This window comes from Triticum aestivum, chromosome 1D (genome assembly GCF_018294505.1).
Source record: "Triticum aestivum cultivar Chinese Spring chromosome 1D, IWGSC CS RefSeq v2.1, whole genome shotgun sequence".
In the NCBI taxonomy this organism is placed as follows: Eukaryota; Viridiplantae; Streptophyta; class Magnoliopsida; order Poales; family Poaceae; genus Triticum; species Triticum aestivum.
This window is the reverse complement of record NC_057796.1, coordinates 301,865,572-301,937,660: the sequence shown is the minus strand read 5'-3', so window position 1 is coordinate 301,937,660 and position 72,089 is coordinate 301,865,572. Positions and strand designations below refer to the sequence as shown.

General features: G+C 43.7%; 1 protein-coding gene across 1 annotated transcript; it reads right to left on the bottom strand.

Moving 5' to 3' along the window:
* Positions 1 to 40,680: 40,680 nt before the first annotated feature.
* Positions 40,681 to 47,281, bottom strand: LOC123181616 (oxysterol-binding protein-related protein 1B). Its single transcript, XM_044593924.1, has 10 exons — positions 46,687 to 47,281; positions 45,133 to 45,486; positions 44,358 to 44,445; positions 43,288 to 43,712; positions 42,721 to 42,876; positions 42,316 to 42,483; positions 41,832 to 41,972; positions 41,514 to 41,750; positions 41,313 to 41,426; positions 40,681 to 41,112 (listed from the first exon to the last, which is right to left on the bottom strand). Exons 1-10 carry the CDS (start codon positions 47,032 to 47,034, stop codon positions 40,915 to 40,917), a joined length of 2,229 nt encoding a protein of 742 aa, XP_044449859.1. The 5' UTR covers positions 47,035 to 47,281; the 3' UTR covers positions 40,681 to 40,914.
* Between the last annotated feature and the right edge of the window lie 24,808 nt (positions 47,282 to 72,089).

Here is a 72,089-nt window from a genome sequence, read left to right as displayed (position 1 = left end):
TACCATATTGTGTTAATGCTATTTTAAACTGTGTCACTTTATTCGTCAGTAAGAAATGTGATGAATTGTCAGCACTCATACTTATATGTGCAAAACCCGTCATCTGTCTGCTTGTTTATCTTTCAGAGTGAGGAGGATATAAGTGTCAAACAAGCGCAGTCTCATCAGCTTGCTCAGCTGCTTGCGCTGCAGCTCCCGAGCAGGGCTAACCTTTCTTGAACTCTATTGAAGTGCTCACGGTTTTGTATATTATTTTGTCGGCGTGTTTATTTGCACTGGTGGCGATCTTTGATGCCCAGTGTATGTAATCTGCTGTCTGCTTGTGCTTTATTATCATAGTGGCGAACTTTGATGCCCAGTGGATGTAATATGCCGTAATTTCTTTATTGTATAGTCTAGGTTTTTTCTTATTCATGATGCTGTAGTTATTTTACTCTATATATATCCTGTCTTCGCAGTAAACCGGCCAAACCATAAAATTACGGTACATAATCGGGCGGTCATGCAAATCACTATGTATGATCCGCATCATGGGCCCAGTCATCTTGGTCCGTTAACAGGCCTAAATGTAAACTGGCCCACAAGTAGATTCAGGCCTTTAATAGGCCGAGTAAACCGTCGGCCCTATTTTCGCAAGAAAACTCAATGGGCTTTTTGGAGGCTGAAAAGTAGGTTGGGCCTGAAACGTGCCGAACAGCTCACGGGCCGGCAGCAGGCCAAAATAGACCCCAGCCCATGATTGTGCTAATCACATCACGGGCCGTTAACAGGCCAAAATTGTCTCGGTCCTTGTTTGGCCCAATCAGATTATCGGCTGTGAGCAGGCCGGATGCAAATCGGGTCGTAGTTAGGCCCAACTATATGACGGGCTTTTAACAGGCCAAAATAAATATAGGGCTGAAATGTTAAACGGGCCTTTAACAGGCCGAAAGTAATATCAGGCCGAATTACTAAATGGGCCTTTAGCAAGTGGGCCCAAAAGTATAGCGTCCAGTTGACGGGCCGAATCTGATATGGGCCATAATTTGGCCCAAAGCCCCTTAAAGGGCCGGATCTTATCTGGGTCATAATTTGGCCCAGAACGTGGTAGGCTTTTAACGGGCCGGATCTCATATGGGCCTTTATTAGGCCCGGAACGTGGCAGGCTGTTAATGGACCAGTTCAAATATGGGCCGGCATTTGGCCCAAAACATGGCAGCCTGTGAATGGGACGGCCCACTAGTGTCCTCAAAATCTTGTGGGCCTTTAGCTGGGCCGGCACATTATGGTCTGCAAAATCTTGTGGGCCTTTAGCTGGGCCAGCCCATTATGGTCCGCAAAATCTTATGGGCCTTTAGTTGGGCCGGCCCATTATGGTCTGCAAAATCTTGTGGGCCTTTAGTTGGGCTGGCCCATTTAACCTATATGGGCCTCTATTGGGCCCTGCCACATGTCGACGTATCATAGGCATGTCTCCTCCAATGGACGGGCGACATCAGGCCCACTGAGGAGCAGACACGTGTTTCCTCCGGCCAATGAGAATTTTACACGTGGAAAATCACCATTGGTCCGGGCTGTTAACGGGTTATCGGATCCAAAACCGGACCCAATAGCTTAACGGCGAGCCGTTACGGTGGATGCCATGTGTCGGTCACCCTTGACGAAAGCACTTCTATGACACGCGATTTATCGGCATGGAAGTGGACACTTCCGTGATGATAATTTTGGTAATGTCATGGAACACTTCTACGACAGCACATGTATGACTATCTTGATCCTGTCATAAAATCGTCATGGATGTACATGCATGACAGAAAACGTGACCTACTGTGACAAACATGTATCATCACGGAAGTGTGTGGTTTTTGTAGTGTAGGGACGAGGGAGTAAACCTCCTTGATGGTTTACTTTTGTGCACATTTGGACTCAAGCCCACGGAAGATCATGTTGACCCAGAGAATGTCCTTTTGGAAAGCTTTCGGGTTGCTCCCAGCCGAGCCCCGGTCCTGTGGTCCTGACCGGGCAGGCGGTGGAGGAGGATTGTTCTCATCGTCTGCATCGCCGCCATCGCCGGTCTCGTCGTTCTTTTCTCTTTGGCGAGCCGACCGTTGAGCTGGCACTCTCTAGTGGAGTGGGAGGCCTTATAGGTCCCATGCATGATTGTGGTACTTGCACAGGCCACTCATATGTGCTAGCTGGCCTTGCTGTCCCACTTCTGCTTCTTCATACCGGCCTGGCTGGCCTCATTGGCCACTACTACGAGCTCGGAGTCCTGCTCCTTCTTTCTCTTGTTGTCCCTATTGTGGTTTCTATTTCTCCCTCTAGTGCCCTCTCCGTCAGCGGGCTCCGGGGCCTTCGGGACTAGCATCGGTAGGCGTCCTGCACGTGAAGTTTCTTCACCCATGGGGTACTCATTGGCGACCTTCATTAGCTACGCCATTGTGGTGAACCTTCCTTCACCATGTTCCTTGTCGAGCTTGTGACAGAGGAAAAGATCTTGCGCGCAGTTGATGAAGGCATCTATTGTCATCTCGCCAGAGATGTTTGCAAGGTTGTTCCTCTTCTTTAGCCATTGTGCGGTGAAGTAGTGGGTTGTCTCCTTTTTGCATTGGATGCGGTGGTGAAGGTCGTATCCACTCCCAGGGCTCTAGTGTGTCCCCTCAAAGTTATTGATGAATTTTGCCTCGAAGTCTGCCAATGAATGGATTGAATTGGGTTTAACATCATTGTGCCACGTGTGGGCAGAGCTTGTGAGGCACAAAGGCACGTAGAGTAAGGTGTTGCCCATTTCTCCGTTTGCCATCTCGGCCGCCGTGAGGTAGTCATTTAGCCAGTGGTCAGGTTTGGAGTCACCGGAGCATTTCTCGATGCCCCGACGATGAACGGGTGCGGAAAAGGGTGTGTTATCACCTCTTACCCAAAACATGGGGGTGCTATGCCGGATGTCAGGGCGGATGAGCATGGCACCGGGACCTCATAATTGTTGTCGTAGGGCTCCATCTCGGGGGCTCGAAGGTGGTTGCGGAGGTCGGGCTGGTGGCCGAGGCGGTTTGTGCACTGGTGGAGCTTGTGGTGGAAGGGATGCCTCGTTCCTCGTTCTGTGCTACGACTGCAAAAATTGCTTGACGAAGGTTTCAGGCCTTGACCTTTGGAGGAACCGCGGACCAGGGTATCGAGCCCTCACGATCCACCTAGTGCAGGTGTACCGCGGTTGTGAGGACACGGTTGGTACCAGCCAGGCGCTGCCTATTGACTGATGTTATCCTGGAGCTACACCGTATTTTGGAGCACCCTTCTGAGGCTTGCTGCATGTTCGGGTCTCCTGGCGTGGCATGGAGCTTCTTGGCTAGTACCGTGACAACTTGGAGGCCGCGAGCTGGAGTTTGGAGTAGGGCGGCGTCCACGGGCTCATTGCAACCCATATCGGCCTCATGGCTTAAATCTGCGAGGGCATCAGTGGTCGCCCGTGGCTGGCGTCGAGGTCGGCGTTGGGTTTTGTTGGTCATTGTTTCTGCCACCATGCCTCCCATGAGGCGCCCTCCAGTGTTCCCTTCTAGAGCTATAGGTTGGCGGCTAACGTGGCATGTCGGACGGCCTCCATTTATTGCGGAGTGGGGTCACTCCAAGGATTAGGGGTGCTAAGGAAGCGCAGCGTGTCTGTGGTGATGATGGGTGCCGTCATTTTTACTCCTGCGTGGCGAGAAGCTCCCGCCCCCGGTGTCGTGAAGCCCGGTGGGCCAGTGTCGATGGTGTTGAAGGTCCCAGATGGTATCTGAGCAAAGGTGTTGTCGGGGGCGCCAATGGAGTGATGACCACCGGTTCCGAGGCTGGAGGCCCATTGTGGACCGTCGCGGAACCGCTGGTGTTTGGCACGATCAAAACCATTGGTGTCTAAGAGGTCCTGGCTGGAGTTGCCATCAGAACTTGCTAGAGCGTGATGGCATGGTGGGCCCTCGTCGTCCAATATTGGTCACTAAGACCGGCTAGCTATCGTCGGCCCCACTGCTGGGTTCATGAGCTCTCTGTTGGGTTTGTGTCCACGATGGAGATGACATCGACCTTGCTGCTCTCCGCATCAGAGAACTAGACGAGGTCGGTTGTGTCGATGTTGCAATCGAAGATGGAACCATCTATGATGCAGTCTTCTGGATTGTAGTCGACGAAGCAGTTGTTGCACACCATGGTGATGAGATGAGAGGTTGGGACAGGCTAGTGGAACTCTACGAGGTCGGCACAGTGTTCCGATCTAAAGGCTGGGGCCCAGCCCCGATCGCCGAGCTTGTTGGCGTAGGGCCATCGCCCTTCGAGTCGGAGGTCCGTGGCAAGGACGTCATGTAACTGGACAAATCCGATCAAGCCTTGGTCTTACTGCCAACCTGGTCGTGTAGGCGTGCCTGCATCACAGGCTGGTATGTGGTTCCAACATTCTGGAACCCAAAGACGCCTCCTGGACCGGTGGCTGGCGGCGAGAATGCCGTGAAACTTGATGAGACCGCCGATGCGATTTGTTGAAGCAGCATGACGCACACGCGGAAGCCCCCATGGCTGTCCATGACATAGGCTTGTGCGCCAAAGAAGATGGTGTGGACAGGGGAGGCCGCTGGGTTGACGTAGACTCCTCCCGTCTGCATTGAAGGTAAAAGAGCCCAAAAGTTAGGCTCTCTCCCGGAGGTAGGCTGCTGGAAGCTGGAGAAAATCCGATCCAGGATTGGTCTCCAACCGATACAGCCAGTGCCTGGTGCGACAATTGATGGTGCATAATCCTATCAGTACCCTCGTTGGGGTAGATAATGTGGACAGAAGTACCAGATCGGAGGTCGCACTGGAAATTTACCCAGGTTCGGGCATCCGGGAAGGAGTAATATCCTACGTCATGCTTTGTGTTTGTATTCATGGTGGATATACATCGTGTGATGGATTACAATGGTGAGATGAGTTGGCTACCGAAACTCTTGGTCTACGGGAGTAGATGATCACGAGAGCCCCGTAGCCCCCTCATATGCACAGTGGGGGCTGGGGTTTTATAGGGATTGATTCAATCTGGCCGCCGTCATGTTGACTTGGGGGGCCAAGATGGTCTCTAGACATTTATCCGATCCTCCGAGCTACTTCCTATCGCCACCTCCTGGGTGGGCCTTCCGGGCCCAGTGACAGGCCTGCTGTCGGGCTCCCCTTAGAGAGGCCACCCCGGTGTGTTACACCATAACTGTTCTATTTGGTGAAGCTATGCTATTTTCCTTGTTATTGACAGTTTCATGTATTGTCCCACAGGCTTGTGGGCTAATGAAATGTCAATACATATTGTTTTAGTGGACTGTGTTCATGTTGACTTGTGGGGGAGCTAACTAACCCAAATCAAAACATGCATGCTAGTAAACTGAAGATGAGCCCAGAAGACGCACTCAAAGATGAGGCGCTGTCATCCGTCGGAACGCCACCCATGCGAGAGAATAAACCTAATCTAAACTACTAGTCAGAGCCGAGGCACTGAGATCCCCATCCTAGGCAGCCGGAGGGACAGGTAGAGGGGAGGTCGATCCACGTGCTCGCCGGCGAAGCTTTGGAGTGCCCTAGCCGCCGTAGATGGCAGAAGGAAATAGAAACCCTAGATTTATAATCTATTGTTGAAAAGCAACCATGAAACCAGTAATAAAACTGGCTTGTCAGCAAAATGACAGAATTGACAAACATCAGTAGTCAATAGGAACTATCATAATTCATTGAGATACTTAAGCAAAGTTAGATATCCAGTATAGAAATGTACCGTTTCAGTTGTGGATTGCTATGTATTTATTTCTTTTTATTTTTTACATGAAAGATCGTATTGCTTCCAACCAATCCACCCGCTGAGTTGCTAGCTTCTTTACTGGGTGAAGCTATGCTATTTTCCCTTGCTACCGCTAGTGCCATGACTTGTCTCGGAGGCTTGTGGGGCTAATTAAAAATGTACAATACATATTGTTTCTGGTTGACCATGTTCACGTTGACTTGTGAGGGAGCTAACTAATTCAAATTGAAACATTATCCCGTTGAAACATATAAAAGCAATGTTCTCGTGCCTGGAACAGGGAAAACAAGCGAAAGACACGTGTTCAACGGGGAAATGACGGTAATAAGGAGCAGTACTTATTTCTTATTTTCTTAAAAAGAATAGGATTTCTGTTTTTTCTGGAAACGCAGAACAGCTCTTGGCTTCTTGCTGGCCATCAACCAAAGCTGGCCCATCGCAAAAAAAATAAAAAATCAACCAAAGCTGGCCGACATTTACCTTTTTCTTGAGACAATGGTCGACATTATTTTTATTTATTTATGAGAACCCAGTTGCATGGATTTGATGATGACCAGCCCACGGAACATCACAGCTGTGCTGTTGCGTTTTGGAATTGCTATTTGGCGCATGGCGCTTATAGGAAGCCAAATACAGGCAAATTACGTAGCGCACACCCGTGGGCCAGTGCATAATCACGTGCTAACGCGCGCACATGTAGGTATGTACGGTAGTTCTTCTTTTTTCAGTTTATATTTCAAAATATCCAAAATATATACTTCAAAACTACCTTTTATAAAATAAAATAAAAGAAAAGAATAACAGCGCATTAAAAAATGTTAACGCATTGTAAAACAAATCGCAGAAATTTAAAATAATGTTGATAGCATTAAAAAACAAATGTTCCTGACATTTAAAAAATGTTACCGTCTTTCAGAAAATACATGGCAATCTAAAAAAATACTTCTTAACATTCATAAAAATGTCCATGCATTTTTTTTTCAAATGTGTATACCATGTAAAAAAATGTTCACATAATTCAAAAAGAATGTGTCACACCATTCAAAAAATGTACGTCACATTTACGAAATATTCACATGTTTGAAAACTATGGACGTCCCATTTTCTAAAAAAATGTTTCATAACATTCTGAAACATTTTGAACGTTTATTTTGAAAATGTTCAAACTTTTTTTCTGAAACAAATATTCATCATGCATTTGAAAAATGTTCAATGTCTATGAAAACTATTACGCATGTATAACAAAAAATTATGATGTGTATTAAAAGAAGTTGACATGTAAATACAAATGAAAAAAGTAACAAACAAACCTAAATAAAGACTAACCCGTAAAGAAAAAAAAACAGAAACCTTCGAGAAGGTTCCGTAAATAGCTACCCTCTCTTGCTATCTTTGTCGCGGCCCACTAAAGACATAGGAGAGGCGAGCGCTACAATTTTTTTTTTGCTTTATTATGATTTTTTCCTGTTTTCCTTTAGTTTTCATGAACATTTTCCAAATGCTATGAACTTTTTTCAAATTTGTGAACTTTTTGAAAATTGTGATATTTTCAAAAATTCATGGACTGTTCCAAATTAGTATTATTTAAAAAATCCATGAACTTTTCAAAATAGGGCAACCTTTTCAAATTCACGAACCTTTTTGAATCCATGAACCTTTTTCCCAAATTCACTAGCTTTTTATAAAGTCGGTATTCAAAAAAACTATGAAAAAAATTAGTTTAAAAACTGGAACCGGTTTTTGTGGTGAACAAAAAGCAGAATAACAAAAAAACGTGAAAAAAGGAGAGCTGGTTTTTTTAGTCCAAACATGCTTTATTTTTTATGCAAAAATAATCATGGTAATACAAGTTAAGTCTGGTGGGGTGCCCAGCCATACATGGCGACCAAACTCCAAACCAAAAGCATGTCTAGCAAGACTATGTGCCTCGAAATTTGTAGCACGTCCTTCGAAGATGAAAGAGCAATGTTGAAATTGACCCGATGTTGCTTTGATCTCCCTTATGATGCTTGCATAGGTTCCTCCCCTGTTTTGCTTGATATCCTTAACAAATCCTTGACAGTCTGATGCAATCTCTACGTGTGATAATGAGAGATCGAGTGCAAGAGCAAGAGCTTCGCGACATGCTAAAGCTTCGAGAGTTGGGGGTCTGTTATACCATCACTCCTAATGACTGATGCACCAAGGTAAAGGCCCAAAGAATCTCAGCAAACGGCGATGAAAGCTCCGCCATTGGACTCGCGTGAAACCGCACCATCAATCCTTATTTTTGCTATACCTTGTGTTGGCGGGATCCACCTGGTCCTAGGCTGCATCGGTGTTGTAGTGGTCACCCCTTGAGCTCTCTTCGGTTTACAATCGTCCAGCTCATGTATGTAATGCATGATGAAATTCTGGGTGGCGTGAGGGCCTTGGAAGATTTGTTCATGTGGAGCTTGCCTTCGCACAAACCATATGATACGTCTCCAACGTATCTATAATTATTTATTGTTCCATGCTCTTATATTATCATTCTTGGATGTTTTATAATCATTTTATAGTCATTTTATATCGTTTTTTGGGACTAACCTATTGACCCAGTGCCCAGTGCCAGTTGCTGTTTTTTGCATATTTTTTACATCGCAGGAAATCAATATCAAACGGAATCCAAACACCGCGAAACTTTTTGTGGATATTTTATGGACCAGAAGACTCCCGATGGGCCAGAGCAGCACCTAGGGGGTGCCCCGAGGGGGGCACAACCCACCAGGGCGCGCCTGGGGGCCAAAGCGCGCCCAGGTGGGTTGTGCCCACTTTGGTGGCCTCTCGCACCCCTCTTTGCCCTATAAAATCCCAAATATTCCAAAACCCTTCGGGGTTAACCTAGATCGGAAGTTCCGCCGCCGCAAGGCTCTATAGCCACCGAAAACCAATCTAGACCCTTTCCGACACCCTGCCGGAGGGGGGAATCATCTTCGGTGGCCATCTTCATCATCCCGGCGGCCACCACGATGAGGAGGGAGTAGTCCACCATCGGGGCTGAGGGTTTGTACCAGTAGCTATGTGTTTAATCTTTCTCTCTCTCTCTCTTGTGTTCTTGAGATGTCACGATCTTGATGTATCGCGGGCTTTGTTAATATAGTCGGATCATATGCTGTTTTCCCCTCTTTATCTTGTTGTGATGAATTAAGTTTTCCCTTTGAGATTTCGTTGTTATCGGATTGAATACTTTTATGGATTTGAGAACACTTGATATATGTCTTGCAATTGAATACTCGTGGTGACAATGGGGTATCGTATTGATTCACTTGATATATGTTTTCGCACTCAACTCGCGGATTCCCGAGGTGACATTGGGGTAATCTATGCATAGGGGTTGATGCACGTTCTTCTCTGTGTTTCTCCGGTAGAAATCTTGGGGCACTCTTTGAAGTTCTTTGTGTTGGATTGAGTATTATGAATATGAATTTGCTTTGGCGTTATTTTAGTACGAACTCTAGGATAGATCGAACGGAAAGAATAGCTTTATGTTATTTTAGTACGAACTCTTGAATAGATCAAACGGAAAGAATAGCTTTGAGGTGGTTTCGTACCCTACAAATAATTTATTCTTATGTTCTCCGCTAGATAGGAACTTTGGAGTGATTTTCATCGCACTTTGAGGGGTGGTTATATGATCCAATTATATTAGCACTGTTGAGAGATTGCACTAGCGAAAGTACGGACCTTAGGCCTCATTTTCAAGCATTGCAATACCGTTTTTGTGCCCATTTGCTATTTGCTACCTTGCTGTTTTTATTTATTCAGATTATAAAAATATATTTCTACCATCCATATTACACTTTTATCACCATCTCTTCGCCGAACTAGTGTGCCTATACAATTTGCCATTGTATTGGGTGTGTTGGGGACACAAGAGATTTCTTGTATTTGGTTGCAGGGTTGTTTGAGAGAGACCATCTTCATCCTACGCCTTCCACGGATTGATAAACCTTAGGTCATCCACTTGAGAGAAAATTGCTACTGTCCTACAAAACTCTGCGCTTGGAGGCCCAACACGAGTCTACAAGAATAAAGTTGCGTAGTAGACATCAAGCTCTTTTCTGGCGCCGTTGCCGGGGAGGTGAGTGCTTGAAGGTATATCTTTAGATCTCGCAATTGAATCTTTTAGTTTCTTGTTTTATCACTAGTTTGGTTTTATAAAAAGAAAACTACAAAAAATGGAATTGAGGTTGCATCATATTATTGATCATCTTCATAATATCTTTTTTGAAAATGATGGATCGGAAAATTGTGCTCAATTGTTAGAAGAAGAAGTCAATAAAATGTTTGGCACAAAATCTTTGAATGATGAGCATGATTGCAATGTTGTTGGCATGAAGTCTTTGAATATCCATGATGCTAATGATATGCAAAGCCACAAGCTTGGGGATGCTATGTTTGATGAAGATGATATTTTTAGTCCCCCAAGATTTGATGTGCAAATTTGTTATAATGATTGCATGCCTCCTTTTTATGATGATTATAATGATGAAAGTGGATTTGCAGATGTCATGACTTTATTTAGTGATGAATCCACCATTTTGGATGAGGCTTCAGTTGACTATGATAACAAAGTTGCTATCTATGATGATTATGGTGATGACATGTATGCTATAAAGAATAATGATAACCATGAAACCCGTCATCATGATTTTAATTTTCACTCTAATGATAGTTATTTTGTCGAGTTTGCTCCCGCTACTATTGATGAGAAGAAATTTTCTTATGTGGAGAGCAATAAGTTTTCTATACTTTTGTGTCATGAAAAGAATGCTTTTTGTGATGGTTATATTGTTTAATTTCTTCATGATGCTGCTGAAAATTATTATGAGGTAGGAATTTATGCTTGTAGGAATTGCAAAAATATCAAGTTTACTCTCTATGTGTTGAAAATCTTGAAGCTTTGCTTGTTTTGCCTTCCTATGCTAGTTGATTCTTGCTCCCATAAATTGTTTGCTCAAAAAATCCCTATGCATAGGAAGTGGGTTAGACTTAAAAGGGCTAGTCATACACTTCATGATGCTCTCCTTGTATTTCAATTCTTATCTTTTATGCGAGCATCATTGAAATCATCATGCCTAACTAAAAGGCATTAAATAAAAGTGCTTGTTGGGAGACAACCCAACACTTTTACCTACTGTTTTTATGTGTTAACATGATTAAGCTACTATAGTAATCATGTTTTATTGCTTTTATTTCAATAAAGTTCCAAGTAAATCCTTTGGGATCATGTTGGATGATAGTTGATTTGATCTTGCTGAAAAACAGAAACTTATGCGCTCACGAAACAAATTCTCATTTGTAAAATAAGAGTGATTTTGAGTTGATTCTTTTTGCAGAAGATTAATGTACAAATTGATCACGTGGTCCTAATTTTTCCATAATTTTTGGAGTAGCAGAAGTATGGTTATTCTGCAGATCATTACAGAATGTTCTGTTTTTGACAGATTCTGTTTTCAGTGCATAGTTTGCTTGTTTTGTAGTTTCTATGGCTTATATTGCTCAATATAAATTTTGGAAATGATATGATACAGTAGGCATTGTGTGGAAACAATTATGAATCTTGTATTTGACAGTACCAAAGTGAAATGGTTTGCTCTTTATCATACTAACCTATCTCACAAAGTTTCGTCAAGTTTTGTGTGATTGAAGTTTTCAAGTTTTGGGTGAGACATCGATATGAGGAGAATAAGGAGTGATAAGACCCTAATATTGGGGATGCCCAAGGCACCCCAGGTTAATATTCAAGGAAGATCCAAGCAACTAAGCTTGGGGATGCCCCGGAAGGCATCCTCTCTTTCGTCTCCAACATTATCGGTAACCTCACTTAGAGCTACATTTTCATTCGTCGCATGATATGAGTTTTACTTGGAGCGTCATTTTATTTTGTTAGGATTTGCTTGCTGTTATTTAGAATAATTTTTTGCATCTTTTATTTCAATAAAAGTGGCATTGATAGCCTTTACTATGCTTATTTTACAAGTCTACATGTTGCTGTTTGAAAACAGAAAGTTTACCGCTGTTGCAAAAATTCCCTAGAAAATTCAGAATGTGATAAAATGTTGAAACTTTTTGCAAAATAAGCTCTGATAAATTCTCTACAGTGTGGCAAATTTTCATAATTTTGGAGTTAGGTAAGTATGATGAATCTTGCATCTTTACAGACTGTACTGGTTTGGCAGATTGCTGTTATGTTTGCATTGTTTGCATATGTTTGCTTGTTTAATGATTATATTTGAGGATAGGAGTATTAAATATGCAGAGGCATTTAGTATGCAATGTTGAATAATAATTTTAGTGATTTTCTACAGTGGATAATGATAAGGTTTTTGCATTGGTTTATACTAACTTATCTCACGAGTTCTTGTTGAGTTTTGTGTGGATGAAGTTTTTAAGATTTAGGGAAACCATGATATAAAAGGAATTAAGGAGACACAAAAGCTCAAGCTTGGGGATTCCCAAGGTTCCCAAGATAATATTTCAAGAAGTCTCAAGCATCTAAGCTTGGGGATGCCGCGGTAGGCATCCCACCTTTCTTCACCAACAATTATCGGTTAGTATCGGTTGATCCTAAGTTTTTAATTCTTCACATGATGTGTGCTATTATTAGAATGTCATTTTGTTTTGTTTTGCTTGCTGTTTTAATAAAATACTTAGATCTGATTTTTTAAAATAAAATAGAGTCCTCAAATAGTTGCCAGGTAGGCTAGGTAAGCGGCACTCACATCCCGTCAACAAAGCTCTTTTCTATGGAATTGCTCTAGTGTTTCACTTATATCTTTTTGAGCACTGTGTGTTTTAGTATTTTTGAATAAATTCTCTCTTGCTTCACTTAAATTAATTTGAGAGAAAGAAATATTATGCTCATGATCTTCACTTATATTTGTTTGAGCTTATCAAAAGCAACACATGAAAATTAGTCCCAAAGTGATAGATATCCAAGAAGGATATAATAAAAACTTTCATGAAGATCATTGGACAAAATAAACTTGATTCCTTGTAATAGTTTTGAGATATGTGAAGGAAATATGCCCTAGAGGCAATAATAAAGTTGTTATTTTATATTTCCTTATATCATGATAAATGTTTATTATTCATGCTAGAATTGTATTAACCGAAAACTTGATACATCTGTGAATACATAGACAAAACAAAGTGTCCCTACTATGCCTCTACTAGACTAGCTCGTTAATCAAAGATGGTTAAGTTTCCTAACCATAGACATGTGTTGTCGTTTGATGAACGGGATCACATCATTAGGAGAATGATGTGATGGACAAGACCCATCTGTTAGCTTAGCATAATGATCGTTTAGTTTATTGCTATTGCTTTCTTCATGACTTATACATGTTCCTCTGACTATGAGATTATGCAACTCCCGAATACCGGAGGAACACCTTGTGTGCTATCAAACGTCACAACGTAACTGGGTGATTATAAATATGCTCTACAGGTGTCTCCGATGGTGTTTGTTGAGTTGGCATAGATCGAGATTAGGATTTGTCACTCCGATTGTCGGAGAGGTATCTCTGCGCCCTCTCGGTAATGCACATCACTATAAGCCTTGCAAGCTATGTGACTAATGAGTTAGTTACGGGATGATGCATTACGGAACGAGTAAAGAGACTTGCCGGTAATGAGATTGAACTAGGTATTGAGATACCGACGATCGAATCTCGGGCAAGTAACATACCGATGACAAAGGGAACAACGTTTGTTGTTATGCGGTTTGACCGATAAAGATCTTCGTAGAATATGTACGAACCAATATGAGCATCCAGGTTCCGCTATTGGTACTTGACGAGAGACGAGTCTCGGTCATGTCTACATAGTTCTCGAACTCGTAGGGTCCGCACGCTTAACGTTCGATGATGATCGATATTATGAGTTTATGTGTTTTGATGTACCGAAGGTTGTTCGGAGTCCCGGATGTGATCGCGGACATGACGAGGAGTCTCGAAATGGTCGAGACATAAAGATCGATATATTGGAAGGCTATGTTTGGACATCGGAATGGTTTCGGGTGAGTTCGGGCATTTACCGGAGTACCGGGGGTTACCGGAACCCCCCGGGGAGTCATTGGGCCTTAATGGGCCTTAGTGGGAGAGAGGAGGAGGAGGCCAAGGTGGGGGTGCGCCCCCCAAGCCCAATCCAAGTTGGGAGGAGGGTCGGGCCCCCTTTCCTTCTCTCCCTCTCCCTCTTCCTTCTTCTCCTACTCCAACTAGGGAAAGGGGGAATCCTACTCCCACCGGGAGTAGGACTCCCCCCTTGGGCGCGCCATGAGAGGGCCGGCCCTCCCCTCCTCCACTCCTTTATATACGGGGGGGCACCCCATAGACACACAAGTTGATTGTTTAGCCATGTGTGGTGCCCCCCTCCACAGATTTCCACCTCGGTCATATCATTGTAGAGCTTAGGCGAAGCCCTGCGTCGGTAACTTCATCACCACCGTCATCACGCCGTCGTGCTGACGAAACTCTCCCTCGGCCTCAGCTGGATCTAGAGTTCGTGGGACGTCACCGAGCTGAACGTGTGCAGATCACGGAGGAGGCGTACTTTCAGTACTAGGATCGGTCGGATCGTGAAGACGTACGACTACATCAACCGCGTTGTCATAATGCTTCCGCTTTCGGTCTACGAGGGTACGTGGACAACACTCTCCCCTCTCGTTGCTATGCATCACCTAGATGGATCTTGCGTGTGCGTAGGAATTTTTTTGAAATTACTGCGTTCCCCAACAGTGGCATCCGAGCCAGGTCTATGCGTAGATGTTATATGCACAAGTAGAACACAAAGAGTTGTGGGCGATAATAGTCATACTGCTTACCAGCATTTCATACTTTGATTCGGCGGTATTGTTGGATGAAGCGGCCCAGACCGACATTACATGACCGCGTTCATGAGACTGGTTCTACCGCCGTGCTTTGCACACATGTGGCTAGTGGGTGTATGTTTCTCCAACTTTAGTTGAATCAAGTTTGACTACGTCCGGTCCTTGTTGAAGGTTAAAACAGCACACTTGATGAAAAATCGTTGTGGTTTTGATGCGTAGGTAAGAACGGTTCTTGCTAAGCCCGTAGCAGCCACGTAAAACTTGCAACAACAAAGTAGAGGACGTCTAACTTGTTTTTGTTGGGCATGTTGTGATGTGATATGGTCAAGACATGATGAGATATAAATTGTTGTATGAGATGATCATGTTTTGTTAAAATTTATCGGCAACTGGCAGGAGCCTTATGGTTGTCTCTTTATTGCATAAGATGCAAGCGCCATGTAATTGCTTTACTTTATCGCTATGCGATAGCAATAGTTGCAAAAGGCAATAGTTGGCGAGCCGACCATGTGACGACACGTTGATAGTGATCAAGATGATGGAGATCATGGTGTCATGCCGGTGACGATGGAGATCATGACGGTACTTTGGAGATGGAGATCAAAAGCACAAGATGATGATGGCCATATCATGTCACATATTTTGATTGCATGTGATGTTTATCTTTTATGCATCTTATTTTTCTCAGTGCGACGGTAGCTTTATAAGATGATCCCTTACTAAAATTTCAAGGTATAAGTGTTCTCCCTGAGTATGCACCGTTGCGACAGTTCTTCATGCTGAGACACCATGTGATGATCAGGTGTGATAAGCTCTACGTTCACATACAACGGGTGCAAGCTAGTTTTGCACACGCTGAATACTCGGGTTAAATTTGACGAGCCTAGCATATGCAGATATGGCCTCGGAACACTAAGACCGAAAGGTCGAGCGTGAATCATATAGTAGATATGATCAACATAGTGATGTTCACCATTGAAAACTACTCCATCTCACGTGATAATCGGACGTGGTTTAGTAGATATGGATCACGTGATCACTTAGATGACTAGAGGGATGTCTATCTAAGTGGGAGTTCTTAAGTAATATGATTAATTGAACTTTAATTTATCATGAACTTAGTCCTGATAGTATTTGCATAAGTATGTTGTAGATCAATAGCTCGCGATGTAGCTCCCCGTTTATTTTTGATATGTTCCTAGAGAAAAATAAGTTGAAAGATGATAATAGCAATGATGCGGACTTGGTCGTGATCAGAGGATTATCCTCATTGATGCACAGAAGAATTATGTCCTTGATGCACCGCTAGGTGATAGACCTATTGCAGGAGCAGATACAGACGTTATGAATGTTTCACAAAGCTCGGTATGATGACTACTTGATAGTTTAGTGCACCATGCTTTACGGCTTAGAACCGGGATTTCAAAAATGTTTTGAACACCACGGAGCATATGAGATGTTCCAAGAGCTGGAATTGGTATTTCAGACTCATGCACGACGATCAAATAACGAGATTGAACTAGGTATTGAGATACCGACGATCAAATCTCGGGCAAGTAACATACCGATGACAAAGGGAACAACGTATGTTGTTATGCGGTTTGACCGATAAAGATCTTCGTAGAATATGTACGAACCAATATGAGCATCCAGGTTACGCTATTGGTTATTGACGAGAGACGAGTCTCGGTCATGTCTACATAGTTCTCGAACCCGTAGGGTCCGCACGCTTAACGTTCGATGACGATCGGTATTATGAGTTTATGTGTTTTGATGTACCGAAGGTTGTTCGGAGTCCCGGATGTGATCGCGGACATGACGAGGAGTCTCGAAATGGTCGAGACATAAAGATCGATATATTGGAAGGCTATGTTTGGACATCGGAATGGTTTCGGGTGAGTTCGGGCATTTACCGGAGTACCGGGGGTTACCGGAACCCCCCGGGGAGTCATTGGGCCTTAATGGGCCTTAGTGGGAGAGAGGAGGAGGAGGCCAAGGTGGGGGTGCGCCCCCCAAGCCCAATCCAAGTTGGGAGGAGGGTCGGGCCCCCTTTCCTTCTCTCCCTCTCCCTCTTCCTTCTTCTCCTACTCCAACTAGGGAAAGGGGGAATCCTACTCCCACCGGGAGTAGGACTCCCCCCTTGGGCGCGCCATGAGAGGGCCGGCCCTCCCCTCCTCCACTCCTTTATATACGGGGGGGCACCCCATAGACACACAAGTTGATTGTTTAGCCATGTGTGGTGCCCCCCTCCACAGATTTCCACCTCGGTCATATCATTGTAGAGCTTAGGCGAAGCCCTGCGTCGGTAACTTCATCACCACCGTCATCACGCCGTCGTGCTGACGAAACTCTCCCTCGGCCTCAGCTGGATCTAGAGTTCGTGGGACGTCACCGAGCTGAACGTGTGCAGATCACGGAGGAGGCGTACTTTCAGTACTAGGATCGGTCGGATCGTGAAGACGTACGACTACATCAACCGCGTTGTCATAATGCTTCCGCTTTCGGTCTACGAGGGTACGTGGACAACACTCTCCCCTCTCGTTGCTATGCATCACCTAGATGGATCTTGCGTGTGCGTAGGAATTTTTTTGAAATTACTGCGTTCCCCAACAGTGGCATCCGAGCCAGGTCTATGCGTAGATGTTATATGCACAAGTAGAACACAAAGAGTTGTGGGCGATAATAGTCATACTGCTTACCAGCATTTCATACTTTGATTCGGCGGTATTGTTGGATGAAGCGGCCCAGACCGACATTACATGACCGCGTTCATGAGACTGGTTCTACCGCCGTGCTTTGCACACATGTGGCTAGTGGGTGTATGTTTCTCCAACTTTAGTTGAATCAAGTTTGACTACGTCCGGTCCTTGTTGAAGGTTAAAACAGCACACTTGATGAAAAATCGTTGTGGTTTTGATGCGTAGGTAAGAACGGTTCTTGCTAAGCCCGTAGCAGCCACGTAAAACTTGCAACAACAAAGTAGAGGACGTCTAACTTGTTTTTGTTGGGCATGTTGTGATGTGATATGGTCAAGACATGATGAGATATAAATTGTTGTATGAGATGATCATGTTTTGTTAAAATTTATCGGCAACTGGCAGGAGCCTTATGGTTGTCTCTTTATTGCATAAGATGCAAGCGCCATGTAATTGCTTTACTTTATCGCTATGCGATAGCAATAGTTGCAAAAGGCAATAGTTGGCGAGCCGACCATGTGACGACACGTTGATAGTGATCAAGATGATGGAGATCATGGTGTCATGCCGGTGACGATGGAGATCATGACGGTACTTTGGAGATGGAGATCAAAAGCACAAGATGATGATGGCCATATCATGTCACATATTTTGATTGCATGTGATGTTTATCTTTTATGCATCTTATTTTTCTCAGTGCGACGGTAGCTTTATAAGATGATCCCTTACTAAAATTTCAAGGTATAAGTGTTCTCCCTGAGTATGCACCGTTGCGACAGTTCTTCATGCTGAGACACCATGTGATGATCAGGTGTGATAAGCTCTACGTTCACATACAACGGGTGCAAGCTAGTTTTGCACACGCTGAATACTCGGGTTAAATTTGACGAGCCTAGCATATGCAGATATGGCCTCGGAACACTAAGACCGAAAGGTCGAGCGTGAATCATATAGTAGATATGATCAACATAGTGATGTTCACCATTGAAAACTACTCCATCTCACGTGATAATCGGACGTGGTTTAGTAGATATGGATCACGTGATCACTTAGATGACTAGAGGGATGTCTATCTAAGTGGGAGTTCTTAAGTAATATGATTAATTGAACTTTAATTTATCATGAACTTAGTCCTGATAGTATTTGCATAAGTATGTTGTAGATCAATAGCTCGCGATGTAGCTCCCCGTTTATTTTTGATATGTTCCTAGAGAAAAATAAGTTGAAAGATGATAATAGCAATGATGCGGACTTGGTCGTGATCAGAGGATTATCCTCATTGATGCACAGAAGAATTATGTCCTTGATGCACCGCTAGGTGATAGACCTATTGCAGGAGCAGATACAGACGTTATGAATGTTTCACAAAGCTCGGTATGATGACTACTTGATAGTTTAGTGCACCATGCTTTACGGCTTAGAACCGGGATTTCAAAAATGTTTTGAACACCACGGAGCATATGAGATGTTCCAAGAGCTGGAATTGGTATTTCAGACTCATGCACGACGATCAAATAACGAGATTGAACTAGGTATTGAGATACCGACGATCAAATCTCGGGCAAGTAACATACCGATGACAAAGGGAACAACGTATGTTGTTATGCGGTTTGACCGATAAAGATCTTCGTAGAATATGTACGAACCAATATGAGCATCCAGGTTACGCTATTGGTTATTGACGAGAGACGAGTCTCGGTCATGTCTACATAGTTCTCGAACCCGTAGGGTCCGCACGCTTAACGTTCGATGACGATCGGTATTATGAGTTTATGTGTTTTGATGTACCGAAGGTTGTTCGGAGTCCCGGATGTGATCACGGACATGACGAGGACTCTCGAAATGGTCGAGACATAAAGATCGATATATTGGAAGGTTATGTTTGGACATCGGAATGGTTCCGGGTGAGCTCGGGCATTTACCGGAGTACCGGGGGGTTACCGGAACCCCGGGGGAGTCATTGGGCCTTAATGGGCCTTAGTGGGAGAGAGGAGGAGGCGGCCAAGGTGGGGGCGCGCCCCCAAGCCCAATCCAAGTTGGGAGGAGGGCCGGGCCCCCTTTCCTTCTCTCCCTCTCCCTCTTCCTTCTTCTCCTACTCCAACTAGGGAAAGGGGGAATCCTACTCCCACCGGGAGTAGGACTCCCCCTTGGGCGCACCATGAGAGGGCCGGCCCTCCCCTCCTCCACTCCTTTATATACGGGGGAGGGGGCACCCCATAGACACACAAGTTGATTGTTTAGCCGTGTGCGGTGCCCCCCTCCACAAATTTCCACCTCGGTCATATCATTGTAGAGCTTAGGCGAAGCCCTGCGTCGGTAACTTCATCATCACCATCATCACGCCGTCGTGCTGACGAAACTCTCCCTCGACCTCAGCTGGATCTAGAATTCGTGGGACGTCACCGAGCTGAACGTGTGCAGATCGTGGAGGAGCCGTACTTTCGGTACTAGGATCGATCGGATCGTGAAGATGTACGACTACATCAACCGCGTTGTCATAATGCTTCCACTTTCGGTCTACGAGGGTACGTGGACAACACTCTCCCCTTGTTGGGGAACGTAGTAATTTCAAAAAAAATTCCTACGCACACGCAAGTTCATGGTGATGCATAGCAACGGGAGGGGAGAGTGTTGTCCACGTACCCTCGTAGACCGACAGCGGAAGCGTTATCACAACGCGGTTGATGTAGTCGTACGTCTTCACGATCCGACCGATCAAGTACCGAACGCACGGCACCTCCGAAGTTCTACACACGTTTAGCTCGATGACGTCCCTCGAACTCCGATCCAGCCGAGTGTTGAGGGAGAGTTTCGTCAGCACGACGGCGTGGTGACGATGATGATGTTCCACCGACGCAGGGCTTCGCCTAAGCTCCGCGACGGTATTATCGAGTGTAATCTGGTGGAGGGGGGCACCGCACACGGCTAAAATATCGTATATCAAGTGTGTTTAGAGGTGCCCCCCTGCCCCCGTATATAAAGGAGCAAGGGGGAGGCCGGCTGCCTATGGGCGCGCCAAGGAGAGGGGGGGAGTCCTCCTCCTAGTAGGAGTAGGACTCCCCTTTCCTAGTCCTACTAGGAAAAGAAGGGGGGAAGGAAAGAGAGGGAGAGGGAGAGGGAAAGGGGGCTGCGCCCCCCTCTCCTAGTCCAACTAGGACTCCTCCTGGGAGGGGGCGCACCACCTCCTGGCTGCTGCCCTCTCTCTCCCCTCAAGGCCCACTAAGGCCCAATACTTCCCCCGGGGGGTTCCGGTAACCCTCCGGCACTTCGGTTTAATCCGAAACTTCTTCGGAACACTTCCGGTGTCCGAATATAGTCGTCCAATATATCAATCTTTACGTCTTGACCATTTCGAGACTCCTCATCATGTCCGTGATCACATCCGGGACTCCGAACAACCTTCGGTACATCAAAACATATAAACTCATAATAAAACTGTCATCGTAACTTTAAGCGTGCGGACCCTTTGGGTTCGAGAACTATGTAGACATGACCGAGACACCTCTCTGGTCAATAACTAATAGCGGGACCTGGATGCCCATATTGGCTCCCACATATTCTACGAAGATCTTTATCGGTCAGACCGCATAACAACATACGTTGTTCCCTTTGTCATCGGTATGTTACTTGCCCGAGATTCGATCGTCGGTATCTCGATACCTAGTTCAATCTCGTTACCGGCAAGTCTCTTTACTCGTTTCGTAATACATCATCCCGCAACTAACTCATTAGTCACAATGCTTGCAAGGCTTATAGTGATGTGTATTACCGAGTGGGCCCAGAGATACCTCTCCGACAATCGGAGTGACAAATCCTAGTCTCGAAATACGCCAACCCAACAAGTACCTTTGGAGACACCTGTAGAGCACCTTTATAATCACCCAGTTACGTTGTGACGTTTGGTAGCACACAAAGTGTTCCTCCGGTAAACGGGAGTTGCATAATCTCATAGTCATAGGAACATGTATAAGTCATGAAGAAAGCAATAGCAACATACTAAACGATCGGGTGCTAAGCTAACGTAATGGGTCATGTCAATCACGTCATTCTCCTAATGAGGTGATCCCGTTAATCAAATGACAACTCATGTCTATGGCTAGGAAACATAACCATCTTTGATTAACGAGCTAGTCAAGCAGAGGCATACTAGTGACACTCTGTTTGTCTATGTATTCACACATGTATTATGTTTCCGGTTAATACAATTCTAGCATGAATAATAAACATTTATCATGATATAAGGAAATATATAATACTTTATTATTGCCTCTAGGGCATATTTCCTTCAGTCTCCCACTTGCACTAGAGTCAATAATCTAGATTACATAGTAATGATTCTTACACCCATGGAGTCTTGGTGCTGATCATGTTTTGCTCGTGGAAGAGGCTTAGTTAACGGATCTGCTACATTCAGATCCGTATGTATCTTGCAAATTTCTATGTCTCCCACCTGGACTAAATCCCGGATGGAATTGAAGCGTCTTCTGATGTGCTTGGTTCTCTTGTGAAATCTGGATTCCTTTGCTAAGGCAATTGCACCAGTATTATCACAAAATATTTTCATTGGTCCCGATGTACTAGGTATGACACCTAGATCGGATATGAACTCCTTCATCCAGACTCCTTCATTCGCTGCTTCCGAAGCAGCTATGTATTCCGCTTCACACGTAGATCCCGCCACGACACTTTGCTTGGAACTGCACCAACTAACAGCTCCACCGTTCAATGTAAATACGTATCCGGTTTGCGATTTTGAATCGTCCGGATCAGTGTCAAAGCTTGCATCAACGTAACCCCTTACGATGAGCTCTTTGTCACCTCCATATACGAGAAACATATCCTTAGTCCTTTTCAGGTATTTCAGGATGTTCTTGACCGCTGTCCAGTGATCCACTCCTGGATTACTTTGGTACCTCCCTGCTAAACTTATAGCTAGGGACACATCAGGTCTGGTACACAGCATTGCATACATGATAGAGCCTATGGCTGAAGCATAGGGAACATCTTTCATTTTCTCTCTATCTTCTGCAGTGGTCGGGCATTGAGTCTTACTCAATCTCACACCTTGTAGTACAGGCAAGAACCCTTTCTTTGCTTGATCCATTTTGAACTTCTTCAAAACTTTGTCAAGGTATGTGCTTTGTGAAAGTCCAATTAAGCGTCTTGATCTATCTCTATAGATCTTAATGCCTAATATATATGCAGCTTCACCGAGGTCTTTCATTGAAAAACTCTTATTCAAGTATCCCTTTATGCTATCCAGAAATTCTATATCATTTCCAATCAGTAATATGTCATCCACATATAATATCAGAAATGCTATCGAGCTCCCACTCACTTTCTTGTAAATACAGGCTTCTCCAAAAGTCTGTATAAAACCAAATGCTTTGATCAAAGCGTTTATTCCAACTCCGAGAGGCTTGCACCAGTCCATAAATGGATCGCTGGAGCTTGCACACTTTGTTAGCTCCCTTTGGATCGACGAAACCTTCCGGTTGCATCATATACAACTCTTCTTCCAGAAATCCATTCAGGAACGCAGTTTTGACATCCATTTGCCAAATTTCATAATCATAAAATGCGGCAATTGCTAACATGATTCGGACAGACTTAAGCATCGCTACGGGTGAGAAGGTCTCATCATAGTCAATTCCTTGAACTTGTCGAAAACCTTTCGCAACAAGTCGAGCTTTATAGATAGTAACATTACCATCAGCGTCAGTCTTCTTCTTGAAGATCCATTTATTTTCAATGGCTTGCCGACCATCGGGCAAGTCAACCAAAGTCCATACTTTGTTCTCATACATGGATCCCATCTCGGATTTCATGGCTTCAAGCCATTTTGCGGAATCTGGGCTCACCATCGCTTCTTCATAGTTCGTAGGTTCGCCATGGTCTAGTAACATGACCTCCAGAACAGGATTACCGTACCACTCTGGTGCGGATCTTGATCTAGTTGACCTACGAAGTTCAGTAATAACTTGATCTGAAGTTTCATGATCATTATCATTAACTTCCTCACTACTTGGTGTAGGTGTCGCGGAAACTGATCTCTGCGATGATCTACTTTCCAATAAGGGAGCAGGTACGGTTACCTCATCAAGTTCTACTTTCCTCCCACTCACATCTTTTGAGATAAACTCCTTCTCTAGAAAGGATCCATTTCTAGCAACAAATATCTTGCCTTCGGATCTGTGATAGAAGGTGTACCCAACGGTCTCCTTTGGGTATCCTATGAAGACACATTTCTCCGATTTAGGCTCGAGCTTATTAGGTTGAAGTTTCTTCACATAAGCATCGCAACCCCAAACTTTAAGATACGACAACTTTGGTTTCTTGCCAAACCATAGTTCAAAAGGCGTCGTCTCAACGGATTTCGATGGTGTCCTATTTAGAGTGAATGCAGCTGTCTCTAAAGCATAACCCCAAAATGATAGCGGTAATTCAGTAAGAGACATCATAGTTCGCACCATATCTAATAAAGTAGATTACGACGTTCAGACACACCATTACGCTGTGGTGTTCCGGGTGGCGTGAGTTGCGAAACTATTCCGCATTGTTTCAAATGTAGACCAAACTCGTAACTCAAATATTCCCCTCCACGATCAGATCGTAGGAATTTTATTTTCTTGTTACGATGATTTTCAACTTCACTCTGAAATTCTTTGAACTTTTCAAATGTTTCAGACTTATGTTTCATTAAGTAGATATACCCATATCTGCTCAAATCATCTGTGAAGGTGAGAAAATAACGATATCCGCCACGAGCTTCAATATTCATCGGGCCACATACATCTGTATGTATGATTTCTAACAAATCTGTTGCTCTCTCCATAGTTCCGGAGAACGGTGTTTTTGTCATCTTGCCCATAAGGCACGGTTCGCAAGTACCAAGTGATTCAAAAAGTGATTCCAAAATTCCATTAGTATGGAGTTTCTTCATGCGCTTTACACCGATATGACCCAAACGGCAGTGCCACAAATAAGTTGCACTGTCATTATTAACTCTGCATCTTTTGGCTTCAACATTATGAATATGTGTATCACTACTATCGAGATTCATTAAAAATAGACCACTCTTCAAGGGTGCATGACCATAAAAGATATTATTCATATAAATAGAACAACCATTATTCTCTGATTTAAATGAATAACCGTCTCGCATTAAACAAGATCCAGATATAATGTTCATGCTCAACGCTGGCACCAAATAACAATTATTTAGGTCTAAAACTAATCCCGAAGGTAGATGTAGAGGTAGCGTGCCGACGGCGATCACATCGACTTTGGAACCATTTCCCACGCGCATCGTCACCTCGTCCTTAGCCAAACTTCGCTTAATCCGTAGCCCCTGTTTCGAGTTGCAAATATTAGCAATAGAACCAGTATCAAATACCCAGGTGCTACTGCGAGTATTAGTAAGGTACACATCAATAACATGTATATCACATATACCTTTGTTAACCTTGCCATCCTTCTTATCCGCCAAATACTTGGGGCAGTTCCGCTTCCAGTGGCCAATCTGCTTACAGTAGAAGCACTCAGTTTCAGGCTTAGGTCCAGACTTGGATTTCTTCTCCTGAACAGCAACTTGCTTGCTATTCTTCTTGAAGTTCCCTTTCTTCTTCCCTTTGCCCTTTTTCTTGAAACTAGTGGTTTTACTGACCATCAACACTTGATGCTCCTTTTTGATTTCTACCTCCGCTGCCTTTAGCATTGCGAAGAGCTCGGGAATCGTCTTATTCATCCCTTGCATGTTATAGTTCATCACGAAGCTCTTGTAGCTTGGTGGCAGTGATTGAAGAATTCTGTCAATGACGCAATCATCCGGAAGTTGAACTCCCAGTTGAATCAAGTGATTATTATACCCAGACATTCTGAGTATATGCTCACTGACAGAACTATTCTCTTCCATCTTGCAGCTATAGAACTTATTGGAGACTTCATATCTCTCAATCCGGGCATTTGCTTGAAATATTAACTTCAACTCCTGGAACATCTCATATGCTCCATGACGTTCAAAACGTCGTTGAAGTCCCGGTTCTAAGCCGTAAAGCATGGCACACTGAACTATTGAGTAGTCATCAGCTTTGCTTTGCCAGACGTTCATAACTTCTGGCATAGCTCTTGCAGGAGGCCTGGCACCTAGCGGTGCTTCCAGGACGTAATTCTTCTGTGCAGCAATGAGGATAATCCTCAAGTTACGGACCCAGTCCGTGTAATTGCTACCATCATCTTTCAACTTAGCTTTCTCAAGGAACGCATTAAAATTCAACGGCACAACAGCACGGGCCATATATCTACAATTAACATAGACAAGCAAGATACTATCAGGTACTAAGTTCATGATAAATTTAAGTTCAATTAATCATATTACTTAAGAACTCCCACTTAGATAGACATCTCTCTAATCATCTAAGTGATTACGTGATCCAAAGCAACTAAACCATGACCGATTAACACGTGAGATGGAGTAGTTTCAATGGTGAACATCACTATGTTGATCATATCTACTATATGATTCACGCTCGACCTTTCGGTCTCTGTGTTCCGAGGCCATATCTGTACATATGCTAGGCTCGTCAAGTTTAACCTGAGTATTCCGCGTGTGCAACTGTTTTGCACCCGTTGTATTTGAACGTAGAGCCTATCACACCCGATTAACACGTGGTGTCTCAGCACGAAGAACTTTTGCAACGGTGCATACTCAGGGAGAACACTTTTATCTTGAAATTTTTGTGAGAGATCATCTTATAATGCTACCGTCAATCAAAGCAAGATAAGATGCATAAAGGATTAACATCACATGCAATCAATATAAGTGATATGATATGGCCATCATCATCTTGTGCTTGTGATCTCCATCTCCGAAGCACCGTGCTTGTGATCTCCATCTCCGAAGCATCATCATGATCACCATCGTCACCGGCTCGACACCTTGATCTCCATCGTAGTATCGTTGTCGTCTCGCCAACTTATTGCTTTTACGACTATCGCTACCGCTTAGTGATAAAGTAAAACTATTACATGGCAATTGCATCTCATACAATAAAGCGACAACCATATGGCTCCTGCCAGTTGCCGATAACTCGGTTACAAAACATGATCATCTCATACAACACATTATATCACATCATGTCTTGACCATATCACATCACAACATGCCCTGCAAAAACAAGTTAGACGACCTCTACTTTGTTGTTGCATATTTTACGTGGCTGCTACGGGCTTAGCAAGAACCGTTCTTACCTACGCATCAAAACCACAACGATAGTTTGTCAAGTTGGTGCTGTTTTAACCTTCGCAAGGACCGGGCGTAGCCACACTCGGTTCAACTAAAGTGAGAGAGACAGACACCCGCCAGTCACCTTTAAGCAACGAGTGCTCCGAACGGTGAAACCAGTCTCGCGTAAGCGTACGCGTAATGTCGGTCCGGGCCGCTTCATCTCACAATACCGCTGAACCAAAGTATGACATGCTGGTAAGCAGTATGACTTATATCGCCCACAACTCACTTGTGTTCGACCTCAGCTGGATCTAGAATTCGTGGGACGTCACCGAGCTGAACGTGTGCAGATCGTGGAGGAGCCGTACTTTCGGTACTAGGATCGGTCGGATCGTGAAGATGTACGACTACATCAACCGCGTTGTCATAATGCTTCCGCTTTCGGTCTACGAGGGTACGTGGACAACACTCTCCCCTCTCGTTGCTATGCATCACCTAGATGGATCTTGCGTGTGCGTAGGAATTTTTTTGAAATTACTGCGTTCCCCAACAATATGATGATTTGATATGTGAGTCATGTTGATGAGTAATTATTCTTTAGTAAGAATATTGGTGTTAAGGTTTGTGATTCCCTATGCAAGCACGAAAGTCAATAGTTATGCAATGAAATTACATCCTACTTATGGTGAATTATTCGGTGTTAATTATGCTCAATGCTCGCCTATGAGATTATTCGTTTCTTGATTGGTCGCTTCTCAATCTACTAGCCTTCATTTTGCACTAAGTATGATCACTACTTGTGCATCCAAAATCCTTCAAACCAGTTTTGTCACATGAGTCCAGTATACCTACCTATATGCGGTATTCTTTTGCCGTTCTAAGCAAATTTGTATGTGCCATCTCTAATTTCAAAATAAATTTCTCTTTTGTGTGCTCGTACCACCCGCGGGGCGGTGAGGGGTGGTCAATATTTTCCATGCTAGATGTGTTATTCTCACGATGAGTGTTTATTCACTTGTCATTGCATGAGAGTAAGGCAAAGGTATTAGGGATGCCCAGTCCTGAAATGAAAAATGAATTTACTTTATGTTGTCAAATAATAAATTCCTTGAAAACTGTTGGTATGGAGGGCACCCGTGGATACGGTTAGCCATGGAAAGTGAAAGTATGGTGGAAAAAGGAATAAACTTTATTTTCTGTTTGGGACCGCCTATGATATATCTAGCATGGAAAGTGTTGGGAGCTCTAAGTCGTTTTCGTTGGTGGGAAAAGTATGCCTCTCAAAATGTTTTTATCTCTCAATTTTCTCTTTGAGCTCTGGCACCTCTACAAATCCCTACTTCCCTCCGCGAAGGGTCTTTCTTTTACTTTATGAAAATTTTATTTTGAGTCTCCATCTTCTCTTATAAAGCACCAACTAGGGGGCACTATGATCGTACTTGAGCATTGGGTGTAGCTAATATGCGAATGTGTTTCATGAATGGATCAATGATTGAGCATGATGAGCTAGGGATAACTTATTTTAGCGTTGATATTTTGAAAGACATGGTTGCTTGTTGGTATGCTTGAGTATTTAAGTCCCCATGTCAAAACTAGACTATTGCTTTGAACCATATAAAATTCCAAATGTCCATGCTACAAAGAAAAGAATATGAGATGACATGTTAGGCAGCATTCCACTTCAAAAATTCTATTTTTATCATTTACCTACTCGAGGACGAGCATGAATTAAGCTTGGGGATGCTGATACGTCTCCAACATATCTATAATTTTTTATTGTTCCATGCTCTTATATTATCATTCTTGGATGTTTTATAATCATTTTATATCATTTTTTGGGACTAACCTATTGACCCAGTGCCCGGTGCCAGTTGCTGTTTTTTGCATGTTTTTTACATCGCAGGAAATCAATATCAAACGGAATCCAAACACCGCGAAACTTTTTGCGGATTTTTTATGGACCAGAAGACTCCCGATGGGCCAGAGCAGCACCTAGGGGGTGCCCTGAGGGGGGCACAACCCACCAGGGCGCGCCCAGGTGGGTTGTGCCCACCTCGGTGGCCTCTCGCACCCCTCTTTGCCCTATAAAATCCCAAATATTCCAAAACCCTTCGGGGTTAACCTAGATCGGAAGTTTGGCCGCCGCAAGGCTCTCTAGCCATCGAAAACCAATCTAGACCCTTTTGGACACCCTGCCGGAGGGGGGAATCATCTCCGGTGGCCATCTTCATCATCCCGGCGGCCACCACGATGAGGAGGGAGTAGTCCACCCTCGGGGCTGAGGGTTTGTACCAGTAGCTATGTGTTTAATCTCTCTCTCTCTCTTGTGTTCTTGAGATGTCACGATCTTGATGTATCGAGGGCTTTGTTAATATAGTCGGATTATATGGTGTTTTCCCCTCTTTATCTTGTTGTGATGAATTGAGTTTTCCCTTTGAGATTTCGTTGTTATAGGATTGAATACTTTTATGGATTTGAGAACACTTGATATATGTCTTGCAATTGAATACTCGTGGTGACAATGGGGTATCGTATTGATTCACTTGATATATGTTTTCGCACTCAACTCGTGGATTCCCGAGGTGACATTGGGGTAATCTATGCATAGGGGTTGATGCACGTTCTTCTCTTTGTTTCTCTGGTAGAAATCTTGGGGCACTCTTTGAAGTTCTTTGTGTTGGATTGAGTATTATGAATATGAATTTGCTTTGGTGTTATTTTAGTACGAACTCTAGGATAGATCAAACGGAAAGAATAGCTTTATGTTATTTTAGTACGAACTCTTGAATAGATCGAACGGAAAGAATAGCTTTGAGGTGGGTTTTCCCTATAAACAATTTATTCTTATGTTCTCCGCTAGATAGGAACTTTGGAGTGATTATTCATTGCACTTTGAGGGTGGTTATATGATCCAATTATATTAGCACTGTTGAGAGATTGCACTAGCGAAAGTACGGACCCTAGGCCTCATGTTCAAGCATTGCAATTCCGTTTTTGTGCCCATTTACTATTTGCTACCTTGCTGTTTTTATTTATTTATATTATAAAAATATATTTCTACCATCCATATTACACTTTTATCACCATCTCTTTGCCGAACTAGTGCACCTATATAATTTGCCATTGTATTGGGTGTGTTGGGGACACAAGAGATTTCTTTTATTTGGTTGCAGGGTTGTTTGAGAGAGACCATCTTCATCGTACGCCTCCCACGGATTGATAAACCGTAGGTCATCCACTTGAGGGAAAATTGCTACTGTCCTACAAAACTCTGCGGTTGGAGGCCCAACACGAATCTACAAGAATAAAGTTGCGTATTAGACATCACCATATAGCCCGTAGTGTGACTATCACCTGAATGAATTTGTCATGTGGGAGCCCCTCCATCATCAAGAATATCCGTCTCTTGGCATCTGATTCATGCACTCCATTGATAAACTCTACTAGATCGGGGGCCTATAGCGCCCATACGCAGCGAGCTACGTTGCAAAGGAGGAGTGAATGTTGCTAGGAATCTTCAACACCATAGAGACCATAGTTAGAGACCATGGACATGTTACGGTGTTGTAATTGATCGGCCATAGGTAGGGACTGTTGTGCAAGGCACCACAGAATATTTTTTTTTGACTTTTGATGGGACTTGAACCTTCCACATATTCATCCACATTTTCTCCTCTCCCTCAGCACTGGAGGTATCAGCTCGTCCCTCAAGCCACGCTTCACACCGAAGTTTTGTTGACACAAGCATGCAGTACGTTGATCGCACCGAGTACACACCAAAAAAAATTCATGGGCCCATGACCAGAAACCGTCCACTTGTCTTGTGCATATGGGAACTGACCGGATTGTCGCAGCATCCACTGGAAGAAATACCTCATCAAGAATAACACTATCCCACTCGCCATTTGCATTTACAAGGTCACACACCCGTTGGGGAGGGTCATTGACACGGCTAGTGATTGGCCGCATATTGGAAGGGCGGGGCAGCCAATTATGCTGCCAAATTTTTGTGGTTTGTCCACCTCCTATTCACATGATGATGCCTTGTTTCAAAGTATCCCGACCATCCAAAATTGCTCTCCAAACATGCGATGGCGCCCCTCCTTGCTTCGCCTGCAAGAACTCATAAGAAGGAAAATATTTTGCCTTTAGGATTCGTGCACTCAGAGAGCTTGGCTCTGTCAAAACTAGCCATGACTGTCGTGCCAGAAGTGCGAGATTGAAAAGTTCAATATCTTGGAATCCCAATCCTCCGCAATACTTTGGTCTTCTCACACCACTCCAAGAAACCTAGCAGGGTTTCCTTTGGCTGTCTTTACTCCCCCACCAAAATTTGCGGATTAGGGTGTTGATGTGCTCACACAAACCTCGAGGGAGCCTAAAATAGGACATACAATATACTGGCATAGCTTGGGCTACAGATTTAATAAGGACTTCCTTTTCTCCAACTGACAACAACTTGGCCATCCAACCTTTGACTTTGTTCCATACTCTATCTTTCAGAAACTTGAAAGCTGCGTCGCTCCTAGAGGCGACACGGGGGGAACCATAGAACTCCGCCGCCGGCCTCCCCCCGTCCCTCTCCTCCCCCTCACCGCCGCCGAGAGCCATTGCCGGGCAAAGCCCGGGCAGCGCCGGTGGCGGCGGGGACTCTCCTCGGCGCAGCTCCTCTCCTCCCTGGCCATGGTGTGGCGCTCTCCGTCGGCTGAGCTTGGCGGCGTGGGGCGGCGAAGTTCCGACGGCGGCTTGACGCGGTGGCCGTGGTGGTGGGGCGTTCCCCATCCGGTGGTGCAGCCTGTGGCGGCGACGGCCGAGAGCCTCGGTCCCTCCCGATCCTGCTCGTCCCGATCTGGATCTGGCCGGCCCGGGTTCGGCCGCTGCTTCCTTCAGGCGCGGTGACGCCGGGCCTCCATGGCTGCTGGGCACTATGGTGGTGCAGGCGGCTGCAATGGTGGCTCGGTGTGGTGGTGGCCGTCGACAGCGCACAGCATGAGGCGTGAAGGAGCGGTGGTCTTGGCGGGGACAGGCAGTGATGCGGTGAGGCGGACTGGTGCGGTGGCGTATCTGGAGGCGGCGTCGTGATCTACCGACCAGACCGGTGGCGGCGCTGTGATGGCTCGGCTAGGATGGAGTTCTTGGCGAGCAGCAAGCGTAAGGCTACCTCTGGGCTGTGTGGCGAGCGGTGGTGCTCTCCCAGTAGTGCCAGCGTGGGAGTTGTCCGTGGCTAGGTGCTGGGTCGTCGCAAGGTTGTCCCTTGGAGCGGGTGATAGCCTTTGTCGACGGTTCGGGCTCTTGCCGGAGGTGTTGGGTGGTTGTTGTCCCTCAGCTAGGTGGATGGTGCTTGTTGGACTGCGCTTCTCTTCGTTGTGTGGTCTGTTGGCGGTCCTCGGCTTTGCAGATGCGACGGCGAGGTGTTGCAGTGGCGGCGGTGCGAAGCTACTTGGACGGGCTGCCCAATTTCTTCGAGGTGCGGAGATGTGCGACGATCGGATGAAAATCTTGCACAGCTTTTGTCGGGCCGGCGGCGATGGCACCCATGGGTGTCGTTCCCCTTCTTGGAGGCGTCGTCGAGGTGTGTTCGGCATTTCCCTCGCTCATATGGAGTTGGTTGTTGTCTCCGGGCGAAAGCCTCGATTCGATAGGATCGACATGATGGCGGCGTCCTCGACGTCGCTCCTCTGTTGGGAACATCATGTTTGGAGACACGGCTTGGTTCCTCGTTGCTTTCCTCCCGTGTTTGCCGTGGTCCTATTTTGATCTTCGGCGGCTCTATGTACGACCGTCACAGGTGTGTCCAAGATGGTGTCTTTCTCGGAGCTGATCAAGTTCTGCCATTCACTTGCCATCTCCTCTTAGGCATACAGAGTGGATGGTGCGTTGACAAGTGAAGTTCAGTGAGAGATCGTGGTCTTCGAAGGTGCCAGGCGTTGGTCGAGACGCGGTGTTGTTTTCAGTTAGGACAGACACTTTTGCTTTGTAGTTTTGTTTAGCTGTTGGTGATTGTATTGGTCTTACCGGAGTGTGTTTTTTCATGCTACGCTCATTGTTCGCAATGAGCGGCAGTATTCTTGTACTTACAATTCTGCCTTCTATAAAGCTAAGGTACGCCTAGGCGTACTCTCGAAAAAAAAGAAGAAGAAAAACTTGAAAGCCCCATTTTTACTGTTGCCAACGTCAGAGGGCATCCCCAAGTATCTTTTAGACACAGGCTCATTAGTAACATTTAAGGCGTTTTTGACATCCACTGTCACGCTATTTGGGCACCCCTTACTAAAGAAAACATAGGACTTTGATAAGTTAATTTTTTACCTAAGGCATTGCAATAACTCTCCAACAAAGACAACTCATTTGCTTCATCAGTACTAGCCTTAACAAACAGCAGGCTATTATCTGCAAAAAGCAAGTGGCTTATCGGCGGTGCCGATGGAGCCACTCGAATACTAGTGAGTTTGCGATGATTCCTTTTTTTGGTGTTAAGAGGTCCGAAAGGCCCTCGCTGCTAACAAGAACATGTGAGCTGGTGAAAAAAAACAAGCGAGCAAGGCAGCGGCGTGCGAGCAATAGCTGGTCGCAGCCCATGAGGGAAGTCGGCGGGTGCTAGAGAGTTTAACTGTCACTTAAGGTGATGGGAAGCATTTCTCAAAAAAAAAGGTGATGGGGAGGAGCGGGAGCAGCTATACATCGCTTGTGGCAATTCCTACTGTAGCATCGATATACCGCCCACCATTGGGCCAGGCCCAGAGCGCCTGGCACTTTTGCCAAGAGCTAGTGTATCAATGCTCTGTGATTTTCTCTTCCAATTTTTTGTTCACATTTTTTCCTTCTCTGTTTTCTTTTAGTTTAGTTTTATGTTCTTTATTTTCATTTCTATATTCTTTTTTTCATTTTCGTTTTCCATTTTATTTTCTAAAGTGTTTATTGCACATTTTAAAATAATAATTATATAATTCAAAAACATTAGAAATACATAAAAATGCTCCTTATTTACAAGAAAAATGTGAACTCGTATGAAAAAAAGTATTCATCAAAACATGCATTTCAAAAAAAATAGCTAATCATATATTTGACAATGTTAAATGTGTATAAAAATGTTTCAGGAGTGTGTGTGTGTGTGTGTGTGTATCCTACCACCTAGGGGTAGTTACCTCACATATCTCATATACTACCATGTGATACTATATATACTACTTTATCATTCTAAATATGTTCATATATTATATATAAGATAATTTAAAGCGACTTACATGAAAAAATTACAAGTTGGCCCATAGTTTTTATTATATTTGTAAAATACGTACATATTTGTATGAAAAAAGAGCGTACTTAAAATACGATACATACTACCTGAAAAGTAGTATATATACTATTTAAACATATTATGTACTACATACTACACGTACATACTCCTGGTTTGATAGATACTACATACAACATACAAAACGCAAGTGGTGGTAACTACCACTGGTGGTAGTAAACATTTGTCCTATTTTGACGTCGCGCTATTCATCACCCTGGGTGAGGAATATTTATTCTTCACCCCCTCTCTACTTTGACGTCAATGAATCATATTTTTAGGTTTCTTAAATTTTGTCTTATTTCATACGTAAAAAGAGAACGTAAAAACATATATATTCGCCGTAAAATATATTTTATGTTACGTAAAATTATAAATGTAAAAACATAGTGTAAAACATACATAAAATGCGATATTTCTAGTCTTGTAACCTTTTTTTGTTTTCTTATACCAAATTTTACATAGTAAATCAATATGAATGTAACTACTTGTATTTCAAACGAAATTTATTTATGAAGCGACCGTAAGATAACCTCGGGTGAAAAATAACTTACTCATATATATATGAGTAGGATTTTTTACAATAGCTTGCCACAAAACTAGTTAAGGTTTTCGACAGTGTAAAAGTTCTCAAAAATCCTGAAAAAAATACTGAACCAACACACCAACACAGCTATAATACTGAACTAGTTAAGATTTTTTACAATATATTATGTACAATATGTATGGAAAAAGTATACATCAAAACGCAAGTTTCAAAAAAATTGTATCTGTATTAGAAAAATGTTAAATATATATTTAAAAATGTTTCATATGTATTCAAAAAATGTACACTATGTATGAAAAATTAGATATGAAAACATACATTTGAAAAATGTTAATCATGTATTTATAAAGTCTTAAAGTTATATAAAATGTTTCTGATGTATAAAATAATGTGTAATGTGTACGAAAAATTGTAGAAAAGTGTTGTCAAAAATAGATATCAAAAAATATATTTGAAAAAATATTAATCATGTATTTGAAAAATGCTAAACATGTGTAGAAAAAATGATCATCATGTATACAAAAAAATGTACAATGTGTATATAAAAAGTCCCTGATATATACTGAAAAACGAATAATAAAGCGTACAATGTGTATGAAAAATGTACATTGTGTGTAGAAAAAAATTATACATCAAAACCTACATTTCTAAAAATTACTAATTGTGTGCTTAAATTTTTTATGCACATATAAAAATGCTTTTGATGTATACAAAAGATGTACAATGTGTTTTAAAAAGTACACATCAAACTCATTTATTTGCATAAATGTTAACCATTCATTTAATAATTGTTAAACATTTATTAAAAAATGTTCACTATGTATACGGTAAGTATACAATGTGTACGAAAGAAAGTAGACAAGTGCCGACAAAATGTTCTTGATGTATAAGAAAGACGCACAATGTTATAAAATTTAATCGATATTTTAATAAGTGTTAAAGTTTTAATAAAAAAATATTCATCATGCATATGAAAAGTGTACAAAGTTTATGAAAGAAAACAAGTGTCAAAAAAAGTAAAAGAAAAAAACAGGTAGAGAAACATAAAAAAAACGAAAACCGCTGCATTGAGTTTCCTAAATATTCACGAGGCCTATTTATGTTTCTTAAAAGAAAAATGAAGGAAACTATTTTTTGTTCTTTTTTTGTATCTACGCTGCAGTAAGTTTCTTAAATATTCACGCGGCCTTTTTAATCATTAAGACTCAGTTGCTCAAGTTGTAAAGTACACTTACCTTTATTGTGGAGTTGCGAGTTTGATTCCTCGTTAGAGCATCATTTTTTGGGATCAAACTCGTTTTTATGTTTCTCTACCTTTTTTCTTTTAATTTTTTTGATAAATACACAATGGACATTTTGGGATACACGTTGAACATTTTTTAATACACATTGAATATTTTGTGATATACGCTGAACATTGTTTAAGTACAGAATGAACTTTTTTTAATATGATGAATTTTTTTTGCAGGTGACGTTGAATATTTTCTTAATGTACGGTGAACATTTTGTTAAATATACTATGAACTTTTTTGTAATACACGATTAAGTCTTGTATAATGCAAGATAGAGAAGAAAAATAAAAAATAAACAGAAGAAACACAAATTGTTCATCATATTAATGTATTAATGAAAGAATGCATGATGAAACATTTTCTTAATGTATTAATGGAAGAAAAATGAAAATAAAAAAGAAAAGGAAAGGAAAGAACAAGAAAGAGAAACTAAAAAATATATCTATATCTATCTAAATCTATACCTAATAATAAAAGGGCTATTGGTTCTGGCGGTACGTCATGGAAATTGCTCCCAAAGTTGCAAAATATAACCCACCAATACCACCTGTAAGTGATAAAAAAAACGTTTCACACATGGGATCCCCGCCTGGGCCGGCCAATGCAGAAGCGACCTTCTATACTACGCTCTACACGCTAGGAGAAGACGCAGCGCGTCCGTTTGGGCCAGCCCATGTTAGGAGGCATGTTTTTTATCTTCTTTTATTTTTCCTTTTTCTTTTCTGTATTCGTTTTTCTCTACTTTAAATAATTTGGGACTTCAACAAAGTTCCGAGAATAAAAAAATAAGAATTTTGAAATAAAACCTTTGACAAGTCATAAAATATTTGTGTATTCAGAAAATGGTTGTGATTTTGTCAAAAAAGTTTGCTTATTCAAAAAATATTTGAAATTTTGAAAACAAATGCTCGGGAAATAAAACAAATTCATGATTTTTTTTAAAGTTCATGCATTAAAAAGATGTTAATGAATTTGAAAAAAAATTGCCAATTTAAAAAATGTTCATGAATGGAAAAATATCCTAGAAATTAAAAAGCTGTTTGTGACATACAAAATAGTTTATTCATTCATAAAATGTTCGCTGATTCAAAAAATGATCATCCATTTTAAAAATGTTCGTTAAATCAAAAAAAATGTTCGTTAATTTCAAATATTGTTCCACCAGGTTCATTAATTTTAAAAAATTCGCTGGAATGTTTTGTGAATTTCAAAAATGTTCGTCCATTCTACAAATGTTCGCCGGTTCAAATAAAATTGTTTTAAAAGATGTGCACAATTTTTTAGAAATGTTTTCAAATAGTATAAATGCTCACGAATTAAAAAATGTTTTGATTTTAGAAAAAAATCGAAATTTTGTAAAAGTGTCCATGGATTTTAAAAATGTCATGATTACAAATATGTGCAAGAGGTTTAAAAAATGTTCATGATTTTAAAAATTGTTGATGATTTCACGAAATTGAGAGTGTTTCTCGGTGATGCGGCAAAATATGGTCATGGCCATTGAAGATTATGAATTTCTTTTCTCCCATTGTAACACATGGGCCCTTTTGCTAGTATTTGAAGGAGGTGATATTCTTGGTCCGGTCCGTCACGCATGTTTGTAGAAAAACTCCTAATAACTTTTATGAAATAAACCCTCTATTCCGGTTCGTCCGTGCGCTTGTTCGGGTGAGTCCAAGTCGTATACGGTATAGCCTAGGAAAGACTGATTGTATCCGTGTCCATGTCCAAAATAGGAGCTTATCTTCTTTTCCTTAGCATGTGCCGATTACATCCAACCGAACGCACCAACCCTCACCCAGGCTCACTTGTTGTGGCTCTGCTTCCCCCATCCCCACCGACACATTGCGCGCCCAGGGCGGTGGCTCCCTGCAGTGCTTGAGCCTCCCGCTCAGCCCTACCCTCGAGGGTGTCCTCTGGGCTCGCCTTCTCGCGCTCCCGTCATCATCCTCGTGGTGACGACATAGATGGCGACCCAACGGAGTACTTGGAGGATGCTGAGTGGGTGGGTGTGTGGCTGGCAACGAGCGCACTGTGCTTAGGGACAACTTCTTCGGATGTATCTTCATAGGTTCGCCAAATCGAAGTTGAGTGTTGTACACAAGAGACTAATCATTGCTGCCTCAGTCCCCGGCATGACGATATTAGGCATCGCTCACACCAACGTGGCCTCCTGTGCTCCTAGCCTCCTAGCTATGAGCATGTGTCGGTAACGACTCGATCCCTGTGGCGCCGGCGAGGAGGATGAGCTGGGGTGAACGCGGCATGCACGTTCTCGCTCCTCATCGACCTTGCTATCGCTGGCTCAACTTTGAAGCCCATGGGTGACCTCTAATTCGCCCTTAAAGCAAACATCAAACACAACGTAAACAGGAAGAATGTGAGCTTGCCAGCGGGAGCAACCTTGGTAAGAGTAGGGGAAGGTGTCAAGCTGGAACAACACATCTAGGGCTTAGTTGCGTGAGCCAGTTTACGAGAATCTTCTCCAAGTGAAAATTTCAGACCGTTTTCTCTGCAAGCCATAATAAACACCCTAAGACGATTTGGTTCAGACGCACCCACTGATATGATGGTACTTGGGTAACTCGCTACTGATGTTCACAAACCAGAACAATAGCTTGCACTTTGTGTTAGCAAATGTACAACTTTGCATGTATTGTATGCATGTCATATCGGATTTGTGTGATTCTTAAACATGTAATCTGTAATTATGCAACTCAACGTGAGTTCCAGTGCAAATCTTGGTTTTTTTTCACAGGCGCGGGACAAGCGATGATCGCAATTGACTACGACAAACTCCTCATGTACGCCGTCAGACATCGGTTGCATCCACACCCAAAGCTTTCAATCTCGCTGTTCCGGCGAGTTTGCCGAAACATCGTTTGCACATGCTCCATCCAAGGCAACCCATCGTCCAATTTTATCATCAATTTTACACTTTTAACTAATGACTTCTTGGTTCAAGGAAGATGTAATTTTGATATCAATGATGCAAGCAAATAAGATTGATCCCAAAGAGACAAAAAAGTAAAGGTATAAAATATGCACCTTTGTGTGCATGTGGAATTAATCTTTTTGTTACTATCTTTGCATTAAGAACAGGGAAAAATATACATTATAATGACGGCTTGGCTGTCAAGGAAAGAAATACTAGTAAGCAAAGAACACCAAAATTGTTATAGGGAAATAGAGCCAGTCTTCATCTTAATAGAGCCGGTGGTCTACGCCGACCTAGTCTCTACGCGGTGGCAGCACCTCTCCTACCGGCTCTCCCTCCTGCACCTTGTTGTGCAGGTGGTCACGAATGTGGCGGCACAGTCGCCGGATGCGAAGAAGCTCGACTGCTTCTACCTCCTCCACTAGGACGACAAGTAAGATTAATTGCTACCCCCTCATGTGCACCTTTCCTACCTATTACTCCCTCCATAAACTAATATAAGAGTGTTTAGATTACTATTTTAATGATCTAAACGCTCTTATATTAGTTTACAGGGGGAGTATGTTGTTTCAGCTAGATTCATGTCACTCGCAGATTGTGAAACAAGAGAAACAATATGATGTGCACATTAAAAACTTCTCTGAGCTTCAATTGGACCAAGAATTTACTGGCATTGCGTATTTGGTATGCAAATACAAACTCCTTTGGATGTCGTAGAGATGAATCTTGGTCGTCAAATACTAAATTTTGAACAATGAGGTTATTTCTTTCTGCTATTGCTACAGGCGCCAAAACAAAACTCTCCCTTCTATTAACATATTCCATCAGGATTTAACTGAAGAAAACCTATCAGTGAGAGTTGTCACATCCCTAGCTTCTGGTAATGCTTAGTGTTTGCATGTTGCTTACATCATGTTTAAATTTCAATTAAATTTGAATTTGGGAACATTTGAAAGCCTCAGAAATCATTTTGGAAATGATCAAGATAAAAACTGCTTCAAATAGGTCCAAGAAAATTTCCAACTCTGAAGATATTGGCCAGAGGTAAAATCAAACCAATATTTTCAGGAGCCCAGAAATATTTATTTTGGGCATTTGGAATTAATTCATTAACTATTTGCATTGGATCATATTTAAAGATTGAGCCCTTCGTACTATGACTTGTATAACATTGTATGTTGTCGCTCCACTTTGTGGTAGTGGCTGTCAAAAAGTTATCTATCACAGATTTGGTCTATGAGGTGCGTTAATTTTGTTGTTTATGGTGTAACTGCTACACTTTGATGCTTCTTAATTAGGTATCCTCCGATAGAGATAAGCACTGATGTTTAAGAAAATTTTAGTCTATTTTACTAAGCACTAATGCGGACGCTTAGCATGGGCGTCATGGTAAGATTCCTGGCCAATTAGCTGTTGGTTTGTCGAGTCCCGGTGGCTGATTAGGGTTCGTTTTTCGAACCCCATCGTCGGCTCAAAACTGCCAGGGGATGCCTTTTAAAATTCTTTGTTTCTTTCCCCTGTATTAGCGCCCATACAAGCGTAAGCCATTGTAGATGCTGGCCTCTTTGATTGCATGATTGTATTAACACATAAATGAAAAATACACGAGATTGAAATGTCATGCCCATTTGGATTTTATGGGATCTGAGTTTGTGATAAACATCAAAAGAAAAGGAAAATATTCTTTTTAAGAGGTTGAAGAGGATTATTGATTTCCTATAGAATGTAGTATGATCCTTTGAATCAAAGAGACCCTAAAGGTAGATGAACATGCCATCTACGATCCAGGAGCATCAGAGCATTCATATAATCAAATGCTCACCAGCCAAATATCTTCACTTCTACAGAGAAACCATATCAGTTACTCATGATGGTTAGTTCAATTTGGGGTTACATCAACCGTACCAGGACTAAGATTGAGATGAGATCTCTCGCCACACACTTAACTATGTTACGCAAAAAACACATCACTCTAAGCATCACTTTGATTCATGGAGTAAACAATATTTTAAACTTGTACCATGTTGCCTCCTCGCCAGTAAGCTAAACATACTTGTCACCCATTCTCACCGGAGACAAGGGAAATGATATTATTGACTATTTTAGCAACAATGTTAGCAAAAGTATACCGGTATATCAAATTAGGGATTTGGTTGCGCTTAATGTCCCAGCGTTTGTGTATGTGTATAGGACAACAAGGAGAACATCTTAGCTCTTCTTTGTACCATAGATGTGAGAGGAACCAATCAATTATGTACCTTTGAAAAATTAATATGCTGTCAACGCCTACTACTGCCTCCTTAGACACTCGCGCTGGTGTACAGCGTGGACACCCGTGGCTTTGGATTGTCGCAGAAACTGCCAAATATGTCACTGCATCCAACCCATTTCGTCTGTTCCCTTGCCTCCCAGTAGCCTCCGACATAGCGGTATGTTCCATGCTCGCTGTCCCTTTGGAACCATCTTGGCTTCCAGCCACTCTCCTGCATGTTCCTTGCCTGTTTAAGAGGAAAAAGAAATAACCATCAGTTAGGGCAGATAAGGACCAGACAGGTACTTCTTCAGTGTAAGCAAAAATATGAAAAAGAACTATGAAAAACTCAACGTGCTGCCATGTACAAGCAATGTGAATAAAGGTAAGCAATATGTAGTTTTACAGGAAAATGTTAGGACAGTATAAACAACTAGGGTATTATACCATTCGTTGTCTGGTCTCGAGGCGCAGTTTCTCAGAGTTGGCCTTTTCGTACTCCCCATTCTCTAGATGTCGCTGGTCTGGTCTGAGTCTTGAATCTGTTGGTGGAAGCTTCTCCTAAACAAATGACAAAATTGTTTTTTTAGGTTCAGAGATAATAAAAGGTGACAATAACGAGCTATTTAATGCATGTTGTATCTCTACCTTAAGCCCTGGAGTCAGCTCATTTAAAGTAATCGCAAATGATGACAAGTTATATCGAGTGGGATCTGCTGGAGGCTCATTTTTCTTCCACAACAAGGTAGCGCCAGCGCTCTGATGTGAAATATGAGAGCTCAGCTTAGAAGCATCATCACTAACAACGCAATACATGCTCTCGTCCCACTTGCCCATCAGGGATGCAACCTTGGTGCCATCAGCATCTTTAACAAAGCCTTGAACCTTGCATAGAATTATATATATTAGTACGATCTACATAAGCAAAGGGACAGGGCGAAGTTTGATGGAAATTGTTCGTCATACCTGGCGAGGATTACGTTCGAGAAAAGACTGCTCTTTAAACATCAGCTTGCATGAATATTTTTTGTTTCCACTAATATTCATTGTGCCATGGTGATGGCAATATACTCGACCAATGATAAGGTTATTAATTGTGGTTGTAACCTTACAAGGAAAAGAAAAATGTTATAGGTATTAATTCAAAAAGATATTCAATTCTTCTTGCGCATCTCCAAGCTTCATGTGAGTAGTGGCAGTGTATTCTAGAAATAAATGAAACCATGATATCTAAAGGTAGAAATTAAATTGGGGTGCATAAAACAACCCATGGAGAATAGGAACAGTAATAAGCTGGGCCCTGTGGCCTTTTCCCTAGAAGAATAGGATAGGTATGCTATACTCACAAATTAAAAAGCACGGGCAATCGGCAATCATCAAAACATTATTTCGAGAATGGTAATCATGGAAAGCTATAATAGTATGAGTGCCTTTGGTGAAGAATATGTACCTTGCTCCACTGGAAAGTTTCTCCATCATCAAACTCTAGGGTTAATATGCCACTAGGATCCACTTGAATCGACTGACCCCAGAATTTACTCTTTAGATTGCTGTCTCCCCAAAATTTCCAACCTTTTCCTTCACAATGGCATGCCATGGCCATCGGATGATGACTAACCTAGTGCCAAGAATAAACTAACAAATTAACTAAAAGATGGAGTGTCATATCAAACGCAACGAAACTCTTAATAGGCTTGTCATCATATCCATGTATGTCACTACCATGCTTTTAATCAAACAACATTTCAAGACACTTCGTACCACCTGGCTATCATTTCTTTACAAATGAATTTGATCTTGTTACTGTGCACTGGATCGCATGACAGAATGCAGATGTGTTGTATACCAGACTAACCTTTTCAGAGAAGAAACGTATCCCCTTTTCAGGGTAATCAGCTTCATAAGTTTCCCCTAACAGTGGATTGAAAGGTTTGCAGGGCCGGCTATCTGTGGAAGCATATCCAGAGACAGCAAAGGCAGCAACATAAAGAATTCTCATCAGACCATTGCCCTGAACATATGTGCAAAAGACATTACTATCAACACAATTCTGGGATAAGTACACATGAAACACCACTATGTACTCCCTCCGTTCTACAATACATGCCTTCCATTTGTCAAAATATAGATGTATCTAGACATGTTTTAGTATATAGGTACATCCATTTTTGAACAAATGGAAGTCAAGTATTTTGGAACGGAGGGAGTAGTATTTTAGATATTAATGTTGATGGAATAAAAAATAACTTCATTATCTGCAAAATTTAACAGCCAAAGTGCATGCTACTCGGTTTGTGCTACACACAGATTTATACATGCACAGCAATTCAACCATGTGCAAAGTAATGTTTCCTGATGTTTAATTTATTTATAACAGTATTTGGATCAGAAGAAAGCAGGAAAGGTATATAAATAGGCATACCGTTAAACCACATTCGTATGCACGGTCCAATAAATAGGAATACTCCAACTCTTCAAAGCACTTTTGAAGAGACGACAAAGGCTCGTTAAAATAAACAGGAAGACAGACCCTTGTAAGATCCTTGCCAACATTATCTTTGATCATGGACCAAAGGCTAACACTTCTCTCCTTCTCTACTGGTTCAGGCAACTTGGAGCGCCTCTTCGCAGACGATAATAGATCTTCATTGGTCTTGTCGGCAGCTAATGAGTCACCAAATTTGCAAGCTTCATTCCCATAATTTAAGTATCTCACTTTCAATTCAGGACTAGCCACACCGTCGCTAAAACTTTGCCTTGTATCATAGAAATGAAACTCATCTTCATCTGACATTCTCCCTATTTCTTGTTTACCAGCATCTTCAGAAGATTCTGTGTTGCTGTATTCTGATGGCAAAGAAGAAAAAGTAGGCAGTAAGCAGAAATAAACTAAACATGGAAGAAGTGTTTGCAGTGAAAATGCGCCAAATAAAGATGTAGTGATGTATGGTCTACATATTCAGATTAATCCAACAAACAAACATAGATGAGTTGTAACAGTCAGCTATGCTTGAATTTCTACCATGGTCTTGAAATGTTGATGTCGAACGGGCAACGATAGTCACTGCCCCGCTGGTAACCGTTCTCAACTACGTATGATGGAAAACTAATAGTTATGCTTGAAATTTTTTCTCTGTGATCAAATGGAGCTATATTAAGGAAAAATCCCTCCAGAAACACCAGCCATGAAGCAGTCCAGGTAAAATGCAGTGCAAGAAAAGTCACAGGTGCTTGGAGAACTGAATAGAAAAATCCATAATAGAAGCAGTCTAACATCAGCAGTCCAATAAAAATGTGAATTAGCACCTTCACACCTGTGCTCTATCAGCACAAGAAAAAACACAGGTACTTGGAGAAACTAACAGAAAATAATCCAAAGTAAAGGTTTACCGTGGTAAGGAAAAATTATGCATGAAAAATAACAAGTAAACTTTTATTTAAGGCTAGTCATAACTGTTAGAGAAAACCAAAACTAAAAAGAAGAACAAGTACCACTACATTTTCCAGAGCTGGAAAAGTCAGGCTTGAACAACTGCGACTGTGGATTGCCACGAATAGTTGCATCTTCTGAATTAACTGCCTGAGAGAACACAATAAGTCAGCAGATGATTTCACGATACCAGAATTTCAGATATAGTACCATCAATTTATTATTTGATTTTTGGGCCAGACTCCAAACAAACGTTTTTGCTTTTTTTCCTTTAAATTTTAAGAAAATAAAACTCACCTTCCTTAACTATATTTTTTAAAACTCCAGTGATTATGAGGAAATGTTTGGACCACAATTGGGTTTCCTTGTCATTTATAATAGGTCGAGTATCTTCATCTTTACTTCTAAAAGGGTCTCAACCATTGGTGGTGTCACCTTCTAACAAAACCATTAAACCTATTACGAAAGGCTGAGATTGTGGTCCTGTTTGACACCAAACTTGGGATAATATTGCTAGCAAGTGCAGTATTTAGCTACTGATAAAGGTTGACTGCTGAATACAAGGAAGACATGATAGCAAAATATCCAGTCATCTTTTGGCACAACTAAGAACATCAATTGTGTGTATATATATATATATATATATATATATATATATATAATATATATATATAGTTCTAAAGAGGGCTCCGCAAGTTCTTAATGTACATTCGTCACTAAAGTTGGTCAGTATGACCATCAAGTTCCTTCGCCGTTATTTGCTTGAAGAAAAAGAGAAAGCCTACCAAAAAGTGCATGATTTGTCTAGTCTAATCACAGGGTTCCAAGAAGCATTACCTCAAGTTCCCGTGGAAGACTGCCGATAAAGCTTAAATACGATTCACAACGCTGCTTCATCTGTACGTGATACTGTGAAAATTCTGAATGAACAATCTGCTCACAGTCTTTAACAATTTCTGCACCAACACCTTCAGCATGCAAGCGATCTCTTAGCTTTTCTGTAGAAAATGATCCACCATTCCGGTCACTTGGTAAAATACCACCAAGAGAATATTCACTTCTCGCTGAAACAAGTGCTTCAATCCAAGCGACACGGTCCTTAACGCAACCTGTCCTCAGCTGAAGTGTCTTGGTTGGGGTAATGATATAGAACCGTTTGTCATCTGATTTACTTTCACTAAATGATGAGATCTACAAACAGTTCAAAAGAATTACAAAAATTAGCAACCAGACCGGCACTTTAAGCCAAAAGTATAAGCCCTTGTGTTCAAGGCACACAAATTATAGTTGAAAACAGTGATGCCCCATGCTATCTACATATTCATGCGGTGATTACACGTTGGTATAGACCAACGACAACAGATACTTCAGTTCCTTCCAACACAATATTTTGATCAGTCTCCTAGGATGTAAAATCCAATAATGAGCAATGAAGAGTAATCCATATACTCAAATGATTATTGAATCCTCCCAGCACTGTAATGCCATATCATTTCACACTGTTGCATCTATAGATAAGAACTTGATCAGTTATCATCTAAAGGACCGGCGCACATAAAGGACGCTGACTCAAGCAGCAGCCAAGGACAAGAGACCGCTCATCAGGGAAGGAAAAATGGCAAGGCTCCTTCAAATGGGTATATGGACAGATGCTCCGTACCACCCCCACGTTCCCAGCAAACTCACGGACATCCATCTAATACGACACAAACCGAGGCGCCAACCCATCGGCCCGGCCATTATTCTCCCTTGTACAAAATACAGATAGGCCGGAGCCGTGCCATTTGAACAAAATACAGCTGGGAGAGCCGGGCATCCGCGTGCCGCGAATTAAAGCATCTCGCCGGCCGGCCAGTCGGCTGTCGGCCCCTCCTCCCCTGAGCGCGCGCGGCGACAAGGTCGCCTCTGTAGCACGCCGATGCAGACACTGTTGTTTCACACTCCGCACTAGTAGCCGATCCTCGCCGCGGCTAGCGAAAAGCCAGCTACAGTCCAAGCAAGGCATCTCTCTCTCTTTATCCGACACAAGCGACAGATAGCCCCGGCTGCAAGAAAATCTCCGCCGCAGATCGCGACGATGTGCGGCTGCCGATGCGCGCTCGCGGGGGGCGCCGGGGAGCACGGGGTCGCTTTACAGTTCAACTGTTCCGATCCGAGCGACGCGGAAATACCAACTCGTTTTGGTAATGAGAAGAAAAAAAAGACCTACGAAATCGCTGGGGAAACTAAAAATAGTTGAATCGCCGGCCAGATGAAATGCGCTGCGCCCTCCGGAACGAACCGCTCGATGTTTCGCTACTGGTGCGAGTTGTGTGGAAGCTATCTATGTAAGCAATGGGATCATGGTAGCGTAGCGGACGGGAAACGGAGGGGGCGGAGATGGTACGAGACCTTGAGATGGACGAATCCGATGGGCCGCTCCCCGGCGCCGCGGTCCGCGCCCCCGATCACCCTGACGCCCGCGCCCACGGCGAGCTCGGCCGGCGGCGGCGGCGGCGTCTCCTCCGCCGCGACGCGGCGGCGGATCTTCGAGTAGGCGAGCACGCCGCCGCGGATCGCGAACCAGCGCGGGCGCCAGCCCCTGCCGATGTTGGTCCACTTGTGCAGCACCCCCGCCACCGCCGCTCCGTCCGCGGGCGGCGGGGAGCAGTCCCCGTCGTCGTCCTCGGCGGCGCCGCCGCCCCCGGGGCAGTAGTCCGCTGCGAGGCAGCAGAGCGGGTGCATCTCCCTGGCCCGCATCGTCGCCTCCGCCCGCTCTCACGGCGCTGGCGTCCCCATCTGGACTTGTTTATTGGCCGCTCCGCCTATAGAAGCGCCTCCACGCGGTGGGTCGATTGGATTCGTTCGATTGCGGTGGCGAGCAGAGCTGCGGAGGCTGGCGAGGTGGGTTGAGATGGGAATGGGAGGGAGGGAGGAGACTCTGATGCGCGCGGCGCAGGCGCAGAGCCTTGTGCTTAACGCTCACTTCTGCTGCTTCCCTTTTGGAGCGGCATCTTTGAGCGCGCGATCCTTCCATCCTCGTGTCCCTCTCCCGCCGGCTCCCGAGCCCGGACGCGTGCCCTGTGCGTGGTTGGTCGAGTCAGGTCGACCGGAGCGAGCATCGTGTTCGTGCCGCGGTGCGCGTGTCGACGGGCGATCGTGCGCCTTGCGTTGCGCGGTCGCGTGTCATCGCGTTCCACGGTAGGCTCGCTTGACAGTACTCTAGATGTCAATGTGCTTTCCCCATCGTTAATTGCGCTTAACAGGAGCCCGAGCACTGTGTATCTTTGGCAACTCAGCTACATACTCCTGTTGCTAATTAGTAGTGGTCCATGCTTTGCTGGTTTCCGCGATCGGTCGAACCTTCCTTGGACCAGGCGTCATCCTCCAGCACCGTGGCTACGATGACGGACCAGCGGCATGCGTCTCCTGTCGCGGACCAACGACGCGCATGAGCGTTCCGACCCCATGTCTTGTACCAGTGGCTATAGCTAGCTCCAACCTGGTGGATCGACAGACATGGCAACCGCCCCGGCCTAACCGGAAACCCAATACATCCGCACGTGCACCGACAAGACCTGTATCCACGAGATATCGCACGAACGATCGATCGAATAGGCCGCCGGACTCCCTCTCCCCCACGATGGCGGGCTAGCTGGCTGAACAAATCACTCGCTGCGTTTATCTGATTATCTCTTTTTGTGGCTAGCGACTGAAACTGGGCCGGCCAATTTTTCCGGTATTCACAACCTTCTAGAATAGTTCTTCGCTGGTTGTTAACCGGTTTTGGGAACCTTGCAAAAGGTTCTGGTCCAGTTTGTTTCCTTTTTCCCTCTTTTTTTGCTTTTTGAAATTTTCATTTTCTTCTAAGTTTTCATCAATTTTTACAAATATTCAAGTTTATTGAGAAAATGTTTGGAAAATTTAAAAAATATGTTTACACCTTCTTAGAAATGTTCGCAATTAAAAAACCCCAAATGATAAATGTCACACGCCAGGTGCGTGACACTCCGGCCCCGGCGTTTTTAGAAATGTTCACAATTTTTCGATGGATATTCTCATATTCTAGTCACACGAGGTTGGCAATTTCCAGTGACATACGGTAAACTTCTGTCAAAACTAAATTGAAGCACGAAAGGTGCATGCTTGTCAACTAAAATTGTCTTCCCTGCATAACTAAACTTGCCATCGAAAACATTTGGAGTTGCCATGTGCTCGTACCTGACTTCTGGCACCTATCAGGGTCCTTAAAAAATGCATTCCTTAAAAATTGTTCAGTAATTTGAAGAAATGTACTCCTTCCGCTCCTAAATATAAGTCTTTGTACAGATTTCACTATGGATTACATACAGAGCAAAATGAGTGAATCTATACTCCAAAATGCATCTATATACATCCGTATGTGGTCCATAGTGAAATCTCTACAAAGACTTATATTTAGAAACGGAGGGAGTATGTGTTTAAAATTGTTCACATTTTAAGAAAAATGTTTACAAAATTCAAAAAAGTTTTCAAAAATAAAAAATGTCTTTATTCTCGAAAACCTAAATTAAAAATCAAAATAATTCATCAATCATAAAGAAATCATTTACACAATATGCTGAGGTTGAGATAAAAAAAACAATCATCCCTTATAACTATCGAAGATTGTTGAACAAGCTAATTCTGAAGGAAATATGCCCTAGAGGCAATAATAAAGTTGTTATTTCATATTTCCTTATTCATGATAAACGTTTATTATTCATGCTAGAATTGTATTGATTGAAAACCTTAATACATGTGTGAATACATAAACAAACGTAGTGTCCCTAGTAAGCCTCTACTAGACTAGCTCGTTGATCAAAGATGGTTAAGGTTTCCTAACCATGGACATGAGTTGTCATTTGATAACGGGATCACATCATTAGGAGAATGATGTGATGGAAAAGAACCATCTGTTAGCTTAGCATAATGATCGTTCAGTTTTATTGCTATTGCTTTCTTCATGTTAAATACATATTCCTTCGACTATGAGATTATGCAACCCCCGGATACCAGAGGAATGCCTTGTGTGCTATCAAACGTCACAACGTAACTGGGTGATTATAAAGATGCTCTACAGGTATCTCTGAAGGTGTCTGTTAAGTTGGCATAGATCAAGATATGATTTGTCACTCCGAGTATCGGAGAGGTATCTCTGGGCCCCCTCGGTAATACACACCATAAGCTTGCAAGCAAACAACTAAAGAGTTAGTCACGAGATAATGTATTACGGAACGAGTAAAGAGACTTTCCGGTAACGAGATTGAACTAGGTATGAAGATACCGATGATCGAATCTCGGGCAAGTAACATACCGATGGACAAATGGAATTACGTATGTTGTCATAACGGTTCGACTGATAAAGATCTTCATAGAATATGTAGGAGCCAATATGAGCATCCAGGTTCTGCTATTGGTTATTGACCGGAGAGGTGTCTCGGTCATGTCTACATAGTTCTCTAACCCGTAGGGTCCGCGCGCTTAACGTTCGATGACGATATAGTATTATATGAATTATGTGATTTGGTGACCGAATGTTGTTCGGAGTCCTGGATGAGATCACGGACATGACGAGGAGTCTTGAAATGGTCGAGAGGTAAAGATTGATATATAGGACGATGGTATTCGAACACCGGAAGTGTTCCGGAGGTTCCGGGTACATATCCGGTCACCGGAAGGGGTTCCAGGCACCCCCGGCAAAAGATATGGGCCTTATGGGCCAAGAGGGGAAACGCACCAGACACAAGGGGCTGGTGCGCCCCCCATATGCGATGAACCAGGAGGAGAAGGAAAGAGGGGAAAAGAAAGGAAAAGGGGGGATTCGGCCTCCCCCTTCCCTTTCTCCCCCTCCTCTTTCCTTCCCCCTCCAGCATATATGGCGGGGGGCGCGCACCTTGGAGGAGCCCAAGTAGGATTCGGTCCTACTTGGGGCACCTCCTGGCCTCTCCCCTCCCCCTCCCACCTATATATATATATGTGGGGGCGCCCCTAGCACACACCACACAATTGCTAGCCGTGTGCGGCGCCCCCTCCACCGTTTACTCCCCCAGTCATATTTTCGTAGTGCTTAGGCGAAGCCCTGTGGAGATCACTTCGCCATCACCGTCACCATGCCGTCGTGCTGACGGAACTCATCTACTACCTTGCTACTTCTTGAGCTTGCGTTGGTATTTCCCTTGAAGAGGAAAGGGTGATGCAGCAAAGTAGAGATAAGTATTTCCCTCAGTTAGAGAACCAAGGTATCAATCTAGTAGGAGACTACGCACAAATCACCAATACATGCAGAAAAAATCAAACAACTTGCACCCAACGCGATAAAGGGTTGTCAATCCCTTCACGGTCACTTGCAAAAGTGAGATCTAATAGAGATAGATGAAACTAAACAAAAGGTAAAGTAAATATTTTTGGTATTTTTTGGTTTGTAGATCTGAAAATAAAAGATTGCAAAATAGTAGATCGGAAACTAATATGATGGAAAATAGACCCGGGGGCCATAGGTTTCACTAGAGGTTTCTCTCAATATAGCAAATAATACGGTGGGTGAACAAATTACTGTCGAGCAATTGATAGAAAAGCGCAAAGTTATGATGATATCTAAGGCAATGATTATGAAATATAGGCATCACGTCCGTGTCAAGTAGACCGAAATGATTCTGCATCTACTACTATTACTCCACACATCGACCGACTCCTGCCTGCATCTAGAGTATTAAGTTCATGAAGAACAGAGTAACGCATTAAGTAAGATGACATGATGTAGAGGAATAAACTCAAGCAATATGATGTAAACCCCATCTTTTTATCCTCGATGGCAACAATACAATACGTGCCTTGCTGCCCCTACTGTCACTGGGAAAGGACACCGCAAGATTGAACCCAAAGCTAAGCACTTCTCCCATTGCAAGAAAAACTAATCTAGTTGGCCAAACCAAACCAATAGTTCGAAGAGAATTACAAAGGTACCAAATCATGCATAAAAGAATTCAGAGAAAATTCAAATAATATTCATAGATAAGCTGATCATAAATCCACAATTCATCGGATCTCGACAAACACACCGCAAAAGAAGATTACATCAGATAGAGCTCTAAGAACATCGAGGAGAACATGGTATTGAGAATCAAAGAGAGAGAGAAGAAGCCATCTAGCTACTAGCTATGGACCCGTGGGTCTAAGGTAAACTACTCACGCTTCATCGGAAGGGCAATAGAGTTGATCTAGGTCAGGGGGTCACCGAGGGGCCCACAAGGTAGGGGGGCGCGCCCTACCCCCCTGGGCATGCCCTCCACCCTTGTGGTCGCCTCGTGGCTCTTCTAACTTGCACTCCAAGTCTCCTGGGTGTCTTCTGGTCCAAGAAAAATCATTGCGAAGGTTTTATTCCGTTTGGACTCCGTTTGGTATTCCTTTTCTGCGAAACTCAAAAACAAGGAAAAAAAACAAACTGGTTGTGGAGAACTTTTTCAACTTTCACGCAATACATGAGCGTGAGCCATGGACATAGCACTATAGGTGGAATAAAATTTGGTGGTTGTGGAGAAGACAAAAAGAAGGAGATAGTCTCACATCAACTAGGCGTATCAACGGGCTATGGAGATGCCCATCAATAGATATCAATGTGAGTGAGTAGGAATTGCCATGCAACAGATGCACTAGAGCTATAAGTTTATGAAAGCTCAATAAGAAACTAAGTGGGTGTGCATCCAACTCGCTTGCTCACGAAGACCTAGGGCAATTTGAGGAAGCCCATCATTGGAATATACAAGCCAAATTTTATAATGAAAAATTCCCACTAGTATATGAAAGTGACAACATAGGAGACTCTCTATCATGAAGATCATGGTGTTACTTTGAAGCACAAGTGTGGTAAAAGGATAGTAACATTGCCCCTTCTCTCTTTTCTCTCATTTTTTATTCCGGGCCTTCTCTCTTTTTTTGGCCTCTTTTTTTTCGTCCAGAGTCTCATCCCGACTTGTGGGGGAATCATAGTCTCCATCATCCTTTCCTCACATGGGACAATGCTCTAACAATGAAGATCATCACACTTTTATTTACTTACAACTCAAGAATTACAACTCGATACTTAGAACAAAATATGACTCTATATGAATGCCTTCGGCGGTGTACCGGGATGTGCAATGAATCAAGAGTGACATGTATGAAAGAATTATGAAAGGTGGCTTTGCCACAAATACGATGTCAACTACATGATCATGCAAAGCAATATGACTATGATGAAGCGTGTCATAATAAACGGAATGGTGGAAAGTTGCATGGCAATATATCTCGGAATGGCTATGGAAATGCCATAATAGGTAGGTATGGTGGCTGTTTTAAGGAAGGTATATGGTGGGCATATGGTACCGGCGAAAGTTGCGCGGTACTAGAGAGGCTGGCAATGGTGGAAGGCTGAGAGTGCGTATAATCCATGGACTCAACATTAGTCATAAAGAACTCACATACTTATTGCAAAAATTTATTAGTTATCGAAACAAAGTACTACGCGCATGCTTCTAAGGGGATAGATTGGTAGGAAAAGACCATCGCTCGTCCCCGACCACCACTCATAAGGAAGACAATAAATAAATAAATCATGCTCCGACTTCATCACATAACGGTTCACCATACGTGCATGCTACGGGAATCACAAACTTTAACACAAGTATTTTTACAATCCACAATTACTCACTAGCATGACTCTAATATCACCATATTTATATCTCAAAACAATCATAAGGAATCAAACTTCTCATAGTATTCAATGCACTTTATATGAAAGTTTTTATTATACTCCTCTTGGATGTCTATGATATTAGGACTAAATTTATAACCAAAGCAAATTACCATGCTGTTTAGAGACTCTCAAAATAATATAAGTGAAGCATGAGAGTTCAATAATTTCTATAAAATAAGGCCACCGCCGTTCTCTAAAATGATACAAGTGAAACACTAGAGCAAAATTGCCTAGCTCAAAAGATATAAGTGAAGCACATAGAGTATTCTAATAAATCACGATTCATGTGTGTCCGTATCAAAAGGTGTGTACATCAAGGGTGATTGTGGGAAACTAAAAAGCAAAGACTCATATCATACAAGATGCTCCAAGCAAAACACATATCATGTGGTGAATAAAAATATAGCCTCAAGTAAAGTTACCGATAGACGAAGACGAAAGAGGGGATGCCTTCCGGGGCATCCCCAAGTTTAGGCTCTTAGTTGTCCTTGAATATTACCTTGGAGTGCCTTGGGCATCCCCAAGCTTAGGCTCTTTCCACTCCTTATTCCATAGTCCATCAAATCCTTACCCAAAACTTGAAAACTTCACAACACAAAACTCAACAGAAAATCTCATAAGCTCCGTTAGTATAAGAAAATAAATCACCACTTTTGGTACTATTGTGAACTCATTATTTATTTATATTGGTGTAATATCTACTTTATTCCAACTTTTCCATGGTTCATACCCCCCGATACTACCCATAGATTCATCAAAATAAGCAAATAACACATAGAAAACAGAATCTGTCAAAAACAGAACAGTTGTAGTAATCTGTAACTCTCGAATACTTCTGTAACTCCACAAATTCTGAAAAAATAGGAGAACCTGGGAGATTTGTGTAACAATCTTGTGCAAAAAGAATCAGATTAAAAGCACGCTTATGTAAAAATTAAAATTATTTTCCTGGGCGCAAAAGTTACTGTTTTTTTGCAAGATCAAAACAACTATCACCGTAAGCCATCCCAAAGGTCTTACTTGGCACAAACACTAATTAAAACACAAAACCACATCTAACCAGAGGCTAGATGAATTATTCAGAGCAAAACATGAACAAAAAGCAAAAACAAAAATAAAATTGGGTTGCCTCCCAACAAGTGCTATTATTTAACGCCCTTAACTAGGCATAAAAACACAAATAGATCTAGGTATTGTCATCTTTGGTATGCAATCCATAAGTAGCTCTCATAATAGAATCATATGGCAATTTAATTTTCTTTCTTGGAAAGTGTTCCATGCCCTTCCTTAACGGAAATTGAAATCTAATGTTTCCTTCTTTTATATCAATAATTGCACTAATTGTTCTAAGGAAATGTCTACCAAGAATAATAGGACATGTAGGATCACTACTGCAGGATGCTGCTAACGCGACACTATGATCAGAGACCCTTCAACGAAACTGTGTGCGATGCCATAATCGCAAACGGTGGTGTAAAAACCCGTCAAAAAAGGTGCAAAATGTTTGCGATGGCGGGAACCCGTCAAAAAAGGTGCAAAATGTTTGCGATGGCGGAGCCATCAAACACGGTTCATATTTTAGTTGTGTGTGCGATGTAGGGCATACGGTTCAGTTCAATTAACTGTTTGCGATGAGGAGGAACAAAAGAAACGGGCAGCCAGATGGAGGTGTGTGCGATATACAGCATACGGTTCACTCGGATGAACTGTTTGTGATTAGGCAACACAAAAGAAACGGTCAGCCAGATGAAGGTGTGTGCGATATACGGCATGCGGTTCACTCAGATGAACTGTTTGCGTTGAGACATGAGAACAGAAATGGTTCAACTTAACAAGATGTGTGTGATACGCGGCAAACAGGTCTGTAATCAGAAACGTGTGTGAATACCGATAATAACACAGGCGGTTGCCGCTAATAAGACGTGTGTGTTGTGTGATGGGATTGCATACAGAACAACACACTGGTGCGCGTCGGTCCTAAACAAACGGTTTTTAACCCCTTTCCGCGACGACATTTGGAACCGTCGCCAAGTGAGTGTGGGCGATAGGGGGGGTCCTTCCCACACGACCCAGAAACCGTCGGGGATATGCCCTCCTGGCACACACGCTCGGCAAAATGAGGTCGTATGCTACCGGCGGGCTCTCAAATACGGAAATACGTACAGTAGAGCTAAAAATATAATTATATGGCGAAATTGTTTCCAGTCGCAAGTACATCCCACACAGTCAGTCCCCGCTAAACGTTTCCGTTCATATGTACATCCCACACAGTCGCTCCAAGGAAAATGTTTCCGTTCACAAGTACATCACACACAATTTTTCCCGTTAAATCGTTTGTGATAGCGTTGCCAGTGCACACGATATTAATAATTTTATCGTTTGCGTTATTGAATGCATCACACACGGTGCGTAGAAGAAACTGTGTGGCAAAGGCTGTCCATCACACACACTTTTTATGTGGTAAACGTTTGCGCAAGGTGGCCTAACGCAAACAGTTTTCAAGAGAAAGTCATGTGTGAAGTGGAGATTGATCGCACACGTAGTGGATCCTAGAAATGTTTCTGATCTCCACGTATATCGCAGACATTTCGCTTTCGCAAACCGTGTGCAGTGTAATCCCTAATTTAAAAATCACATGTTTTGAATTTGAAAGTAGGCAATCACTTATTTCATATCCAACCATGTTTATTACAAATATAGGTTCAACCACGAATCCATAATTCGATGCACAGGTACATATACTAAAGAACTACAAAAGCACCAAGTAAAGAATGATGAACCACAGTTGTACTAAAGACTGTAAAGAGAGAGGCGAAAGACATTCTGGTTGCTAGAGAAGGTGAAGCGAAATACCCATATTGTGCCCTCCTCCATGCGTAATGCGCGCACGACTCTAGGCCAACCCCTTGTGATGGCTGCCCGTCCATCCTTCACTGTCTTCATTAGGACTTCTCAATGCTTATTGTAGTCTGGATGAAACACTTTAACCTTCATTGCGTGTCCACCAATCATGTACTTTGCGAGGTAATCTTGAGTGAACTGCTTCGGGAACCACTGGGAATGAAAAAGATTCAGACATTGTTGTCTAACAACTCATTATGGGTAGTAAAAAGAGAAGGCTGCAGAGTTTGTAGTTACCATCCAACAGCTCACTGTTGTGTTGGATAGAGCATAAACAAATAATTTGCTTGCCACCATTCGTATCTTTTTGCTAATAATCCTTATCAGTGTCCTCACTTGATGCTTGTTCATCAATATCTCATTGCCCCATACGTAAAAAGGGTCGATGTGTGGATCCTTGCCAAGGGCATATGTACCTACAAGCAACAAGTCAATATTAGAAGCTAACTAGTGTCCAGGTCTAGATCTATATGCACTACATTATGGAACGACGGGGGGAGTACAAGCCAAGGGATGAAGCTAACCTCGGCGGAAAATGGTGGCCACTCCCGTTGTTGTCCTGCATAAGTAGTGGAAAGGCATGATAAGTACAACAATCTTAACATCAAACAAATATAGCAAACAACATCATCTCCAAATGATAGCTTGAATGTGTTGGTTTCAGCATGCTGTTAGAGCACATATAAAATGGAAGGCAATGTTACCGACAGCAGGCTTAACATCCATCAAATATTGCAATTCAAACTGGTATTGTTGAAAATGAATAGAACATAGGTAATGCTTAAACATCACACTGGATAAATGTGTAAAATTGAAATAAAGGGCATGTGTTAACTACACCAGGAATAAACCAAATATAGTCGTTCAAACTGGTATTGATGTAGTCGAGCGGCACAGTTCTGACTTGCACATAATGAACAACACATTGTGAATGACTGAAATAAACAAGGCATAAATGACCAGTATAACAACCAAATATAGCCATTGAAAACTGGACAGAGTCTCACTGCAACCAACCTAACAAGCAAATACAAATAAACAGGGCATATGCTTGAAAACTGGACAAATGCTCACTGCAACCAACCTAACAAGCAGATAAAGATAAACAAGGCATCTGCTTGATAACTGGACAAATGCTAAAAAAAGCAACCTAACAACCAAATACAGATAAACAAGGCATCTGCTTGATAACTGGACAAATGCTAAAAAAAGCAACCTAACAACCAAATACAGATAAACAAGGCATCTGCTTGATAACTGGACAAATACTCACTGCAACCAAACTAAGAACCACATACAGATAAACAAGGCATCTGCTCGATAACTGAAAAAATGCTCACTCCAACCAACCTAACAACCAAATACAGATAAACAAGGCATCTACTCACTATAAACAACCAAATATATCCATTCGTGAAACTAAAGTGGGCAATTCATACTTAAACATCACATAGACCTATTGAACAATACATTTTTGCATAACTGAAATAATTAAACACGGCACAGTTAAAGCACCGCATGGCAAAATACTACTACAACAAAGGGTACGGGTTGTCAAGCTAGAAAAGGTAAGATTTACTGATAGAATGTTGCCTCACATTTCATGGACGGGATCCTTCCAGTTGGAAGAGCACAGACCCATGGTGCGCTCTCTGATGTCACAGATGGGATGTTTCACCTTGGAAGAACTTTCGAGGGTGCCATCCTCGTGGTCGTGGTCGACGAGATCTGACTTGGCAATTGAGGATCCCAAGCCGCCGCTGCAGAACGCGTCCTTCAGAAGTGACAAAATGGGCTCGATGGTGTATAAAGCTCGCAAATCCTTGACCGCTTGGCGGAGGAGATCAGCGGCAGGGCCGTCGAAGAGATCGACGGTGGTTGAACCAGAGGGGTTGGGGATGGACCACTTAACCTGTGACATGGCCCGCGTGAAGCCGTCGGTGTGTACGCGCTTGATGTTGTAGCCAGCTTTCCCGAGATACAGTAATACACTAGCCCGCTGACATGAAGCCTTCGGCATGGCAACGTAGTCAAAGTCTTCGCCGGCTTCCGCCGCGACGTGTTACTCCGGGATCGACAGGTCGGGGCAAACGGCGGCCACCTCGCCAACGTCTGCCGGAGAGGCCATGATAAACCTCTTCTTGGCCGAACGCTCATCGAGTTCCTGGGATACGTGGTCAAGCTTAGGCTGCGACATTCTGGAGCAGGGGATTTGGATCTGGCGGGGAGAGACACCGCAGGCCTCATCTAAAAACTCAGGGGAGTGGGGAGACGGTATGGGAATCGCTGGGTAACCTGAAATTTATTATCTAAGCTAGGAGGAACGGGCAGACGGGTAGGGTTGGCGGCGGCCGCGAGCTAGGGTTCAAGGGGGGTGGGGGCGGGTGGGGGACTGTGGGGGGCGGGGGTGGTGTTTGAGGATACGCCGTGGCTACTGAAAATTTTAGTAATGGTGGGTGGAGATGGTGGTGGACGAGGGAGGGCGACGGTTCAAATGCCTCAGCTACTGCAATTTTACTATAAGGTCGGTGCTGGAGGAGTGTGGGCGACGGTTGAAGTACGGCGGCTACTAAAATTTGGGTAAAGCAATTGATGCGGGGCGGGAGTGCCCAAGATCGCGCACGGTCCAATAACAATATGCGTGTATGATAATAAGGAAAAGTGGCGCGGATCCGCCAATTTTTGCAACGCTCAAGGCGGGTAGTTTGTTTTTTATATTTCTAGCTAGCTGGTCTATTGCACACGGTTCGTCCTAATTTCCAAATAAACTTACCCGCCTTTAGCTTGCACAGGTGGTGGTTTTACAACGCACTTGCATCGCACACGGTTAAGCCAGTACCTCCACCCTTTGCTCGCGCTTGCGCGGTCGTGGTGATTTCAGCGCACTTGCGCGGTCGTGGTGATTTCAGCGCACTTGCATCGCACACGGTTGAGCCAGTACCTCCACCTTAATTTCCTCGCGCTTGCGCGGTCGTGGTGATTTCAGCGCAATTGCATCGCACATGGTTGAGCCAGTACCTCCACCCTTTGCTCGCGCTTGCGCGGTCGTGGTGATTTCAGCGCACTTGCATCGCACACGGTTGAGCCAGTGCCTCCACCTTAATTTGCTCGCGCTTGCGCGGTCGTGGTGATTCACATCGCACTTGTATCGCACACGGTTAAGATATTATACCCCGTTTCCGTTGAGGGTCATCAGAGTCTTTGCAGCAAAAAATAACGTTAGAGAGGGTCAAAATATAGCCACACTAGCATGTGGCCCAAATATATATGAGTGAAAAGGGTGGTATGTGATGTTCAAAATTCCAATGCACAACTTTGACCCCGCGGGCCCACGGTTGGGCGCGTTGTTGAAGATCGATGAGAGGGGCCAGAAGTCAAGAACCACCTGAAAGTGGCCAAATATATGTACGAATGTTGGGGATGTTTAAAACTTTAAATACACAATGCATAACTTTGGTGGCACCTGCCTCGCCAACCCGAAAGCACCCTAACAACCACCTAGCTAGGATATATATAATGACATAATGTTGTACCTAGCTAGGATGCTTGGCCCACCACCTCCCACTTCGTGTCAGCGGGGCAGATGCACGTAATGATCGATACTTTGGTCATACATGCATGTCGCCATGACCTACCATAAGACGGACCAATTAATCTTTCGTTTGGTCAAATGACAGTTGTTGTTGTTGTCGATAAACCGCTTGGGCCAATAGATTGAACCATCATAAAAATCGCACGAGAGGGACCACAAAACCAGTACCTCTTGCATGCGGCCCAAGATGATGTACGTTGGGAAGGGGTGATGTGCATTTTCAATATAGAATAATGTACAATTTAGATGTGGTGCCTGTCGGTGTCAAAACCGGCGGATCTCGGGTAGGGGGTCCCGAGCTGTGCGTCTAAGGTCGACGGAAACAAGAGACAGGGGACACGATGTTACCCAGGTTCGGGCCCTCTCTATGGAGGTAATACCCTACTTCCTGCTTGATTGATCTTGATGAATATGAGTGTTACAAGAGTTGATCTACCGCGAGATCGTAAAGGCCTAAACCCTAGAAGTCTAGCCTGTATGATTATGATTATGATTCCTCCTGCTACGGACTAAGCCCTTCGGTTTATATAGACACCGGAGGGGACTAGGGTTGTAAAGTCGGTTACAGAGAAAGGAATCTTCATATTTGGACGCCAAGCTTGCCTTCCACGCCAAGGAGAGTCCCATCCGGACACGGGAGAGAGTCTTCGGTCTTGCATCTTCTCAGCCCATCAGTCCGGCCCACGTCTATCAGGCCGGACGCCCCGAGGACCCCTTAGTCCAGGACTCCCTCAGTGCCTACATCTCGATACAGACAACAACCATGAAGGCAAGGTAGTTAAGGATGAGATACTTACGCAGGGTTTGATGTAGGTCAAACCCAGCAATCCAAGCATCTGGGAGGGAATCCTGACAACGCATGAGCTCGGGCTTTGGTTGACCGACATTTGACAGTGACCGGCCCTAACACGAACTAGGAGGAATCCATTCATGGCCAACACACATACCCCTCATTATCGGTCAAAGGGATGATATATATACACTCGGGGAGCCCACAGATATCCGTGTCGTCACAAAAAACTGCACAAGGGAGACGTGGTCGATCAGAAGACCCCGTATACACTGCATGCACCCCGAAAATATGTATGGGTACGATGGTGTATGATGTGTTTAAATCCCACACAACTTCGATGGGCCACGCCAACTACATTACAAACCACTATACCCAATTGCAAGCCTGGTTCAATACCTATGATGTCAGTTTCCCAACTTCGAGGCAGCGGCGCCGGAGGGGGGGGGGGCAGGGGGGTCGTCCCACACATGCGCTCAAACTTGATTTTCTCTAGCATGGGACACACATATATATATCTATACATATATACACCTATATAGTGTGCGAATAACTTTGAAAGTTGCTCGTTGGATGAAGCCAATCCAACGGTACAGAGATGGCAAATCCGAGCACTACTGGCCGTTGGATATCATCTACATTCCACCAGATTCTGCCACATGTACAATCTAGAAGACTCCATGGTTGAACTTAAGCATAATGCACAAACCTCGAAACACAAGCACTTCTCCTTTGTTCTCTAGAATCTTTCATATCTTAATTGCTCAAACCTTTTTTTCTAAATGAATTGTCACTTTTTGTTTTTACCTTTACAATGCATAATTCCATGAATCTTAAAATAGTTTTTTTATAAACTAATTGATTTTGGATGAGATGAACTATAAGAATTAAACGAACATCTACAGCATGCATATCTGGGAGAAGAGGCGGGAAACCGATGAGACGAGTGGCGAGAAACGGTAGCTTGTTTTGAATGAAAACCTAGTAGAGAAGGAAGCGTGAGCTACACGACGCATGCGCACAGTGCTTACCCATGTACTGTCGAAAGGGCTCAGGGTTGCCGTTCGATTTGGGAGCATCCAACGGTGCACACGTACGATCCGTGGGCTTTGGGTTCTGGCCAGTCAGAACGCATGACTCAGATCGTGCATGCAGCGGGGGGGGGGATATCATACGGAAACCAACATTCGGTGGAAACCAGTGAAAACCACGAGAAAAAGATGTTTTGAAGTTAAAAAAAATCAAAAAAATGCGGGATGTTAAGAGGATGATGTTTTATTGCCACGCAAAATTTCAAGTTGAAACACATTACGAGATGTGAGCTATGAAAAAGACAAAATCAGTGTTGAATAGTAATGTCACTATTCAAGGCGGAATTTGTATTTTTCATAGCTCACATCTCGTAATGTTTTGCAACTTGAAATTTTGTGTCGCAGTAAAACATCACCTTCTTAACATCCCACATTTTTTTTTCAGATTTTTATGAAACTTTAAAATATGGTTTGCACGAAGTTTTCATTGAATATCGGCTTTCGTGAGTGAACCGTGTGCTATTTGAAAACATTTCGTGAGAAGAATCTCGCTTTTTAAATCCCCGTAAATCCAAAACTAAGATGAAAATCGTGAACCTGCCATGGTGTCACGACATCGCACTTATATGTTGAGGAATTGTTTTCGTCCATTGTGGCGCAAGTTTTATTACAAGCCTCTTACAAACCGGAGCTTCTCTCAAAGAAGCCTCGTGGTTCCGATAGGGAAACGTGTCCCCCTTGTGGGCGAAACGTAATCACTGCCTCTTTTTGCCTTGTATTTTCTTCGACGGGCAACATGGAACGACATGATATCCGTGCTGAAATTTAAACTTATTCAGGGTTCGTTTGGCCTTTTTATACACTAATTGAGTTTCCTAGGCATTTAATGTCCATAATTCAAATCTGAACTACAAATACATGCTCTAGTTCACGAAAAATGGCTAGAAAAGTTATACATGTGTCCTTGGGTTCATGTTTAGGTCCCATGCCAGGAATGGGAACGAATTACAACCGTACCAGTGTCATGGCTCGTCCTCAAACATTTCGAATCTTGGTTTTTAAGTCCCCATAAATCCTAAACTCACCAGAAAGTCATCAAAGGTGGCATGGTGTCACGTCATGGCACATATATGTCGTGGTAAAAACATTGTCCAATTTCGGCCAAGGTTTATTACAAACCTCTTACAAAAACTGGAGCTTCTCTCAAAGAAGCCTCGTGGTTCTAATAGGGAAACGTGTTCCCCTTGTGGGCGAAATGTAATCATTGCTTCTTTTCGCCTTATATTTTCTTCCACGGGCAACATGGAACGACAGGATATCCGTGTTGAAATTTAAACTTATTCAGGGTTCGTTTGGCCTTTTTATACACTAATTGAGTTTCCTAGGCACTTAATGTCCATAATTCAAATCTGAACTACAAATACTTGCTCCAGTTCACCAAAATGGCTAGATTATACATGTGTCCTTGGGTGCATCTTTAGGTCTCATGCCAGGAATGGGAATGAATTACAACCGTATCGGTGTCCTGGCTCGTCCTCAAACAATTCGAATCTCGGTTTTTAAGTCCCCATAAATCCTAAACTCACCAGAAAGTCATCAAAGGTGGCATGGTGTCACGTCATGGCACATATATGTCGTGGTAAAAACATTGCCAATTTGGGCCAAGCTTTATTACAAACCTCTTACAAACCCGAGCCTGTCGCAAGAACCCTCGTGGTTTCGATAGGGAAACGTGTCCCCTTGTGGGCCAAACGATAATCACTCCCTCTTCTAGCCTCGTATTTTCTACACGCAACACGGAACAACTGGAGATTCGCGCTGAACTTTGAAATTATTCAGGGTTCGTTTGACCTTTTTTATTCATTAATTGAGTTTTCTAGGCATTTAATGTCCATCATTCAAATCCGAACTACAAATACATGCTCCAGTGCACCAAAATGGCTACAAAAACATACATGTTTCCTTGGGGTGCATGTTTAGGTCCCATGGAACGAATGGGAACGAAATCAATCGCCTCGCCGTCCTGGCTTGGCCACAAACATTGCGAATCTCGGTTTTTAAATGTCTGTAAATCCAAAACTCACCAGGAAATCATGAAACTTGGCATGGTGTCACTACATGGTACATGTAATTGTCCAATTTGGGCGAAGCTATATTACAAGCCTTTTACAACCGGAGCCTGTCGCAACCCTCGTGGTTCCGGTAGGGAAATATGCCCCTCTTGTGGGCGAACCGATAATGGCTGCCTCTTCTCGCCTTGAACTTTGTTTTCTATAGGCAACATAGAATAACAGGAGTGTCGGGCTGAAATTTGAAACTGTTCAGGGTTCGTTTGGCCATTGTATATATATTACTAATTACTAAGTTTTCTATGCATTTAATGTAGTCCATAATTCAAATTTGAACTACAATCGCATGCTCCAATGAAGCAAAATGGGTGGGAAATCGTACATGTGTCATTGGGTGCATGTTTAGGTCTCGTTTAAGGAATGAGAATGAATTACAAACTTGTCGTCGTCCTGAAACAATGAGAATCTCGGTTTTTAAATCCCAGTAAATCAAATAGTCACCCAAAAAACATGAAACTTGGCATGGTTTCATGACATGGCACATATATGCCGTGGTAAAAAAATCGTCCAGTTTGAGAAGAGGCGCACACATTAGTAGCCAACGAAGTCCTTTTTGAAACAAAAAGCTGACATGTTAATATCGCAAACGGGTGTATTATATTTACCGTGTGGCGTGCGTGCAACTGGTTGATTAGACGGGACGAGCGCGAGAAGTCCGCCGCACAGGCTCGACGGGACGCGTGCGAGAGTCCGCCGCGCAGGCTCGACGGGACGCGTGCATCCTGTCCACCTCGCAGGCTCAACGGGACATGTGCGAGCAGTAAGGCCGCCCATGCTCACCGGGACGCGAGCTCTTTGACCTCCATGCACCAGCCGCCGCCCGCCTCGCTCACAACTTCTCCATTAATGGGTTAATTAAAGCACCTGGACGGAGGGTGTTTGCTTGTGATCCCATGGCAACATTTGCTTCGTTCGTGTTTTCAACTCGTATTCCGCCCTAATTTAAATTGCCACATAGGGCAACAGATAATACGACCACAAATAAAATGGCAACGGATAATACGACGACAAATTTACAATGGTGCAGATAATAATTGTCTTACATATTCCAGATAATTTAAAATGCCACATGCGGCAAAGCTCGGAAGACACATGGGCAAGAGAAGAAGGAAATTGTAGACAACGATCTGGGTCGCTACTGTCTATACTCGTCGATGGATCGCGGGGCGGCGAAATCCTCCAGCTCCTTCTTCAATTCCTCCCGACTTTGCTTGAAAGCAGCCACATATTCCTCCACCTCCTGCTCGCGCTCGATCCGGAGCTTCCTCTAGCCACCCATCAGTTCCTCGACGACCGCTTTCAGCGTCATCTCCGAGGCACTGCTCTGCTCATGCAGCATCTTCCAGCCAGCGGCCTCCTCCTCCTTCTCGGCGACCAACTTGAGGAGCTTCGCATTGTCACCCATGAGTTGCTCGACGAGGCCGGTCGCCTTGTCAACCGAGGCCTCGCTGATCTTGAGCAGCTTCATCAAGCCGTCGACCAGCTCCTGCTGCGTAGTGACGCCAGCGAGAATGTCGTCGTCGTCGGCGAAGGACTTCAGGAACGCCGGCTCATCGCGATGGCCGACACCGCGAATGCGCTTGTGAGAGCCCTCGCGTGCCCGTGAGAGCTCGTTCGAGGGCTCCGCGGCGCGCCGGGACATCTCTGCTGCGGCTGCGTCTTCGCGGCGGGACCTCTCTAGTGCTTCCGCGGCCTTGGTCTTTGCTGCCTGGTTATATGTCCACCCTAAACTCCTCCTACCGGTCATGGCAGAACCACTTGACAGAAAAAACCAGTTTTGTGGGTGACGAGGAGAGGAACTGTGAAGTAATTTTCAAGTGGGTGGTTTTTATAGCCCGGTGCTAAGTGTGAACACATATTAGTTTGATAGTTGTGAACAAATTTGCAATTACTTATTGCGTTGTAATCAGCAATGTGACGAGAAACAAGGTAAAAAATTATTGATGGCAGAAGGTTGACCACGTGGTGGCTCGCCGTTGAGGTGGCCGCGGCGCGCTCCGCTCTGGCGTCCCTGCGCACGCTCTGCTCGCCGTTGAGGCAAAGTTACAATGGCAATTGTTAATAATTCTTAAGAATTGTCTTACATATTCAGGATAATTTAAAATGCCAAATGCGGCAAGGCCCAGAACACTCACGACCTACATATGCATATAATTAAAATATAAGCTAAAAGGCTGAGCTGGCGGCCTTCCGACGATGGTCTTCTCGGACTCCATGATCAGCATAGCACCCTTGCGGCTGTTCACTCCAAGTGTCCCGACCCGCCTCCGCCTACGGAGCTGCTGGCGCTGGGAGGCTCTTGGAGCTGCTGGGCCCCCATAAGAGCTTGACAGCGTGCAATCGCGCACATGACAACTCCGCGGAACCGCTCCATTTCCATGTCTCTGGCCTGGTAGCAAATTCCGCAATCACCTGCATCCTCAAGATATCACGTTGGTGATGTTCTACTTCGTCGGGGATGTCAACTCCGCCAAGGATGCGCTCGAGCCTGGCCACCACATCATCGGGATCGAGGTTGACACGGCTGTCGCGGGCAATGATGAAGCCGTAGGCTGCCTTTGTCTTGACTGAATCGCAGAGGTCCTTTGCCCATTCCTTGCGGGGCATCAGGCTCTCAATGAGCACTAGTGACGGCGGCTCTTCGGGTGGGTCGTCGATCATGCCGCCGAGCAGCTCTGGATCTTTTTCACGGTGGATGGCAAACTGCTCATCACACCTCCTCTGTAATATGTCGATTGTGCTCCCAAGCACTGTGACACCGATATCGCTGTCGATGGGCCATGGTGCCTGCATCGGCCGATGAAGCTCTTGCTCCCCAACCTGCTCCGGCTCATTCTCCTCGCCGAAGATGTAACGCAGGTAGGCGTCAACGTCGAAGCTTTGGTCGTTGCCTGGCATGCTTGGAATAACTAATGGTAGATGGGTGAGGACTAGATCTTCGCAGAGTGTCGTGGTGGTGCGTTGCCGCCTGGGTTATATGCAGCAAGCCGTTAGCTGGTGGCGGGAAACCGGTGAGGGAATAGGCATGGATTTTACAAACCCATGTGGAGCGCGGGAAGCATTTGCTGGAGCGCGGGAAGACTAAGCGGAGCACACACACAACCCGAATACCGTATTCGGTGCCACGTGTTATTTATCACACAAGTGTTAACATAAGGAAACGTATGTGTAACTTACTAATCATCGCACACGAGTACTCGCAGACGCATCGTGTGCGATACTCCTAGCCACCGCAAGCAACTAGTTTTGCATTTTTCAAAGTTTTTTGTACACACAGAATCGCACACGAACTGACTGTATTAACCGTGTGTGTTGTAATTTCTCATCGCAAACAGTTCATCCGAGTCGGCTGTTTGCCACGTATCACACACATCTTGTTATGAACCATTTCTGTTGCGTTCGCTAATCAAAAACAGATCGTCCGAGTGAACCGTATGCCCTATATCACACACACCTTGATCTGGCTAACCGTTTATGTTGCACTCCCTAATAGCAAACGGTTCATCGAAGCAAACTGTATGCCGTATATCTCACACACATTGATATGGCTGCCCGTTTCTGTTGTTCTGCCTCATCGCAAACAGTTCGAACGGGTTAACCGTGTGGCCTGAATCGCACACGCAACTAAAATATAAACCGTGTTTGATGGCTCCGCCATCGCAAACGTTTTGCACCTTTTTTGATGGTTTTTTACATCCCCGTTTGTGATTAATGCATCGCACACAGTTTCGTCAAAGGGTCTCTGATCGTAGTGTCGCGTTAGCAGCATCCTGCAGTAGTGACAACATATATATATATACACACACTTATAAGGACATGCATTCGTATTTTATTAGTAAAATCCTACTTATAAACTAGGATGGGGGTATAGGAGGTAATTAAATCACAAACGTTTTTTTTTGTATTAACCGTATGTGTACGTGTCCTTTCGTCCTCCTCTCGCACGTCTTGTCACCCCGCTGCCGCAGACGGCTTACAACACAAGCTTGCGCAGCGCGCGGGGGTGTTCTTTTGGCCAAACGGTGGCGCCAATTAATCATCAGTGAGCCCGTTCCCGCGCAACCTCGCAGGTTCCCGCGCAAGCTTCCCGCCCGACTCGGTGAAATCCCCCAAAATCCCAATGCTTACCGGCCTGCTATACAAACCCTCACGGCCGGCGAGTCTTGCGTCGCATTTTCCCCTCCCTCCCTGTAGATTATCTCGTCTTCTTCTCCCACAATCGCCAATGGCACCAGTCCGTCGTTGTCGCTCAGCCACTCCGCCGTCATCAGTGGACAGCTCCAACTAGGAGGCTACATCGCGGCGGCGGCACAGTCCCCGGTGTAGTGTAGTGCGCGTGGCGTCCCTGTTGGGTGTGCGGGGAACACCCACCACATGCTCCGCCGCCGCTGCCCATCGGCAGCTGTTGCCAGCCACCGTTGCCGCCACACCACCGTCGAAAGCCAGGGCCATCTCCCGCTCCGCCGCTGCGGCCTGAAGGCGGGAGGTGGCTGTCGTGGCCTCCACCCCACTGCCGGCCACCATGGCCATCACCCGCTCCGCCACCGCGGCCCAAAGGCGGGAGGTGGTGGCCGTGGCCGCCACCCCATCATCGGCCGCCGTGGCCGCCAGCCCATCGTTGACCGCCGAGATCATCACCCGCTCCGCCACCGCCGCCCGAAGGAGGGAGGCGGAGGTGAAGGCCCGCACGTGCGTCAGCGACCTTGCGCGCTACATCGAGTTCCTGCGGGAGGAGGAGGAGCGCCTCGTCGAGCACGCAAAGAGCTTTACCGCAGCCATGGCCGCAGCACACGCTGATGCAGAGGTGAGGAATCAGGAGATCTACGAGCAGTCCGGCCGCTTTGAGAGGGATCGTCTGGAGCGACAGTGGGTGTTCGAGCTGGCGAGCGTCGCTGAACGTGCAAAAGCGGCAGGCACCATATTGCATTTCTCCGGCTCGTCGGTAGGCTCCTCCTCCTCCTTTGCCTCTCACTGAGCGCGCTCGGTAGAGGAGAGGCTGTCGTAAATAGCACAAAGCCCCTCCGTGGTAGTAGTAGTATTTAGGGGCTATTTTGTTCAGTTCATCTGACTATAGATGTGTGGTCGAACTGTACAACGTACTTAAAATTAGCTAGTATATATAGTTGAACTAGCTATTTCAGTACGTGGTTGGCAACAATTGGGGAAAGTTTGGTCGGTTCAGCTGTCGAGTTGAACTGTTTGTACAAATTAAGAATGACTACTTAATCTACGAATGAAATCTATGCTTAATTACTGAATTTTAGTTGCAAAATTAGATAGTGCTAGTGATTTCTAGCGGCATATTTTGACAAATCGCAGTGTTACAAGGATTGACAAATGGCAACGTTACTAGATCAACAAATGTAAATCTTTCCAGTTTGATAATTGGCAACATACCCAATATGACAAATGCAAATCTTACCAAATTTTTTGTACGTGGTTGCACACGGGTCATCCAAAACAACCATTTGCGTTGGAGGGATGCACAAATCCTGCGCTGCTCTCACTTTGCATACGGGTGTTCTATCTAAAACCTTTGTGATCAAGAGCTGCACAAATCCTGCTCGGCACATTTTCCCTTGGCTTCCTGGGAAAGCTGTCGGTTTGCATACGGGTGTTCTAACTAAAACGTTTGCGATGAGTGTTTTATATTTAAAAACCAAAGTAAACTGTGGCTTGGGCGCCATTAATGGAGAGGATGCAAGCAAGGCGGGCGGCCATGGAAGTCAAAGGGCTCGCTTCCCGGTGAGCCTGCGTGGCGTACAACTCACACGCTTCCCGTTGAGCCTCTGCATTGGAGTACAGCTTGCATGCCTTCCGTTTAGTCAAGCACTCAAGCACCTGTCCGTAGGCACCTCCTAGCCATTAAAAGAGTGAGGCGTGGCGTCACGTGAATGGTTAACAAAACACACACAATTTAAATTATACAAAACATTTGAGATGTTACAGTGGCAGCTATTTGTTACAAAATGCCTTTGTTAGCTGTTATTCGAGTGCGCCTTCTCTCAAAATGGACTCGAAAAATACCACAGCATGTCGGGTGCCATTCCATTATAGCATGCCAAGTTTCATGAATTTCAGACGAGTTTTGAATTTACTAGAATTTAAAAACAAAGTATCTCAACATTTTGCCGGCAATAAACAGTGCCCTGGTGTTTGAAATTCATTCCCATTTCTTGCATGGGACCTAAGCATGCCCCGAAGGACACAGATTTGATGTTTTAACCAATTTATATGCACTGGAGCTTGTGCATGTAGTTCAAATTTGAATTATGCACATGAAATGCCTAGAAAACCCAGTTAATGTATAAAAATGTCCAAACGAACCCCGAAAAATTCCAAAAGTAAACACAACACTCCTGTTGTTCTATGTTGACACTGGAAATTTTTTGAAAGCAATAAGAGGCAACGAATATCATTTCGTCCCCAAAGGTGGCAGGTTCCCTACCGAAACCATCACGCTTGTTATGAGATGCTAAGGTTTGTGAGAAGCTTATACCCAAACCTGCCCCAAATGGGACACAATTTTTACCACGGCATGTTGATGCTGCTCCATGATAGCATGCCAAGTTTCATGTATTTCAGACGAGTTTTGGATTTACTAGAATTTAAAAGCCATGTATCTCAATGTTTGCGGCCGAGTGACAGTGGCAGGGTGTTTGAAATTCATTCCCATTTCTTGCATGGGACCTAAGCATGCAACCAAGGACACATATTTGATTTTTCAACCAGTTTATATGCAATGGAGAATGTGCATGTAGTTCAAATTTGAATTATGTGCATAAAATGCCTGGAAAACCCAGTTAATGTATAAAAATGTCCAAACGAACCCCGAAAAATTCCAAAATTGAACACAACACTCCTGTTGTTCTATGTTGACACTCGAAATTTTTTGAAAGCAATAAGAGTCAACGGATATCGTTTCGTCCCCAAAGGTGGCACGTTCCCTACCGAAACCATCACGCTTGTTGTGAGAAGCTCTGGTTTGTGAGAAGCTTATACCCAAACCTGCCCCAAATGGGACAAAAATTTTACCACGGCATGTTGATGCCGCTCCATGATAGCATGCCAAATTTCATGAATTTCAGACAAGTTTTGGATTTACTAGAATTTAAAAACTAGGTATCGCAATGTTTGCGGACGAGTGACGGTGGCAAGGTGTTTGAAATTCATTCCCATTTCTTGCATGGGACCTAAGCATGCAACCAAGGACACATATTTGATTTTTCAACCAGTTTATATGCAATGGAGAATGTGCATGTAGTTCAAATTTGAATTATGCGCATAAAATGCCTGGAAATCCCAGTTAATGTATAAAAATGTCCAAACGAACCGCAAAAATTTCCAAAATTGAACACAACACTCCTGTTGTTCTATGTTGACACTCGAAAAAATTTAAAAGCAATAAGAGGCAGCGGATATCATTTCGTCCCCAAAGGTGGCACGTTCCCTACCGAAACCATCACGCTTGTTGTGAGAAGCTCTGGTTTGTGAGAAGCTTATACCCAAACCTGCCCCAAATGGGACAAATTTTTTACTATGGCATGTTGATGCCGCTCCATGATAGCATGCCAAGTTTCATGAATTTCAGATGAGTTTTGGATTTACTAAAATTTAAAAACCAGGTATCGCAATGTTTGCGGACGAGTGATGGTGGCACGGTGTTTGAAATTCATTCCCATTTCTTGCATGGGACCTAAGCATGCAACCAAGGACACATATTTGATTTTTCAACCAGTTTATATGCACTGGAGAATGTGCATGTAGTTCAAATTTGAATTATGCGCATAAAATGCCTGGGAAACCCAGTTAATGTATGAAAATGTCCAAACGAACCACGAAAATTTCCAAAATTGAACACAACACTCCTGTTGTTCTATGTTGACACTCGGAATTTTTTGAAAGCAATCAGAGGCAACAGATATCATTTCATCCCCAAAGGTGGCACGTTCCCTACCGAAACCATGACGCTTGTTGTAAGAAGCTTATACCCAAAACCTGCCCCAAATGGGACAAATTTTTTACCACGACATGTTGATACCGCTCCATTATAGCATGCCAAGTTTCATGAATATCTGACGAGTTTTGGACTTACTAGAATTTAAAAGACATGTATCTCAATGTTTGCGGCCTAGTGACGGTGGCAAGGTGTTTGAAATTCATTCCCATTTCTTCCATGGGACCTAAGCATGCACCGAAGGACACAGATTTGATTTTTCAACCAATTTATATGCACTTGAGCATGTGCATGTAGTTCAAATTTGAATTATGCACATAAATGCATTGAAAATTCACTTAATGCATAAAAATGTCCAAACGAACCCCGAAAAATCACAAAAAATAATACAACACTCCTATTGTTCTATGTTGACACGAGAATTTTTTTGGAAGCAATAAGAGGCAACAGATATCGTTTCATCCCCAAAGGTGGGGCGTTCCCTACCGAAACCATCATGCTTGTTGTGAGAAGCTTATACCCAAACCTGCCCCAAATGGGACAATTTTTTTAGCACGGCATGTTGATGCCGCTCCATGATAGCATGCCAAGTTTCATGAATTTCAGACGAGTTTTGGATTTACTAGAATTTAAAAACTAAGTATCTCAATGTTTGCGGCCGAG

What these genes read in the sequence shown, in the direction of transcription:
- LOC123181616 (XM_044593924.1), bottom strand. Translation starts at nt 47,034, where the DNA reads ATGCGGGCCAGGGAGATGCACCCGCTCTGCTGCCTCGCAGCGGACTAC. An exon ending in TCGGATTCGTCCATCTCAAG is followed by an intron (nt 45,487 to 46,686) that starts GTCTCGTACCAT and finishes AACTGTTTGTAG; the next exon opens with ATCTCATCATTTAGTGAAAG. An exon ending in CAGCTCTGGAAAATGTAGTG is followed by an intron (nt 43,713 to 44,357) that starts GTACTTGTTCTT and finishes CTTTGCCATCAG; the next exon opens with AATACAGCAACACAGAATCT.